Below are 58,815 nucleotides of genomic sequence, written 5' to 3' on the forward strand. Positions count from 1 at the left end.
ATATCTTAAACACATTTGGCCAGTAAATACCCCTGAAAAGATGTACTTCTGATTTTATCCAAGTTGGACCTGAAAGGGGTGTGAGAAACTCCATCTCAAAGGGGCTGGCTTGGAGCAAGATGGAAAATGTAACTTTGTCGTAGGACAACAATGAAAATATCATTGGAAAGGTCTTGGCCTAGAGAGTGACATATATCAGTATGAGAACTGTGTGAGGTTCCTGCTTCTCAGGAGTGACCTTTGAACCTTGAAAATGAGACACTTATGAATGCTTACAGGACGGGAACGAAATGTGTTACAAACATGGGGTCAACAGTTTTGGAAAGGTCTTGACCTCTACTACCATAACAGAGGGTAATCCAACAGGGGGCGCAACTGTATGGGTCAAAACCCAGAAAAAACAAGATTTAAACCTCTTAATTATAATAAAAATCTGATTTGACCATAAATATGTGTTTTCCACTACCAAAAACATCTGGAGAGCCTCCAAGCTTCCTTGTAATCTCGTCACATAATAGGGAAAACACTTTAAAACTACATTAAAAATGGCGCACCACACACACACACATAGCAACCACGTGACCAGACTGTCGTTCTTCAAGCATTCTTCCGGGTTAGGTTAGGTTTCTAAACGTAGGGTTTAGAAATGATCTATCCACTTATTTTTTAGCATAAAAAGTCAAACCACGTCACATATGTTTATATTTTGAGAAAGCCTTTGTAAATAAATACATTAACACAAACATTTAATCGCGCTATTTTAGCACTTATTCTTGTCGCTCCGTTTCGCAGACTAACAGGGGTACGTTCAAAGACAGAACTGTTCGATCAACGTTTGAAAAAAGAACTTCTGGGGTTCGTAATTTGGATCTATTGTTGTTGTTCTGGTGTAATAATGTGGTTTAAAGTTTGTTTACATATAATGTGGCTATCGAGACTGTGCCCCACACGTCAATCAGATTGATTATTAGTGAAGCTAACGCTAGCTAACAACGTTAGCTAACGTTGCTGCTTGTGAACATACTTCAAGAGAGCGATGTGCTTCTCTGTGTAGTTTGGACAGATTTAGTGGCCATCATGTAGCCTATGAGCTTTATTTCCATTTTTAATGTGCAAATAAACTCAAACTTTAGATGCTTTTATATCAAACAGGTGGGTTTCAAAAAAGACACAGTTGTGGATTAAATGTACATGTATTTATTCCAGATGTTAAAGTTCTCCTCCAGACAGATTAAAGAATGACACTGTAAACCAGGGGTCACCGACCTTATTGACCCTGAGAGATACTTCCTGGGTCGTGAATCTGACAAAGGGCGACCAGTTTGAAACACTTATGAAATAACACATTTGCTTTGACCTCAGAACCAGCATAGGTCAGAGTTCACCTACATTCACTAAACTTATATTTAAGTTATAATAAACTTGTTTTTAATGCTTTTTTAAAAAACATTGTCATTTTCAAATCTATATAAATGCAAGTCTGATTAAAGAAGAATAGCAAAAGAATAAAAATAACATTTTTGAACAGGCACCTGTTGACAAAATGAAGCTTGAAGTCTGAAGACAAGTTAACATGAAGGAAAGGCTAGCTAATGAATGTAGCCGCCAAGGCGCTGATTAGTTTGGATGTCAAAAGCTTTGATAGGCATGGCTTTCCATGGCTTCAATATACAACATATATTTACAACATAGATAATAACATCTACAAGAAATCTACATTTTTTTCCTCCGCCGTGGGATTTTTACAAAACAAGAGTCTTGTAAACCACCCCACCCCTCCCTCTCCTCCCAACTAGATTTCTTCATCAGAATCTTCACTACTGCTGTCCTCTTCACTTTCCACGTCTTCCTCCATTGTGAAGAAACCGGGCTCTGTGTTGACAGTGGCGTAGGTGCCTGTGACTGCACTCAGTTTGTTTTGGAGAAAGTCTTTTCTCTGTAAAAGACAGGCGTGCGGTCCCCTGTATCCGGCCTCGGTCATATCCCAAGGAGTGGTTTGAGGGAAAAGTGAAAAGGAATGAGATTTAAAATTAGGCAGATACATTTGGAAATGTAATGCAGTTTGAATGCCCAACTCTGAGGCTGTGTTTTTGTCTGCTAAAAAGGAAAATAAAAAAAAATGTCAGTCATTGGGAATGCTCCTCTTTTAATAAATAAATAACTAAATAGAATATTTGTAGAACATACTGTGGTTCCTGATGTTGTCCTCAGTGTGATGAAGGAGGTTCTCCAGATTATCTAATGCCTTTCTCAGGCACTGATAATGCTGGGTCATCTCCTTCACAATTATGAGCTTCTCCTCTTCCATACGCCCGACCAGCATGACTTGGTCGAAAAGTCGCCTCTTCGAACGGAGGCTCACCACTATTTTAGAATAGAGAACAGATGTGACAGAATCAAAACATTTGAGCATATTCCATGTTCATGTGCCCATTGGTTAATAAAAGAATGGGTCAGTTTTTCCTCATACCTACTGTTGCTGACTATTGTTCTCTATTTGACTGATCTCTATCACTTAATCAAGCCTTTTCTAACATTCCATACTACAAAATAAGCAATAAAAGTATGTATGATTCGTACTGATATCATATTGGATTGATATCGGTATCGGCCAATATGTTTTCATGTATGGACTTTGTCAGTGTATTTTAAACCAATATTCACAGCTCAATATCAAAATGATGACTTTGCTTACCATCTCCTTGCACTTCCCAAGGCAGAACCACATTATCAGACAGGCTGCATGCTGCTTCTATGTCAGTTGTGTCTTGACCAGCAGCAACAGTGTTGAACTGGATTATCTTCTCTCTTAGTTTTTTCTTGAGCTCACCCAGTCTCCTCCGTTTCCGTTGCCTTGTTTGATTGCTGTCTGTTAGTTTAAAAAAAGTATTATTAGTAAGAATAACAAAGAAGCATTAGTTGTTGAGTGATGCAATACTAAATACCATTTTGTCGATAGAGATCATGCTTCTTCCTTCTGAGGGAATAGATGATCTCATCTATTTCTCTCTGGAGCTCTTCCTGGCTACTATGAGCACCATGATTCTCTTGAAAAACAGAAACAGGCAGAGTTTGAAAACCAAATGAAGCCAAATGAATGACAGTACCAAACTGACTTGTCAGCGACAATGTTGCTTACCAGTGGCTGCCCACTGCTTCACATCCTCCACCCACTGTTCTGTGTCATCCAGTGTGATGTTGAGGTCTTCCTGGAGATGCTGAAGATTTGCAGCTTCCAACTCTGCTCTCTGTGTAGTCTATTTAGAATGTTTTCAGCAGAAAAATACAATGTCAGAAGAATGTTCACTCAATTATCTGCTGCTAAATGCTTAATACTTTGCATTCTACATGTCAAAGTATCCTTGGGAAAGATACTGAATCCCATATTGCTGTCTATGTGAATTATATTCTGATGAGGAGCTGGCACATTGTACAGTAGTTTCAGTCACCAGTGTATTCACGTGTATGAATGTGTGTGACAATGAGATGAATGTGGACATACTTTGTAAAGCTTTGGAATGGTCACAAACACTAGAAAGCTGTGCTATATAAATACATTCCATTTACCATCCATTTAACCATTCAATGACAAATGTAAATGTTAAAAAAGTGTAGACTTCTTACTTCTTACTTTGACAAATCGCTTTGCCAGTGTCTTGTGGAGACTCTCCACCTTCCTGCTGTTCCATTCCATTGCAAGCATTGTTATCATATCAGCTCTGCCTGTATAAAACAAAACAGAGAATATGCACATTCAAATCAATTTTATTATCTGGTGTCGTTTCAAAGCATGCCACTTCATTTTTTTGAACCAACCTGACTTGGTCATGTATTTTGTGGTCAGAGCTGCCCTTGAGAGAAAACTGTTGACCTGCTCCACCTCCTCACCAACAGTATTTCCTGCACCATCCTGGTTTCTGCCACTCCACTTCACCTGCTCCAAAATAAACAAACATATACACAAATATATGCACTGCTTATAAAATACCTGTATTTACTTGCTCTCTTGCTTACACCAAAGTGTCCGGGCATGTTTTTGTACTTGTTTCCTCACCAGTTGTAACTGTTAGGCCAGAGATATACTTCCTTTTTTTTTTTTTTTTCTTTTTTTTTAAACTCTTTATTTACTTTGCTTTTTTTGTTTTACATAAACAAGAGCCATTGCACCACAATGCAAGTTAACAAAAGGATAGAAGATGAAAAACAGAATGTAAGTGAGTAAGGAGGAATAAAGAAAAACTTAAAAAAAAACAAAAACAAACAAATAACAAGTAGAGGTGGGGGACACCACTCTGGTTGCAGCTTTTATCACTGTCCATTAAGTCTGCTGCATATTAGACTCTTCTTTTTTCATATACAAACACAAACCATTTCTGCCACCTTTGGTCCAAGGTCCCTGCTTTCATTCTGAGACAGTAAGTCAGTCTTTCCATCAAGTAAATCTCCTCAACAATATTCAGCCACTGCCCTGGACTTGGAGGGTCACTTTTCAACCAGTTTCTTGTTATGGCCTTTTTACATGCCAAGATCAATATTTTGAAAAGGTACAGGTCCTTCTTTTGAATACTGCCTTCTGGAAACAAACCCAAATACAGAGTCCGGGGGTCTCTGGGTATCCTGTAAGAAAAAATCTTTTCCAGAATCTGAACCACTTTGACCCAGAACTCCTGCAATTTTACACATGACCAAAAAACATGCGTGTGATTGGCACTCATCTGCCCACATTTTCTCCAACATTGCTGCTGTTCACCTATTTGTTTATTTTTGATGTGTGGTGTGATGAAAAATCGAATTAAATTCTTCCATCCAAACTCCCTCCATCTTTTTGAGCTGGTGGAGGTTTGTTGAGTTCTGCACATAGAATGCCAATCAGACTCAGTCAGTTCAATATTCAGTTCTCGTTCCCATTTTGATTTCACATACAGTGAGTTCCTTCCATTTTGTTTTTGTAGACCTCTATACAGCTTAGAGACAGTCTTAACAGGCATACGTTTATATGCATTAGTAAATACTTCAATCACTTTGTTTTCTTCTGTAGAAACTCCTCTTTTGATTTCTGTCTCATAGAAATGTCTTAGCTGTAAGTATCTAAACAGGTCACCATTTTCTAAACCAAATTCTCTTTTGAGTTTTTCAAAAGTTTTGAAAGTTTTCCCCTCCAAGAGTGTACACATCGCTGCAATCCCCTTTTCTCTCCACCTTGCAAATGTAGTGTCAGTTACAGCGGGCCTAAACAGAGATGTTTGAGAAGGCCAAGTTAAAAGTTTACTGTCTCCTTCTAATTTATATTTTTTAACTATCTCATACCAATTTTTAAAAGCATTCTCCAAGATTAGGTTTTCTCCCTTGTAGTCTGTGTGTTGAATTCCCCCTAACCTGGTTTGAGGTGGAGAATTAACCAAGTTCAGTTCAATGTGCTTCCACCTTGCTTGATATTCGGGAGAGCACCAATAGACAAAGTATCTCATCTGGGCAGCATAATAGTATTCCTTTAGATTTGGTACTGCAAGGCCTCCATGTTCTTTGTCAATTTGAAGTGTTTTAAATCTTACCCGTGGTCTTGCTCCAGCCCAGATAAACCGTGATAACTGTTTGTCCCACATTGAAAACTGTGAATCGGGGATTCTGACAGGTAAGGATAAAAAGAGGTACAGTAACCTTGGCAACAGGTTCATTTTCACTGCCTCGATCCTTGAACTAAAGTCTAACCCCAATGTGGACCATTTTTTAGTGTCTTCCTGTATCTTGTCATTTATTATTTTGTAGTTTATTTCATATATTTTATCGAGTTTATGACCAATTAACACTCCTAAGTATTTTATTGATGTTGCTTCCCACTTCACTTTATATTTCAGCCTAATATCTTTACTTGGTGTATAATTAAAAGAGAGTATTTGTGTCTTAGCTATGTTCAATTTATAACCAGACTTTTGACCAAACTCATCTAGAGTCACCATGAGTTTAGGGAGTGTTGAATTGGGATCTTGGAGATAGACAATAATGTCATCCGCAAAGAGTCCTATTACATGGTCCTCATTTGCTATGCTGATTCCTCTCAGTTCTTTATTTTGTCTTATACTCTGTGCTAGGGGCTCTATAAATATTGCAAAAAGTGCGGGGCTAAGACAGCAGCCCTGGCGGGTGCCTCTGTGTAGCTTAAAGCTGCCTGTCAGATGGCCATTGATTTTTATTCTAGCAGTTGGGTCCCTATAAAGAGCCTGCATGCACCGGACAAATTGACCATTGAAGCCCAGCCTCTCTAGCACTCGAAACAGAAAGGGCCAGGAGACCCTATCAAAGGCCTTTTCTGCGTCTAAACTGGCCAGTACTGCACTTAGATGTTTTTATCAATCTGTTCTATGATGTGTAAAGTTCGTCTGATGTTGTCTTGAGTTTGACGTCCTTTTATAAACCCAGTCTGATCCTCACTAATTAAGTCAGGCAGGAGATGCTCAATTCTTTTAGAGATAATAGACGTGAACAACTTATAATCTACATTCAAAATAGAAATTGGACGATATGATTCGCAATTTTCTTTGTTTTTCCCTTCTTTCGGAATAGCTGATATCACTGCCTCTTTCCATGATGGTGGTATCACAGCTTTTTTTAGAGTCCAATTAAATGAATCTAACATAACAGGAGCAAGGTCCTCTTTAAAGATCTTGTACCATTCATTCGGGAAACCATCACTTCCAGGGCATTTATTTGCTTTCAGTTTACTGATAGCCATGTCCAATTCTTTTTTTGTGATGGGAACAATTAATTCATCGTTTTGAAGTTTTCCTATGGAGGGGAGGTCTAACGATGACAAATATTGTATAACATTTTCTTCATCTACAGTTTTGGGCTGCGAATATAGAGCTTCATAGTAATCTTGAAAAATGTTATGGATTTCATCCGGTTCATAAGTTATTCTATTAGTTATGGGATCTCTAATTTTATGTACCGTATGTTTCATTTGTTGAGCCCTAAGGCGTTTTGCTAGAATTTTAGTTGCTTTTGGGCCTGATTCGTAAAAGCTTTGCTTAGTGAATCTCAATTTCTTTTCCAATTCGTCATTCAGGATATTATTTATTTGAACTTTTAACTCTTTAATCTGTTTTTTTAACCCTTCGTCCTCATCTTTTGGTTGTTGCTTCTCTAGTTTTCTCAAAGTTTTCTCTAGTTCATCATATTTTGACCTCATCAATTTTTTTAGATATGCTGTTCTTGAAATGAGTTTCCCTCTCATTATTGCCTTGATTGTGTCCCATAAAATGGTCGGGTCCACTTGGTCAGTCATATTATCTTTTATAGATTCGCTAATTTCTCTTTTAATCTCCTTAACAACGGTTTCCTTGTTTAGAACACTGATATTTAGTCTCCACAGCGTACACTTCTGTCTGTCGTTCAGATGTATATTTAAATGAATTACATTGTGGTCTGATATATCCGCTGTTCCTATGGAACATTCCCTCACCCTGTGTCTATCTGTAATATTCATCAAAAAGAAGTCTATTCTGGAGTGGACCCGGTGAGTAGCTGAGTAGTGGGTATAATCTTTTTCGGATGCATGCAGGTTCCTCCAGACATCAAACATACCTGTTTCTTGAATTAGCAAGTTGAGATCTCTTGATTTAAGACATTTATGTCTTTTTATACTTGTTGTGTCTCTAGAGTGGTTCAGGACCGTGTTCCAGTCCCCTGCGCAGACTAATACTCCTTCACTTTCAGATGTTAATATGTGAAACAGGGACTTAAAGAATTTTCTATCGCTCTCTGGAGGGGCGTATATATTAGCAAATGTGACAAGGATGTTATCAATCCTTCCTTTAATGATTATATATCTACCCTGCGTATCACTTTTTTCCATGATTAATTCAAAATTGAGATTGTTGGAAATCAGGGTAGCCACACCTCGTTTCCGACTGTTTTCACATGAGCTAAAAAAGGAGTTTAAATACCCAAACCTCTTTAACTTCTCGTGTTCGATTTTGGACATATGAGTCTCTTGAAGAAATATGATTTGCGCCTCATCCTTTTTCATTTTAGCAAGTACCTTACTTCTCTTTACAGGGTTACTCAGGCCATTCACATTTAAGGAAGCACATTTCAGACTATTTGAACGTATCATGTACACTCTTTAAAACAAGCAAGCTGGTGTCCCCACAAAACAAACTCTTAACATGAACTGCAATTAGAAAACACAAACATGAACTTGAACAGACCTCCAAAAAAGAGGGGAGATCTTGATGCCCCTCAACTGCGACCCCGTTGGTGGGTCGAGGGAGCAGCCTCTCACTTAGAGAGGGCCCAATGTTAAGGGTGGGTAATGAGTCAAAAAACAACTCAGCCATCCTACTAGTCCAACTTTTACAATAAAAAAAAAAGGTGGAAGTCGCCTCTCCCAGGCGTTTCATGCTCTGTGTAGAGCTTAGAAAAGAAAAGAAATAACAACTCACGTCAGAGTCTCGAGTTTAAAGTTTCCATACCGGGTAATGCAATATAAATCCACGTTCATGTTTCCTCGGTGTGTCCTCTCTGGAACTCCTGAAGCTTCGCCCTCGCTCTCTGGGCCGTGGTGTGCCCCTTCTCCCGGCGCCCAGCCACCCGCTGCCATCCTATCCGCTCCAAAAGCCGCGTCTCCGCGAAGCTCTCTCCATCGATTGGCTCCGGTTCTTCCACGGGGAAGCCGCGCTTCTTCAGCTCTCTCTGTGCCTCCTGTGCGGTGCTGTATGTGCGGACTCCCGTGTTCCAGTGGATTCGCATGTTTGTGTACGGTGTCTGGAAGCGGATACCTTTTTCTTTTAGGGCTTTTTTGACCACGTTATATTCCTTGCGCTTCTTTACAATCTCCGACGCATAGTCATGGTCAAAGTAGATGAATCTTTCACCCACTTGTATTTTCTTCTTTTTCCACGCTTCTCTCAGTATCAGCTCCTTGGTGGTAAACTCCAAGAAGCTGAGCACAATGGGTCTCGGGGGTGCGTCGGGTCGCGATCTGGGCGCCAGGGTCCGGTGAGCCCGCTGTATTTTCAGATCTACGTCTTGTAATAGTGGCAGCTCGCTTTTAATGAGTTTCTCTATAAACTGTGGTACCGAGTTTCCCTCTTCCCCCTCTGCCACCCCGAAGATGCGTATATTGTTTCTTCTCGACCGAGATTCTAAGTCCGTTAATTTTTTCTGCAAGGATCTTTGCTGTTTGAGATACGTACAGAGCGTCTCCGTTGCCTCCTCCGTCCAACCTTCAACCTGCTCCACCCGGGAATCTGCCTCGTCAACGCGGTCCGACAGGCTCTGCACCGCCGTTGTCAGATTATCGAGTTTCCCGTTGACTTCTTGCCTCAGTTGAATAATTTCCTGTTTCAGGTCATCATTGTGTCCCTTGATATCATTTTTTAGCCCATTAATCGCCTTGATGATATCCCCAGAGTCCGTGTTTGTTGCGGGGTTTCTCTGGCTTGCAGCCGCTCCGCTACGAGTGTTAGCTTGAGCTAACGTTGCTCCGGCGTTGCTAACGTTAGCTTTCGGCGGCGAGTTGTTCCTTTCTTGTGCTTTTGGCATTTTTTCCCTTCGTCTCTCGTCTTTGGAGGTTCTACATCCACTCGTCAGGCCTTTGCTTGAATAAATTTGACGTTTTGAGTTGCTGGGTGAGTAATTATTTTAGGCCTGGGAGAGCGACTCCACAACACGACTTACTCCGCCATCAGCCAAACCGGAAGTCTCAGATATACTTCCTTTTTAAGCATGTGTGTCCTTAACAACATCTTTATTTCTGAGGAGCTGCAAAAGAACTGTCCAAAATGACACTATGCAAAAAAAGGTAGCTATGGTGAACACTAGTTAAAAGCAAGTATATCTCTGGCCTTACAGGAACTTTGACAAGCCTGTAACATGATTACAACATATAAAGTGATTTCACTAATGTGGTCAATCTTCTTATGACACAAACTCTTAACTTGCACACTGTACCTCACATTTGCCAGTGTGAGCCTTGGCATGCATTACAGAGAGGAAAGGCCTCATGGCTGTAAGTATTTGGAGCTCAGGCAACTTCACTGCCATCTTCTCCAAATATGGCCAATACCTGTAGAGAAAACCACTTAGTGCTTAGGTTGCATACTGCCATGATTATAGGGAGATAAATCAGAGGTAGTAACCAGTAAAATCTCTGTTACCAACCGAAGAACAACATGTATCAAAAACAATGCTAGAGATAATAATGCCTTATATCTGGTGGACATGGAGGTTGTACCACATAAGCTATTTTTTACAGCCATAAAAAAGGCATGATTCTAGGCCTGTTGTGGCAATCTACAAGGAATTAATACAGTGCAAAATACCAGTGAAAACTTCATTTATGACTTGGAAAGGGTTAAGATTACCTGCAAGTGAGGTCCATACAAAAGAACGTTATGTTTGCAGCTTCAGCAAGCTCTTTCTGCAGGAACAATGGGTAGGCATAGATTTCACCACGGTAGTGGTTTAAGCCTTGAAGCAGAATGCCATGTCTGCAAACGGCAATTTCCAGGCCCTCCTCGTCCACCTTGGCCCTGGACTTTCGTGAGGTTTCTCGCCCTGCTGTAAAAGTTGCCGGCCCACAGACGTCATGACCAGTCCTCTGAAAGGAGACACAATCTGTTATATGTAGCCCAGAGACAAGTTAAAAAAAGAAAAAGAAGTGGTAGGAGGTTGGATAAAACCTTACAATCGTCATTTGGCTTCTAATATGATCCACAAAGGCAGACACTTTGGCATCTTCAGCGATGAACAGGCCATCAAAGAGAGGTGGTTCATCTGTCCTGTTAAATCAGAAGAATTTCCTTGTTTTATTACAGCCTTTATGTCACCTGTCGAAATGAATGCTGATATTTCACATTAGCGGAGTAGTTAAATATTACTGTGATTTACTGTGGAGGTAAAAATAAATAACATTACTGAAGTTATTGGCCATGGATTAGGGCCATGGAACCGAAACAAAAAGGTATTACTAAGATTAGAAAAATAGTTTGCTGACCCTTTGGACTTTTTGAAGCGGTAGTGCTTTCTGTTACCATCTGCAGATATGGCAAGCATGTCTGTTGTGCATGCAGGGCACTTGAAGGGCTCAACCAGGCACAGATGCTGTTTCTTCCAGTGGCAGAAGGCAAATTCGCGATATACCCTGTGAAAGGTATCACCACAAATACTGCCCGTCTGAAAACAAGGATGGTATTATTTTGGTTAATTCCAAACTTTGCAATTTGGAATTCAAAATTTCAAATAGCAAGAGTTCTCACCCGTCCTGTGCGATGGGCCCGATGTTCAAGCATTCTGATAAATGCTTTCTGGGATGTAGCTGGGCTGGCCAACTTCATTTGCTGAAATGATGTAAAAACATCAAATTTAAACAGCATTTGGCAGCTTGCTGTTGCTGGCCAGTATCTGCAACTGATGAAGTCACTGATTCCTGGCGTCCACTTGCAGGAGCAATGTGGGCAACTGACAGCAGGCAACCAGAGGTTGTATGGACCTGAAAAAAAAATACATACAGTGTACGGAAAGTATTCAGACCCCTTTAAATGTTTCACTCTTTGTTTCATTGCAGCCATTTGCTTAAATCAAAAAAGTTAATTTTATTTCTCATTAATGTACACTCAGCACCCCATCTTGACAGAAAAAAAACAGAAATGTAGACATTTTTGCAAATTTATTAAAAAAGAAAAACTGAAATATCACATGGTCATAAGTATTCAGACCCTTTGCTCGGTATTGAGTAGAAGCCCCCTTTTGAGCGAGTACAGCCATGAGTCTTCTTGGGAATGATGCAACAAGTTTTTCACACCTGGATTTCGGGATCCTCTGCCATTCTTCCTTGCAGATCCTCTCCAGTTCTGTCAGGTTGGATGGTGGACAGCCATTTTCAGGTCTCTCCAGAGATGCTCAATTGGGTTTAGGTCAGGGCTCTGGCTGGGCCAGTCAAGAATGGTCACAGAGTTGTTCTGAAGCCACTCCTTTGTTATTTTAGCTGTGTGCTTAGGGTCATTGTCTTGTTGGAAGGTGAACCTTCGGCCAGGTCTGAGGCCCTGATCACTCTGGAAGAGGTTTTCTTCCAGGATATCTCTGTACTTGGCCGCATTCATCTTTCCTTCAATTGCAACCAGTCGTCCCGTCCCCGCAGCTGAAAAACACCCCCATAGCATGATGCTGCCACCACCATGTTTCACTGTTGGGATTGTATTGGGCAGGTGATGAGCAGTGCCTGGTTTTCTCCACACATACTGCTTAGAATTAACGGCAAAAAGTTCAATCTTAGTCTCATCAGACCAGAGAATCTTATTTCTCATAGTCTGGGAGTCCTTCATGTGTTTTTTGGCAAACTCTATGCAGGCTTTCATATGTCTTGCACTGAGGAGAGGCTTCCGTTGGGCCACTCTGCCATAAAGCCCCGACTGGTGGAGGGCTGCAGTGATAGTTGACTTTGTGGAACTTTCTCCCATCTCCCTACTGCATCTCTGGAGCTCAGCCACAGTGATCTTTGGGTTCTTCTTTACCTCTCTCACCAAGGCTCTTCTCCCACGATTGCTCAGTTTGGCTGGACGGCCAGGTCTAGGAAGAGTTGTGGTCGTCCCAAACTTCTTCCATTTAATTAGAGATGGGACGTTTGACACCGAGACTCCGAAGCCTGCTTCACTCTATTGAAGCAGGCTGGTTCGAAACGCTGTGTCGAGGCTTGTATCAAATCTCCGCGATCACGTGACCGATGACGTTTGACGCTTCATACGTCACAACGAACCACCGGAAATGAGGTGACTGATTCGAAGTTTTGGCGCTCCTTCATTCGTTATAAGGAGACGCGAGATGCCCAGTGCTCCCCCCTGCTTCATAGCGTTCTGAGAGACCTTTGACAGCGACGACCCTACTTGAGTGATGGAGAATCCGAGTGGAAGAAAGCGATCCCGTGGATGGGAACACTTCGACCTTGTGTCACCCACCAAGGTAGGTGTTTTATAAGATAATATAGCCTTATATAATATACTTTAATATGGTATTGCAAAATATCTTCCCGCGACACTTGCAAGGATGTAATGGTTACAGAAAATGAATGAATGTTATGATATAGCTTGTAATATTTTCAACTTCATATTATCTTGATTGTTTCAATATTGCATTTAAATATATTTATTAATGTATTTTTTTAAATTTAGGTTCAGTGCCTCATATGCTCACGAGAGCTGGTGTATGGAAACAACACCTCCTCTATGTTGCGGCATCTTCGTGCCAAGCATGATCATGCAGCAACTTCTCAGCCGAGCACCTCAGCTGAAGCTCACCCTGCTGACCCTTCTGGTATTGTATTGTAACTGTATTGTAACTACTCAATACAACCTATTCTTCAGTTGAATCCAAATAAGATTTAAAAGTTGCACACATGTAACCTACATTTTTTCTTTCATCAGTGTCCAGGAAGCAACAGCTGGATGAGGCCTTGCTGAACCTTGTAGTTATGGACACACAGCCATTGTCTGTGGTGGAGAATGAAGGCTTTAGGGCCTTTGTCCACCTCCTGGATCGGACATACACGATCCCAGGAAGGAAGGCTCTGAAACAGATGTTGGAGGACAAATATAAGATCACCAAAGACCAGGCCGTAGCAGAAGTAGAAGAAGGCATCCACTATCTGTTTAACAGCAGATATGTGGACCTCCATTAACATGGATGCCTACTTGGCAGTGACTGGGCACTTCATCACAGAAGAGGTCCAGCTCAAAACTGTTCTGCTTGGTGTCAAGCAATTCCCCAGGTCCCACACTGCAGCAAATATTGCAGAGGCCAAAGCCACTCTTATGGCAGAATGGGGAATAAGAACCAGAGTGAGGTGTCTGGTCACAGACGCGGCACCAAATATGATTGCTTGTGCCAATGTACTTAATGTGGGTCACATTAACTGCTTTGCCCACATGTTAAATCTGGTGGTGAAGAAGTCATTGTCACAGACATCTGACCTGGATGACATACGCACCAGGGCACGTAAAATCGTGGGGCATTTCAAGTCGAGCACTACAGCTAATGAAAAGCTCTGTGAAATACAGCGACAGATGGGCCGACCAGAGCACAAACTTGTGCAAGAGGTGGACACCCGCTGGAACAGCACATTCTCAATGCTCCGGCGGCTGTACGAGCAGAGGGAGCCCCTGGGTGCAGCCCTCAGCAGTCTTAACACCCCCCTCCTGCCATTTTCTGCTGAGGAATATGAAACAATCAATCAGTGCATCTCAGTCCTCTCTCCCTTCCACCAGGCCACTGAAGAGATGTCCACAGAGAGGAGGGTGTCTGGATCAAAGGTGATCCCCATTGTAAAGATGCTGAAGCACCAAGCTTCAAGACAGTGTGCTTCAGTAACACACCACATAGCCAGTAACTTGGTTCACAACATGAACACTAACCTTGCTTGAAAAGGTAACTTCATTAACACTTGCAACATTATTGGATCCCCGATTCAAAGAGGTGGGCTTCTGCAGCACAACAAGCTGTCAGGCAGCGGTGGAAAGGCTCACCAGAGAATGTGCCAATGTAATGCCTGCACCGGCTCTGCCACTGGCACCTGCAGAGGGTCCATCCCCTGTCCAGAGCAACAGCCTCTGGGACCTACTGGACAGCCACGTGGATGCACAACGTCCATCAAATTGTACCGCCAGTGCAATTGCAGAGGTCCAGAGGTAAACAAAATGTACTTTTACTTTTTCTATTTTGTTTTGTATTCATCTCTTGCTGAAATGATAATGATAATCCAGATATCTGAAGGACAAACTGCTGCCCAGGACAGAGGACCCATTAAAGAATTGGCTCCTCCAAAAGGCTGCCTACCCACACCTTTTTATAGTAGCAATGCAGTATCTTTGCACACCAGCATCCTCTGTCCCCTGTGAGAGGATCTTTTCGAAGGCTGGCGAGATCGTCAGCCAGAGAAGAAGCCGTTTGAAGCCAAGCACCATTGAGCAGATTTTGTTTTTAAATAAAAACTTGTAATAAAGTGTTGCACAAGCATAAACATCAACACAACAACACATCCCCCAAGCACATTTCCCTTATGCACGTAATCACTTCATTTTGACACTGTAGCACAAGCACAATCCCACATATTCACAAAAGTACCTCTACAATGTTGCATTGGAATCTTTTCATATTATGTGTTACATCACAATCATGTTCTTAATGATAATCAGTTTATGATCCAAATCCTGGGATGTCCCACCACAAGTGGTTTCCACTGAATTGCATCAAAACTTCTCACAAACTCAGTCACACCTCCAAAACACATGTTTCAAGTAATTACAGGTAGTAACAGGACAACACATTTAACATTTTATTAGTCAATTGACATTATATAGTAACACTTTGTTGTGTATGTGTGAACAATGATTCTTAGAATGAAGACACAACTGCTTAATAATGACTTTATTGCTTTTGTGTTGGAACTGGAAGCAATGATGTGTGAATCATTTGGAGGTTCATTGCTGCTATAACTGCAGCTGACCACTAGATGTCACTGGTAGGGTCTTTCTGTGAAGCTTTGAAGCTTCGAATCTTTTTTCGGTACAATCAGGAAGAAGCCTCAAAAGCTTCACGAGGCTTCATTTGCCCATCTCTACATTTAATGATTATGGAGGCCACTGTGCTCTTAGGAACCTTGAGTGCTGCAGAAATTCTTTTGGAACCTTGGCCAGATCTGTGCCTTGCCACAATTCTGTCTCTGAGCTCCTTGGGCAGTTCCTTTGACCTCATGATTCTCATTTGCCCTGACATGCACTGTGAGCTGTAAGGTCTTATATAGACAGGTGTGTGCCTTTCCTAATCAAGTCCAATCAGTTCAATTAAACACAGCTGGACTCCAATGAAGGAGCAGAACCATCTCAAGGAGGATCAGAAGAAATGGACAGCATGTGAGTTAAATATGAGTGTCACAGCAAAGGGTCCGAATACTTATGACCATGTGATATTTCAGTTTTTCTTTTTTAATAAATTTGCAACAATTTCTACATTTCTGTTTTTTTCTGTCAAGATGGGGTGCTGAGTGTACATTAATGAGAAATAAAATTAACTTTTTTGATTTAAGCAAATGGCTGCAATGAAACAAAGAGTGAAACATTTAAAGGGGTCTGAATACTTTCCGTACCCACTGTATACCATTTCACATTATAGGTACAAAACAGGACCAAGTGATAATATTGAGCCATTATTGGCTTGTGATGGGATACAAACAGTAGAAGGAAGTGACAAGGTACCATTGATAGTCACCAAGACAGTCTGCTTTCCTGGCATGACGGTGTAATCTTGGTCTCGGCCACAGGAGCACATTTGTGTTGGTGGAGGAATGGGCAGCAGACATACTGGAGTAATGAAAATTTCACAAATTAATACCTATAGTCAAAATATAAAACACTAACAGTTCAAGTTTATGTAGTGCATTTTATCGAAACCTAAAGACAAAAAACAGAAAGCAAAATCTTTTGAACACACCTTGTTCAACCAGTTCATAATGGCCTCTTTCATCCATTTTCACTGATGATGTGGGAGGAATATGTTTGTAAGAACTCTCTATCATGATTTCTCTGTCATGAAAGATGAGTTTTTTATGAACCATTGAGTCACATTCTGCACAGAGAAACTGAACTCCTGAGGGAACACAGTCCAAGCACCGGACCACAGCATTGGCTGTTTTGCACTGCTGACAGCAATGCTGGGGAACACCTTCTGCAGCCAGCAAGCAACTCAGGAGCTCTGGCACTGCAGCCTTGAATTTTTCCCCAGTGGTCAGCTGCCTCTTGGTCCACTCTGACATGCTGGTTGTTTCCTCCACTTCTGCTGATGCTGGGACGGTGACTGAACTCAACAAGTCTCTTAATGTTTGGAGATGTTGATCTAAATTGATAAAGTATAAAAAAAAAAACATGCCAAAGAGAGTCATAAGTTTTTTTTTTAACACAACAAAAAAGGTCTATATGGCTTTGCCACAGCCAATGCATCATATAGCCTACATGGCTGCTGCAGTACATTCAATATTCAGATGCCTATTTGGATATTTTCAAATTCAAAGATTAAGGTTGACTTTATTTGAGTTGTCAGATTTAAATATGCATACCAAGATTTGGGACCTCTTGCGGAATTTCATCCATCTGCGAGGCCTCACCTTCTTGCACCTCCATAGTACCAGTGGGTTTAGCTGCAAGCAATAATGTAAGAAACATTACTGCTGACCAACAGCTTCAACTTATAATAATAAATGTAATATTTTTCTGACCAGATCGGTTCTTCCGCATTGATTTTGGTACAATGGACCCATCCTGGTCCCTTGTCCTCCAGGAAACATTGGAGCCTGCAGTCCCCTTCTGTTTCCTTTTCTTTGATGGCTAAAAGTAAAAAAAAAAAAAAAAAAAAGATATTTGCCTTTACTGAGGCTAAGTGTTTTTAAGAGAAAATTAAGTGCAATAATAGAGAAAAATATATGAAAAATATTACTGTTTTTGCTGCCAATTCATCTGCCAACACTTTCCCCGCCTCCAGCCACTGTCTGAAGGACTCAGATGCCATTTCCAGAGATAAGAAACTGGTTCTTAAAAGAACCGTTGGTTTATTTATATACGATGTATATTAATGTTCAGAAGACCTGAAAAAAAAACAACATGAACCAAACGGATGAACTCAGATTAGTCGTGCAACCATGTATTCTATTTGTTGCCACAGAAATTAACATATAGTTAAATTTAATATAAAGTGAATTATCATAATTTTTTTATATTATTGTCGACGTGTGTGTGTGTGTGGGGGGGGGGGGGGGGCAGTACACATTACAGTAGTATTCTGTGCAAAACGTCAGATAATTTCAACACATGCCAATTGGTCCCGTGAAAAAAAATGAAACCCGGACATTTTCATTAATTTATAAAAAACAAACAAAAAAACCCGGACGGATCGGACTTAAAAAGAGGACAAGTCCGGGAAAAAGAGGACGTCTGGCCACTCTATTGGTCAAATCATGTCTTTAATATGATTCAGACCTGATCTAAAACCGTCAAACTAAACTCAGCTACATATGAATCGCAAGTACTCGATTATATTAATATAAAACATCGGCAAATAAAATTAAATATACAAACCTGTCGCACTCAAACTCTTCCGGCTCTTAGTACGTTGTTTTTGATTGGAGAAGAAGGTCAAAGTTCATCAGTGACGTCTCATCTGAGACACCGGAGTGTCGATATTTACTTGACCGCTAGAGGGCGCGCTATTTTGAAACGTAACATATGGTCGTAATTCGGTGCTTGACACACGACCTATGTGGTCGTTTTCTCGAGGAGGACAGTCTCTGCCTTTGCCATTGCAGCCCCAAGGCTATGGAACAGCCTACCCATTTCAATGAGGTGCTCCTCCTCTGCAGCTGCCTTTAAGGCAAATCTAAAAACCTTTTTGTTTTCCCAGGCCTTTAAATGTCCCTGATGGTCTCAAGTGTGTGTCATTTTTCATTCTGGCTGTCCCAGCCATGGCTATTCTGTATTTTGTACCTTGTTTGTAATTTTGTGTTCACTGAACTGTACAGCACTTTGGTCAACTTTGGTTGTTTTTAAATGTGCTTTATAAATAAATTGATTTGATTTGATTTGATTTAAAACTGGTGATGTTAAAAAAATACACAGTAGTGGTCAGACACAGCCAGGTCGACAACAGAGGACACACCGATGGACAGGCCATGGGTTATGACCAGGTCCAGGGTGTATCCTCTGTTGTGAGTTGGCTGAGCGACGTGCTGCTTAAAATCAAGACACCTTAAAAGATTTTAAAACTCTCTGGATATCGGGGCCGAGGTAACATCAACGTGTAGATTAAAATCACCAGTTATTAAAATCCTGCTATGAGAGGTGTGGATAATTGATAAAAGTTCAGAAAATTCACTGATAAAGAGCTAGAGTGATGGGGTGGTCTGTATATAGTAAGGCAAAGAATTGGAGGACTGCTAAAAGTAAAGGCATGGTGCTCAAATGATGAGTAACTGTTAAAAAACACTCCATTTGAGGTCAATGAGTTATCTATAGTCGATGCCGTCCCTCCTCCTCTTCTACCCTCTCTAGTAGAAAATAACAAATTAAAATTTGGTGGGGAAGCCTCGGTGAGAACAGCAGGTACGTCAGTGCCAAGCCATGTCTCAGTTAAAAGAAGACAGTCTAACTTGTTATCTAAAATCACATCATTCATTAAAAAAGTTCTATTTAAAAGAGAGCGAACATTAAAAAGTGCCAAGTTTATGGTGACAGGTGGTTTGTTGACTGGAGTGGTGGATTGTTCTGTGAGTGGTCTGAGATGATGAAAGTTCACAGAGTGGGTGTGGTAGTGTCTGATGTGGTGGTGGTGTGTAATGATTACGGGAATGGGTGAAGTGTTGGTGTGAATATGAGGTCCAAGTCCGGTGTTGTATGTATGGTGATCAGAGGTGGAACTGAAATCATAGGAGCATGGACCTGGGGGACATGTTACAGGTTCCCCCTGTAATTACACAGAACTCTCTTGAAAGAATGTGGTTCAGTTGTTGCACACTTACAAACCTCTGCTTGTTCTCAAAGCACTATCCAAACCATAGTTGGTTCCATGGAGGAAGTTATTAGTGATGTTCAAGGTCGAGCACAAGAAGCAGTTCTCCAAACATTTCCCTCTGAAACTAAGGAGTCAGAAATGTATAAGAAAGTAGAGCACTGTTTAAATCCATTAGACAAGCCCTTTTCCAAATTTAACATGGATGAAGAGCCAAAAATATTATGATGAAAAATGGGAAATAGTTGATTGTAAAGAATTTGTCCTTGGTGTGAGAGTGGATACACGTAGACATAGAACTCATATAGTCAGGTTCCTGTAACAGACAAGTTCATGTATGTACCCATTTTAGGTACAATACATCCATTTTCAGAAACAGTGAGACAAGAGAGTGCTTCTTACAAGAGAAACACTGTAAAAAGGGGACATACAAAGACATTAATGATGGGTTTGATTTCCAAAACCGTCCTCTTTCTTCACAACAGAGACATGCTCTACAAATGTTACTTTATTAGGAGGATTTAGAAATGGCTAATGCATTGGGTTCTAAGAAGGGGATCCACAAACTTGGTTGTGTTTATTTTCCTTTAAAAAACCTCCCAGCCAAGGTGAACTCTGTGCTAATGAACAGACATCTTGCAGCTCTTTTCTACACCCAGGATTTAAAGACGTACGGTTTTGAAGAAATATTAAAGCCTCTTAATGACGATTTGAACATTTTAGAAACTGAAGGAATCAACTCCCATTTATTGATGAACCAGTGTTTGGCTCTGTAATTCAAGTCACGGCAGATAATCTTGCTTTGAATAGTTTGCTCGGCTTTGTTGAATCTTTCAGTGCAACATACTTTTGTAGCTTCTGTCTGACAAATGAGGAAGAAATTCCGTGTGTTTGTTCTGAGGATGATCCAGGACTTAGTCTGCGCTCCAGAGAGCTTCATATTGAACGTTGTAATGCACTAAGTGAAGATCCTGCTCTACCTTTTGTTTATGGGGTTAAACCCTTGTGTGCTTGGTTCATGACAGGATTTTCAGTGCACTGGTCATTTTGCAGTTGATATAATGCAGGATTTGTTGGAGGGTGTCGTACAGTATGAGTTTAAGCTGTTTTGTTCAGTAGCTGCTTAAAAATGTTACATCTCTATGAACACGTTGTCAGATCGGATACAGAGTTTTAATTATGAATATATGGAACGTAAAACAAACCGAGTCACTTCAAGATTGAGGACAACAGCAATCTGGCCAGAATATGAGTTTAAATAAATGAACCAGTTATTATGAACTTAAATGTGATCATAAATCTTAGTTTCCCTTCACTTCATAGTGGAAGCGGTAGAGAGTCAGAGTCAGTGCGTCGTTATCCAGTCCATTCCACTTGTTCATATAGAACACGCCCACATCACTGAAGCCCAGTCCACGTTTTCCCTGCAACCTAGGTTGCACTCGGTACCTGGGTACCTGCAGTGTGTGTACCGGGAGCGGAGCACACAGAACCGACTAGAGCAGCATTAGGAGAAGAACGTGACGTGATGGATATACGGAATTGTTTCAAGAGAGTAAGTATTCATCACTGCTGATAGTAACAATAAGTTAGCTGCAGCCCCCCAGCTAACAGCAGAAAGTCCCACGTCATTGCCAAATGCTCCCTGTTTGACAAAAAAAACCCTGGCTTGCACACTCTGTAGCTGAGAGCCCCCTGTACAGGAGGCAGCATGAGATGCATGCTGTATATCTCTGTGCACGTCTTACCTTTGTTGTTTTGCGGTCAAAAGTTACATTTCAGCTCAAAAAGGACTCTGCTACAGTAGCTAGCTAGTTAGTCCGACATGCAATGTGAAGGTCCTGGTTGTTTGTAGAGTTAGGTGTGCACTCTTCATATTATCTTTGGGGTGACTTCCTTCTGGAGCATCAGATGCACACCGTGAACCAGCTCATTCACATATGATTATGTGGATAATAATAATAATGACAATAATAATGATGATGATAATACGGTAATAATAATAATAATAATAAGAATACACTAATAATAATCAAACCTGTAAGAGTCAGGGCAGAGGAGCAGAGAGAGTGAGAGGGGAGAAACCTCTACTGGAAAGGTGAGTCATTTGTGATGCAGGCAGTCTTGGAATTTTATGGGGTGACTTCCTTTTATGGGGTGACTTCCTTTTATGGGGTGACTTCCTTCTGGATTATCAGCTGTGTTTCTCACTTTACGCATGGATGCACACAGTGAAACAAGAGCTGATCAGTGGATCAGTGGAATGTTTGATTACATTTTTGTATTCAGCATAAAATATTATGCAGGACTACTTTTATAGAATAAATATGTTTAATAAGTAATTCTGTGGTTTATTTTTTCACCTTTCAGAAGAATCCAGATAGTCTCACTCGTATTATTGATGTTTATTTCATGGATATAGAATTTTGGTTAAAAGTTACAGAATCGAATCGTTAATAAAAAAAATAAACATTTCTACTGAATCGTTAATGGAATCGCTGTGAAGCCAAAGATTCTCCCCCCTAATGGAACCCATCCATGAAGCTCTCTACTGTTCTTGAGCTAATCTGAAGGCCACATGAAGTTTGGAGGTCTGTAGTGATTGACTCTGCAGAAAGTTGGTGACCTCTGTGACCTCTGTGCCTCAGCATCGATGACCCCGCTCCGTCATTTTACGTGGCATCATCAAGTGATGATCCTTGAACCTTTTGTGCTGCTACATTGTCTTGCTACCGTTCTAGACTTGAAGAAGGTCTCTGAGGGGAAGCTGCCTTTAGAAGAAGGACTTTTGCTCAGATCTGAGTGTGCGGATGCTTTTTTTCTGCTACTTCCATTTATTATTATTATTATTATTATTATTATTATTATTATTATTATTATTATGATAACCAACATGACGGCCTCATTCTGAACGTTCCTCTGCATGAAAACCAACAGAACCAGAACCAGAAGAACAATATGTGTGTCTTGTCAGGATTGAACTCAGCTTCTTCTCCAGCAGCTTTGTATGACACCCTGGAATGAAGACGAGGAGGAAGCACTTTGTTCACGCTGCTTTATTCATCATGGAAAGCTTCAGTGTGTCCACAGATCTCATCAGTGAAGTCTGTTAAAGGATCAATGATTTCATCACACAATCACTTTCTACGTGGGATTCTAGATTTCTTTACTAACGTAGAGAAAGAAAACAAAGCAGCTGGGATTAAGGAGGTCTGCTGGTTTCCACCAAAGAGCCACGCAGAGGAGGAGAAGATAGAAGTACATCGCTAAGCAGAGGAGGAGGGGGAGAGGAGGAGGGGGAGAGGAGGAGAGGAGGGGAGGAGGAGAACATAGAAGTACATCACTAAGCAGAGGAGGAGGGGGAGAGGAGGAGAGGAGGAGGGGGAGAGGGGAGAGGGGAGAGGGGGAGAGGAGGAGGAGAGGAGGAGAACATAGAAGTACATCGCTAAGCAGAGGAGGAGAACATAGAAGTACATCGCTAAGCAGAGGAGGAGGGGGAGAGGAGGAGAGGGAGAGGAGGAGAGGAGGGGGGGTGAAGGGGAGAGGAGGAGAGGAGGAGGGGGGAGAGGAGGAGGGGTGGAGGGGAGAGGAGGAGAGGAGGAGGAGGAGGAGGAGGTGAGAGGGGGAGAGGAGAGGAAGAGAGGAGGGGGAGAGGAGGAGAGGAGGGGGAGAGGAGGAGAGGAGGGGAGGGGTGGTGGTGAGAGGGGGAGAGGAGGAGAGGAGGAGAACATAGAAGTACATCACTAAGCAGAGGAGGAGGAGGAGAGGAGGAGAGGAGGAGGGGGAGAGGAGGAGAGGAGGAGAACATAGAAGTACATCACTAAGCAGAGGAGGAGGGGGAGAGGAGGAGAGGAGGAGGAAGGTGAAGTCATTCAGCTCTTAAATGACTTCTGTCTAGTTGAGTTTACAGATCTCACCACTACTTTCATGATAAACATAAAGTCCAGCATAGAGGGTCTCAGTGAACGTGGTCTGGACTCTGTGGAGGAGAGTCATGGTCTCAGAGACGCTGTAGAAGGACAGAATACCTGCTCTGTGATCCAGGAACACTCCTACTCTGGAGGACCGAGGACCTGAGATGGGAGTTTCAACATCGTTGTACCTGAAGTTATAACTGTTATTGTCACAATCTAAAGACCAGGATTTATCATTGTATCCAAACGCACATGGTTTCCATCCTCCTGCTCTGCTGATACTCTTGTATGCGACTGCTACACCAACTCCACCTCCTCTCCACTCCACCTCCCAGTAACAACGTCCAGTCACACTTTCTCTACTCAGGACCTGATAATAAAAAGTGAATCTGTCTGGGTGACTAGAATAAGGCTGGTTTCGACTCCATGTTGCTTTTCTGTTCCCCTCAGATAATAACAGATATGTGTATGCTGTGTTTGGATCCAGTGTGATTTCACATGAATATTTCAAGAATCCAGCTCTGGTCTTGGGTTCTGGTGGTGGCAGTGAAACATCCACTTCAGTCCCTGCCAGTGAGACATTTGTCCATCTGTGTGTCGGCAGGTCTAATGATGTCCCCAGGACCAGACTCAAATCCAGCTAGAGCTCTTCGCTCTCAGAATAAAGGCTTACTTGTAGTTCCTAAAGTCTCCAAAAGTAGAACAGGGGCCAGAGCTTTCAGTCATCAAGCTCCTCTTCTGTGGAACCGTATTCTGGTTCTGGTTCGGGAGGCAGACACTGTTCCCACATTTAAGAGTAGGCTTAAAACCTTTCTCTTTGACACCGCTTATAGTTGGGGCTGGTTCAGGTTTGCATTGGACCAGCTCTTAGTTATGCTGCTATAGGCCTAGACTGCTGGGGGATTATAGTGGCACACTGAGCCTCTCTCTCTCTCTCTCTCTCTCTCTCTCTCTCTCTCTCTCTCTCTCTCTCTCTCTCTCTCTCTCTCTCTCTATGTTCCCCCGGAGTCCTTGTGCTTTCTTGCCTAGCACGTCTCCCCAGGCCTGGACTGGGACAAAAATTCGGCCCTGGACTTTTTGGTCCAGACTGGCCCACCACAATCCGCCACAGATACTGTGCCAACTCGGCCCGTTGATGTACTGTACATATAATCACACAAGCCCTTAATAACACTACTATACTGAATAATATCCCTTTATATTCTGGAGCCTTGAATAAAATAAATGATGACTACACAGTATGTTGCTCATTTGCTCTTAAGAAGGATACTGGAGAAAGGATTTAAGATTCAAGAGTGTTGTTTATTTAACTCACTCATGGCATTGGCAGGCTGATAGCAAGGTGGTCAAACCACACCACATGGCAACATGTGAGTTTTAAGCTTGTAGATCTGCAAATGTGTGGCATGCTTTGATGAAAATATAAAATAGTGGTTAATAAAAGCAACTATTAATCAGGTTAGTAGGGGTCTGGAAAATGGGTGGGACTACTGGGCCTCTGTAGCCTATCATAGGGCCACTGGGCCAGGTATTCTTTAGACAGACAAGCCACTGGGCCTCTAATGTGTCTGTGGGCTGCAGCTGAGCTCTGTGGGCCGGTGCATGTCTCTCTCCCTGGGCTGTAGCAAAAAAAAAAGAGGAAAAAAAAGGCAGCCACTGCCGGCCCATTATTGACCGGCCCACCGGGAAAACCCGGTACTCCCTATGGCCAATCCTCCCCTGGGTCTCCATGCTGTGGTCTTGTTTGACTCTTACCGCCAGTATTTTTAATTAAAGTAATTGACTAAAATCGGGGGCTGCACGGTGGTGTAGTGGGTAGCACTCTTGCCTCGCAGCAAGAGGGTCCCGGGTTCGATTCCCAGGTCGGCCCTGGCTCCTTCTGTGTGGAGTTTGCATGTTCTCCCCGTGTAAGCGTGGGTTCTCTCCGGGTTCTCCGGCTTCCTCCCACAGTCCAAAGACCTGCAGGATGGGAATCGGCATCTCTACTGCAAGTTATACTAAATAATACTGCTCTACACTCTCTTGACATCAGGCCGTTCTGAAAAAGGGGCAGAATTTCATGATCTTGTCAACTGAGGAATTAGGTGATTTTACCAGCTGGCAGCAACACGTGGAGACCATTTAGGCAAAAAACTCATTTTTGCCAAAAAGTGACTAAGGCAATTATTTTAACAAGGTGACAATGTGATGTGTGCAAGAAACTGATTTCCACTGTGGTCTCCTGGCTGCAAAAAAGGTAGAGGAAGGAGAAGGAAATGATCTGACGGCTCTATACAGTGCATCACCTCATCTGGATAGATATGTAATAAAATATTTTGAAATAACATATACGAGTTGCTAGCTGTATTCCTTCTTAAACATAAATGAAATGAAATGGTTCTGGACCTGTTACCCCCGCGACCCTATCCAGGATAAGCGGTTGAAGAGGGAGGAAGAAGGTTCTCTGACTGTCAGGATGAAGATTTTAAATGGCCCCTGCTATAAAATACAGACGTTTCAACCTTGATCAGGCCAAACCATACTACATAGACGTGATGTTGCTGATGGAGAAAAATGTATGTCAACTTGGTAAAAATGATAAATATGATTGTGAATAGGTCAGTCATCAATATCTTAAACACATTTGGCCAGTAAATACCCCTGAAAAGATGTACTTCTGATTTTATCCAAGTTGGACCTGAAAGGGGTGTGAGAAACTCCATCTCAAAGGGGCTGGCTTGGAGCAAGATGGAAAATGTAACTTTGTCGTAGGACAACAATGAAAATATCATTGGAAAGGTCTTGGCCTAGAGAGTAACATATATCAGTATGAGAACTGTGTGAGGTTCCTGCTTCTCAGGAGTGACCTTTGAACCTTGAAAATGAGACACTTATGAATGCTTACAGGACGGGAACGAAATGTGTTACAAACATGGGGTCAACAGTTTTGGAAAGGTCTTGACCTCTACTACCATAACAGAGGGTAATCCAACAGGGGGCGCAACTGTATGGGTCAAAACACAGAAAAAACAAGATTTAAACCTCTTAATTATAATAAAAATCAGATTTGACCATAAATATGTGTTTTCCACTACCAAAAACATCTGGAGAGCCTCCAAGCTTCCTTGTAATCTCGTCACATAATAGGGAAAACACTTTAATACTACATTAAAAATGGCGCACCACACACACACACACACATAGCAACCACGTGACCAGACTGTCGTTCTTCAAGCATTCTTCCGGGTTAGGTTAGGTTTCTAAACGTAGGGTTTAGAAATTATCTATCCGCTTATTTTTTAGCATAAAAAGTCAAACCACGTCACATATGTTTATATTTTGAGAAAGCCTTTGTAAATAAATACATTAACACAAACATTTAATCGCGCTATTTTAGCACTTATTCTTGTCGCTCCGTTTCGCAGACTAACAGGGGTACGTTCAAAGACAGAACTGTTCGATCAACGTTTGAAAAAAGAACTTCTGGGGTTCGTAATTTGGATCTATTGTTGTTGTTCTGGTGTAATAATGTGGTTTAAAGTTTGTTTACATATAATGTGGCTATCGAGACTGTGCCCCACACGTCAATCAGATTGATTATTAGTGAAGCTAACGTTAGCTAACAACGTTAGCTAACGTTGCTGCTTGTGAACATACTTCAAGAGAGCGATGTGCTTCTCTGTGTAGTTTGGACAGATTTAGTGGCCATCATGTAGCCTATGAGCTTTATTTCCATTTTTAATGTGCAAATAAACTCAAACTTTAGATGCTTTTATATCAAACAGGTGGGTTTCAAAAAAGACACAGTTGTGGATTAAATGTACATGTATTTATTCCAGATGTTAAAGTTCTCCTCCAGACAGATTAAAGAATGACACTGTAAACCAGGGGTCACCGACCTTATTGACCCTGAGAGATACTTCCTGGGTCGTGAATCTGACAAAGGGCGACCAGTTTGAAACACTTATGAAATAACACATTTGCTTTGACCTCAGAACCAGCATAGGTCAGAGTTCACCTACATTCACTAAACTTATATTTAAGTTATAATAAACTTGTTTTTAATGCTTTTTTAAAAAACATTGTCATTTTCAAATCTATATAAATGCAAGTCTGATTAAAGAAGAATAGCAAAAGAATAAAAATAACATTTTTGAACAGGCACCTGTTGACAAAATGAAGCTTGAAGTCTGAAGACAAGTTAACATGAAGGAAAGGCTAGCTAATGAATGTAGCCGCCAAGGCGCTGATTAGTTTGGATGTCAAAAGCTTTGATAGGCATGGCTTTCCATGGCTTCAATATACAACATATATTTACAACATAGATAATAACATCTACAAGAAATCTACATTTTTTTCCTCCGCCGTGGGATTTTTACAAAACAAGAGTCTTGTAAACCACCCCACCCCTCCCTCTCCTCCCAACTAGATTTCTTCATCAGAATCTTCACTACTGCTGTCCTCTTCACTTTCCACGTCTTCCTCCATTGTGAAGAAACCGGGCTCTGTGTTGACAGTGGCGTAGGTGCCTGTGACTGCACTCAGTTTGTTTTGGAGAAAGTCTTTTCTCTGTAAAAGACAGGCGTGCGGTCCCCTGTATCCGGCCTCGGTCATATCCCAAGGAGTGGCTTGAGGGAAAAGTGAAAAGGAATGAGATTTAAAATTAGGCAGATACATTTGGAAATGTAATGCAGTTTGAATGCCCAACTCTGAGGCTGTGTTTTTGTCTACTCAAAAGGAAAATAAAAAAAAATGTCAGTCATTGGGAATGCTCCTCTTTTAATAAATAAATAAATAGAATATTTGTAGAACATACTGTGGTTCCTGATGTTGTCCTCAGTGTGATGAAGGAGGTTCTCCAGATTATCTAATGCCTTTCTCAGGCACTGATAATGCTGGGTCATCTCCTTCACAATTATGAGCTTCTCCTCTTCCATACGCCCGACCAGCATGACTTGGTCGAAAAGTCGCCTCTTCGAACGGAGGCTCACCACTATTTTAGAATAGAGAACAGATGTGACAGAATCAAAACATTTGAGCATGTTCCATGTTCATGTGCCCATTGGTTAATAAAAGAATGGGTCAGTTTTTCCTCATACCTACTGTTGCTGACTATTGTTCTCTATTTGACTGATCTCTATCACTTAATCAAGCCTTTTCTAACATTCCATACTACAAAATAAGCAATAAAAGTATGTATGATTCGTACTGATATCATATTGGATTGATATCGGTATCGGCCAATATGTTTTCATGTATGGACTTTGTCAGTGTATTTTAAACCAATATTCACAGCTCAATATCAAAATGATGACTTTGCTTACCATCTCCTTGCACTTCCCAAGGCAGAACCTTGCAGCAGTGTTCCTGTCTGTCATTTTAGTGTCTGCGTTATTTGTTTGCAAAGTGTCGTGCATAATCCAGTACACCCGACCGGAGCTTCTAAACCTCAGATCCACATCTCACAGTGATCTGGGCCCATCTACATCCCTGCTGGAGAAGAAATTACTGGAATTAAACATCTACAGCGCAAGCCACTCAACACCATGGCTGCCGGCCCAAAAGGGCCGCCGCTCCGGCACCTTTGCCAGGTTCAGGAGACGCCCTTACCGGCCACCGCTCCCAGCCCTTCTGCTGTCAAACGTAAGATCCCTCCGGCACAAAATGGACGAATTACAACTTATGATCCAAACCGACAAAGACTACAGTGACTGCTCCGCCATCTGCCTGACAGAGACCTGGCTGGATCAATCAGTACCAGACCAAGCGGTAACTCTTCCAGGTTTCACATTACATCGTTCCGATAGATCTTCCAAACTATCGGGCAAGGCAAAAGGCGGTGGTGTTTGCATCATGATAAATGAACGCTGGTGCACAAATTCTACTGAACTCACACATGTATGTTCCCCTCACCTGGAATACCTCACTGTCAAATGCAGACCATCATTCCTCCCACGGGAGTTCGCATCAATTATTATGATCTGTGTTTACATTCCACCTGAGGCTTACGCTAACACCACCATAGCCGAGTTAGCCAACTACGTCTCCTCAGTGGAAAATTCACACCCGGACACAGCAGTCATCGTCCTCTGGGACTTTAACCAGACCAACCTATCATCTGAGCTCCCCGGCTACCATCAGCAGGTAAATTGCCCCAGCAGAGGGACCAACACGCTGGACCACTGCTACACTTCCATCAGAGAGGCTTACCGTGCTTTCCCGAGGGCTCCGCTGGGCAGGTCCGACCACGCGATGCTGCTGCTAATCCCAAAATACAGGCAAAAAGTTAAATCCTCCAAAACACCAACAACCTTTCTCCGGTGCTGGTCCCCCGAAGCCATTGAACAACTTCGGGGTTGTTTCGCGTGCACGGACTGGGATGTTTTCCATGCCGCAGGTGACCTGAACGACGTCACCGAAGCAGTGACGTCATACGTCAATTACTGCGTTGACCTGTGCATTCCACTCAAAAAAGTCAAACACTACAATAATAATAAACCGTGGTTTAACAAGGACATTAAAATAATAAGAAAGGAGAAAAATTCAGCACATTTGACAGGAAATAAAGAACAATATATGGCTGCCAAATACAAACTGAGATCTGCAATAAGAAGAGCCAAATCCAACTATGCCACTAAATTAGAAGAACAAATCACTAATAGTGACACCCGCTCTATCTGGAAAAAACTACAAAACATGACAAACTACAAAAAGAAACCCACCCCCACACCTGACAGCGACAATCAGCTTCCCGATTCACTTAATACTTTCTATGGGAGGTTTGAGCAGGCACCGGCTCCACCACCATCTCTCCCAGACCCCCTCCCTCCCCCCCCTTTCACCATCTACGAGGAGGAGGTGAGGAGCACCTTCAAGGGACTTAAAAGGAATAAAGCCCCCGGCCCAGATAACATCAGCCCCTCCGTTCTCCACTACTGTGCTGCGGAGCTGGCTGGGGTTTTTACCAACATCTTCAACTCCTCCCTCTGCCAAAACTCAGTACCCAACTGCTTCAAAGAAACCATTATCATCCCAGTTCCCAAAACCAAGACCATCTCCTGCCTCAATGACTACAGACCCATTGCCTTGACATCAGTAGTTATGAAATCATTTGAGCGCATCATACTAAATCACCTGAAATCTGTCACCACCCCCCTCATGGACCCATATCAATTTGCATACAGAGCCAACAGGTCAGTTGAAGACACCGTCATCTTAGCAACTCATCACATTCTGAACCACCTGGAGTCCGCCAACACATATGCCCGCATCCTGTTCATGGATTTCAGCTCTGCATTCAACACAATAAACCCGGCCAATCTATTCAATACATTACTGGACATGAACATCGACCCATGCATCTGTCACTGGATTCACAACTTTCTCTGGAACAGGCAACAAAAGGTGAAGATCAAAAATACCACATCCTCCCCTCTCTTCCTCAGTACAGGCACACCCCAAGGCTGTGTTCTCTCACCCTGGCTATTCTCCCTTTAAACAAACAAGCTCACATCCCACCACAGCTCTGTCAACCTGTACAAGTACGCGGACGACTCAACCATCATAGGACTCATCACCAACAACCAAGAAACAGAATACCGTGCACAGATCAACAAAGCAGTGACCTGGTGTACAGACCATGATCTCATACTCAACTCATCAAAAACAAAAGAACTCATCATCGACCCAAGACGCCAACCATCCCCCAAAACTCCTGGCTCATTAAAGGTGAATCCATCTCCATCACTGACACATTCAAACTCCTTGGAACCCACATCAGCAATAACCTCAAATGGAAAATAAACGCAGACCACATCTACAAAAAAGCCCAGCAAAGACTTTTCCATCTCCGTCAGCTCAAGAAGTTCAGGGTAAGGTCCCATCTTCTGCTCCACTTTTACACAGCCATCGTAGAAAGCATCCTCACCTTCTCCATCACAGTCTGGTTCGGCAGTCTAGACTCACTCTCCCGGAAGAAACTACAACGCATCATAAACAGAGCATCCAAAATTATTGGCACACCCCTTCCATCCCTTGATTCACTCTACCACAAACGGACACTACGCAGAGCACGGAAAATCATCTCCGACCCCACCCACCCTGCACACTATGCCTTCCAGCTACTGCCCTCTGGGAGGCGTTACAGGACAATTGCTTCCAGAACATCCCGGTTAAAAAACAGTTTCATCCCAACTGCAATAAACTTTCTGAACTCTGAACATTAAGGATTAAGCATGGCCCTTATGTATTGTGTAGTGTATATGTCTGTATGTATATCTGTGTTATATGTTTTGTAAGTTGGAACCTGTACCAAGCTGACAACAAATTCCACCAGCCTGGCTGTGTGGTCATTAAAATGAATCATCAATCAATCAATCATCAATCAGAACCACATTATCAGACAGGCTGCATGCTGCTTCTATGTCAGTTGTGTCTTGACCAGCAGCAACAGTGTTGAACTGGATTATCTTCTCTCTTAGTTTTTTCTTGAGCTCACCCAGTCTCCTCCGTTTCCGTTGCCTTGTTTGATTGCTGTCTGTTAGTTTAAAAAAAGTATTATTAGTAAGAATAACAAAGAAGCATTAGTTGTTGAGTGATGCAATACTAAATACCATTTTGTCGATAGAGATCATGCTTCTTCCTTCTGAGGGAATAGATGATCTCATCTATTTCTCTCTGGAGCTCTTCCTGGCTACTATGAGCACCATGATTCTCTTGAAAAACAGAAACAGGCAGAGTTTGAAAACCAAATGAAGCCAAATGAATGACAGTACCAAACTGACTTGTCAGCGACAATGTTGCTTACCAGTGGCTGCCCACTGCTTCACATCCTCCACCCACTGTTCTGTGTCATCCAGTGTGATGTTGAGGTCTTCCTGGAGATGCTGAAGATTTGCAGCTTCCAACTCTGCTCTCTGTGTAGTCTATTTATAATGTTTTCAGCAGAAAAATACAATGTCAGAAGAATGTTCACTCAATTATCTGCTGCTAAATGCTTAATACTTTGCATTCTACATGTCAAAGTATCCTTGGGAAAGATACTGAATCCCATATTGCTGTCTATGTGAATTATATTCTGATGAGGAGCTGGCACATTGTACAGTAGTTTCAGTCACCAGTGTATTCACGTGTATGAATGTGTGTGACAATGAGATGAATGTGGACATACTTTGTAAAGCTTTGGAATGGTCACAAACACTAGAAAGCTGTGCTATATAAATACATTCCATTTACCATCCATTTAACCATTCAATGACAAATGTAAATGTTAAAAAAGTGTAGACTTCTTACTTTGACAAATCGCTTTGCCAGTGTCTTGTGGAGACTCTCCACCTTCCTGCTGTTCCATTCCATTGCAAGCATTGTTATCATATCAGCTCTGCCTGTATAAAACAAAACAGAGAATATGCACATTCAAATCAATTTTATTATCTGGTGTCGTTTCAAAGCATGCCACTTCATTTTTTTGAACCAACCTGACTTGGTCATGTATTTTGTGGTCAGAGCTGTGTCACAACCGAACAAGGACTTGAACCCAAATGCACGACTCAGGAGGCAAAGTTTAAAAGAAACAAATCTTTTATTATTTAAAGTTCAACAGAAAATCACTCACAAGGAGGAAAAAGTCTCTATTAAAGTACAACAGAAAATCACTCACAAGGAGGAAAAAGTCACGATTAAAGTACAACACAAAATCTACTAACAAAACCAAAGGCTTGACAAAGTAGCAAATTAAAGTACAAAACCTGACAAGACGGGCTTGGAACGAAGGCTGAAAATTCTTGGTGAGACAATGACATGGAGCTTAGTTCACTGACAAACAGACAAGACGAACTGGCAACAGACAAAGGGAGACGCAGACCATATATACACAGGGTAATGGGGAACAGGTGGAAACAATCAGGGCAGGGAAGACAATCAGACTGGTGGGAAAAACACAAGGGGAAGGGCAAGTTACCTGAAACGAGAGGAGAGTAGAATTTCAAAATAAAGCAGGAAACCATAAAATAACATTGACACAACACATTTTAACACCGCCAGCTTTCTTGGCCATGACAGTACCCCTCCCTCTAGGGACGGCTCCTGACGGACCAGGCCTCTGAGGGTGACTGTAAAAGTCAGAGATGAGGTCAGGGTCTACAATGAAGCTCGCAGGGACCCAGGAACGTTCCTCAGGACCGTAACCCTCCCAGTCCACCAGGAATTGCCTGCCCCGGCCCCTGTTGCGCACAGCAAGAAGTTTCTTAACGGAGTAGACTGGGCCTCCGTCCACCATCTGGGGGGGTGGAGGGGGTTTGGCTGCAGGGACCATGGGGCTCTCCTTAACTGGTTTGACCCGGCTGACGTGGAAGGTTGGGTGAACTCTCAGGGACCGAGGCAGACGCAGACGAACAGAGGAGGGGCAGATGACTTTCGACACAGGAAATGGACCCACGAACCGTGGAGCCAGTTTCCTGGAGACAACGTGGAGAGGCAAGTCCCGTGTAGAGAGCCAGACTTTCTGGCCAGGTTGGTAAGCCGGTGCAGGTCGGCGCCTCCGATCGGCAGCCCTCTTCATGCGGTCCACACTGCGTAGGAGGACCTTGCGGGCGGCTGCCCAGATGCGGTGGCAACGCCGGACCATGGCGTGAGCTGATGGGACAGTGATCTCCTTTTCTGCCTCAGAGAAGACAGGGGGCTGGTAACTTCTGGGTGACATACCGGTGGCTGAGGTGGGGAGGGAGTTGTGGGCGTATTCCACCCACACCAGGTTCTTGCTCCAAGAAGCCGGGTTCTGGGACACCAGACATCGAAGGCATGTTTCCAACTCTTGGTTGAGACGTTCTGTCTGGCCGTTAGATTCTGGGTGGTACCCAGAGGTGAGGCTGACGGTGGCTCCAATGAGTTTGCAGAACTCCTTCCAGAATCTAGAGATGAACTGGGGCCCCGGTCTGACACGATATCCTTAGGAAATCCATGGATACGAAACACATAAGTCATCATAACTTCCGCTGTCTCTTTGGCAGAGGGCAACTTGGGCAAAGGAATGAAATGAGTCATTTTAGAAAATCTATCCACCACTGTGAGAACAGTGGTGCTACCTTCCGAGACCGGGAGCCCCGTGACGAAGTCCAGAGAGATCTCAGCCCAAGGACGAGTAGGAATGGGGAGTGGCTGCAGCAACCCCATCCGTGCTCTGGAGGAGGTCTTGTTGCGGGCACAGATGGGGCATGCCTCCACATACTCCCGGACCTCTCGCTCCATGGAGGGCCACCAAAACCTCTGGGAAATGGCGTGCATGGTTCTTTTGACACCCGGATGGCAGGTGAGTAGCGAGGTGTGAGCCCAATGGATAACCTGTGGACGCATAGTAACAGGGACAAACAAGCGATTCACCGGACAACCACTAGGTGTTGGGTTCTCACCATTAGCTCGCTTCACCTCAGATTCTATTTGCCAAGTCACTGCTCCAACCACACGGTTCAGTGGTAGGATGGGCTCAGGTTCTTTGGCAGTAGGCTCGGGGTCAAACAGACGTGACAAGGTGTCGGGCTTAGTGTTCTGGGACCCCAGCCTGTAAGACAACACAAAGTTAAAACGATTAAAAAACAATGTCCATCTGGCTTGACGGGAGTTCAGTCTTTTAGCTTTGCGAATGTATTCCAAATTTTTATGGTCCGTCCATACAACAAAAGGACTCTGCGCCCCCTCCAGCCAATGTCTCCACTCCTCCAGAGCCACTTTGACAGCCAGCAACTCACGATTCCCAACATCGTAGTTCCTCTCAGCTGGTGAAAGCTTCCGAGACAGGAAGGCACAGGGGTGAAGCTTGTTGTCCTTCTCAGAGCGTTGGGAGAGGACCGCTCCTGCCCCATCATTGGAGGCGTCTACCTCCACCACAAACTGTCGGCTGGGATCAGGAACCGTGAGGATGGGAGCAGTGGTGAAGCGTGTCTTAAGCTGCTGGAAGGCCTCCTCAGCTTGAGGGGACCACTGGAACGTAGTCTGTGGAGATGTGAGGGCATGGAGAGGTGCCGCTATGGCGCTGAAGTTTCTGATAAACCGCCTGTAAAAGTTAGCAAATCCCAAGAATTGCTGAACCTTTTTGCGGCTATCAGGTGTAGGCCACTGAGCCACAGCGCTAACTTTAGCCGGATCCATTTGCGTCTTTCCAGGGGCTATGATGAAGCCGAGAAAAGATACAGTGTCGGCATGAAACTCGCTCTTTTCAGTTTTAACATACAACTGGTTCTCCAGCAACCTTTGGAGGACCTGGCGTACATGGCCAACATGAGAGTCTGAGTCTGGGGAATAAATCAAGATATCATCCAAGTACACATAGACAAAGTGGTTCAGGAAGTCTCTCAGAACATCATTGATCATAGCTTGGAACACCGCAGGAGCATTGGTCAAACCAAATGGCATAATAAGGTATTCGTAGTGGCCACTAGGTGTATTAAAGCCTGTCTTCCATTCATCCCCCTCTCTGATCCGAACCAGGTGATAAGCATTTCTCAGGTCCAATTTGGTGAAGATCTTTGCTTGTTGAAGCTGATCAAAGGCAGATGACATGAGTGGCAGAGGATACCTATTTTTAACAGTGACGTCATTAAGTGGCCCATAGTCAATGCAAGGTCTGAGAGACCCATCTTTTTTCCCCACAAAAAAGAACCCTGCCCCTGCTGGAGATGAGGAGGGGCGAATAAGGCCAGCCTTTAATGATGACTCAATATATGCTGTCATGGCCTCCCTTTCAGGGCCAGAGATAGAGTACAGTCTACCTCTAGGAATGGGGGATCCAGGGATTAAGTCAATGGGGCAGTCATAAGGTCTGTGAGGAGGAAGAGAAGTAGCCTTACTCTTGCTAAAAACTTCCCCCAGGTCATGGTAACATTTCGGGACTGCTGTCAGGTCAGGGGGTTCAGGGTCTGTGTCAGGATGAACAGAGACAGTGTTAAATACAGGTTTTATACTCAGATCATGACATGACTTAAAACACTTCTTTCTACAACCCTCAGCCCAGTTCAAAACTTTCCTGGTACTCCAGTCAATGTGTGGGTTATGTTCTTTTAACCACGGGAAGCCCAGAATAAGAGCGTGCTGGGTAGAGTGAAACAAGTAAAAACACATGAGTTCATGGTGGTCATCTACAATGACTTCGAGAGGTTCAGTCTTGTGAGTCACTTTAAATATCAAGCTCCCGTCAAGAGCATTGGCCTCTAACGGCTGGGATAATTGTTCAGTGTTCAAATAAAGTTTTTGGGCAAAATCCCAGTCCATGAGACTCTCATCAGCCCCTGAGTCAATGAGCACCCCAAGAGAAATTGTGGTGTCGTGATGCCTTACCTTGACCTCCGATAAGGCTCGGGAAGGGAATTCAGAGGAGGAGAAACGGCTCACCAGTACCCTCCTGACTACTGGCGAGCCTGCCCTTTTGCTGGACACGTGGCGAGGAGATGACCTTGCTGCCCACAATAGAAGCACCGTCCGTCCTGCAGACGGCGACGACGCTCCTCTGCGGACAGTTTGGCTTGTCCCAGCTGCATGGGTTCCTCCTGCTGAGGAGCCGGTGGAGGGAAGTGTGTAGGGCTCTGCCAAGTGGTTGTGGACGATGCAGTATGGGTCTGACGGCGATCAGACGAATATGTCACTTGGTTGCGGTTCCGCTTGCGCTCCTGTAAACGGTTGTCAGTCCTTATGGCTAGAGTTATCATAGAGTCTAGGGAAGATGGTAGATCCAGAGGCACTAACAAATCCTGAATTTGGTCAGAGAGTCCTTTAAGAAAAACGTCATAAAGAGCCGTGGAGCTCCATCCACTGTCAGTGGCTAGGGTCCGAAAGCGGATGGCATAATCACAAACTGAGTCCATACCTTGTTTGATGTTACTCAGTGCACGAGCTTGCTCTCGGTCAGATGAGATTGGATCAAAAAACCCCCTCAGAGCCTCTATGAATTCATTGAGGGAATCACAGATTGGTGAACGGCGAGACCACTCAGCCGTAGCCCATGCCTTCGCTCTCCCAGTGAGATGGGAAACCATGAATGCCACCTTAGACCGTTCTGTGGGAAATGCTGATGGCAGGTGTTCATAGTACATTTCACAGTCAACGATAAAAGCACGGCATTTTCCAGACTCACCGGAAAACTTCTCTGGTGCAGACAGAGGAAGGGCTATGGTAGGAGGAACCAGGACCGACAATGCTCCAGCAGCCGCTGGGGACGACGTGGCTTCTGTGGCAGGGGGTGAGTGATTCTTTGTGAGGAGAGAGTGGATCTCTTGTACCTGGGCTGACAGGAGGTTCACATGAGTGGTCATGGCAGCTTTGAACTCCTCCTGACAGTTCGCTAGCCCCTTCACTCCATGATGCAGAGAGGACATCTGCTCCTCCTGCTGGTTGAGGCGAGCGCCTTGGGAGCGAATGGCTGTAGTCAGGTGATCTGAGTCGGCTGGGTTCATTCTGGCCAGTTCGTACTGTCACAACCGAACAAGGACTTGAACCCAAATGCACGACTCAGGAGGCAAAGTTTAAAATAAAAAAATCTTTTATTATTTAAAGTTCAACAGAAAATCACTCACAAGGAGGAAAAAGTCACGATTAAAGTACAACAGAAAATCTACCAACAAAACCAAAGGCTTGACAAAGTAGCAAATTAAAGTACAAAACCTGACAAGACGGGCTTGGAACGAAGGCTGAAAATTCTTGGTGAGACAATGACATGGAGCTTAGTTCACTGACAAACAGACAAGATGAACTGGCAACAGACAAAGGGAGACGCAGACCATATATACACAGGGTAATGGGGAACAGGTGGAAACAATCAGGGCAGGGAAGACAATCAGACTGGTGGGAAAAACACAAGGGGAAGGGCAAGTTACCTGAAACGAGAGGAGAGTAGAATTTCAAAATAAAGCAGGAAACCATAAGATAACATTGACACAACACATTTAAACACCGCCAGCTTTCTTGGCCATGACAAGCTGCCCTTGAGAGAAAACTGTTGACCTGCTCCACCTCCTCACAAACAGTATTTCCTGCACCATCCTGGTTTCTGCCACTCCACTTCACCTGCTCCAAAATAAACAAACATATACACAAATATATGCACTGCTTATAAAATACCTGTATTTACTTGCTCTCTTGCTTACACCAAAGTGTCCGGGCATGTTTTTGTACTTGTTTCCTCACCAGTTGTAACTGTTAGGCCAGAGATATACTTCCTTTTTAAGCATGTGTGTCCTTAACAACATCTTTATTTCTGAGGAGCTGCAAAAGAACTGTCCAAAATGACACTATGCAAAAAAAGGTAGCTATGGTGAACACTAGTTAAAAGCAAGTATATCTCTGGCCTTACAGGAACTTTGACAAGCCCGTAACATGATTACAACATATTAAGTGATTTCACTAATGTGGTCAATCTTCTTATGACACAAACTCTTAACTTGCACACTGTACCTCACATTTGCCAGTGTGAGCCTTGGCATGCATTACAGAGAGGAAAGGCCTCATGGCTGTAAGTATTTGGAGCTCAGGCAACTTCACTGCCATCTTCTCCAAATATGGCCAATACCTGTAGAGAAAACCACTTAGTGCTTAGGTTGCATACTGACATGATTATAGGGAGATAAATCAGAGGTAGTAACCAGTAAAATCTCTGTTACCAACCGAAGAACAACATGTATCAAAAACAATGCTAGAGATAATAATGCCTTATATCTGGTGGACATGGAGGTTGTACCACATAAGCTATTTTTTACAGCCATAAAAAAGGCATGATTCTAGGCCTGTTGTGGCAATCTCAGGGCTCCAGACTAACTTTTTGCATTGGTTGCACTAGTGCGCCTAACTTATTTTTTTAGGTGCACCAGCACAAAATTTAGGTGCACCCACATTTTTCATCGCGTCGCCTTTAACGCCAAAAAGTCACCTTTTTAATCGCTCTCCTTTTACATAATGACACCCCCTTATGGCCTAGGTTAACTGCAGCACCATCAGCACCCAGAGCAACCGTTTTCTGCAGCCAATCTGAACACTGATGCCCAAACGCAGCAAATGCTTGCTTTGTGGCACGATAAAAAGATCATACAGGCCACTAGCCTATAGATTGCAAATGGAAAACTGTTTATGTGATCTTAGCCTAGCCTACTTATATTTTTATAATTTCTGACTTAAATTTGGTGAACGGCAACTCCTCCTTTGCAATATTGTATGCAACGTTGAATTTTATAATAATTTCAGATTCCTCAGCGTTGATACAGCCTGATGCTGAAATGCAGCTGGATGAGGGGCCACTTTATTAACACACTTATCACGGCATGTAGTATGCTTTTTGGACATGTTGCGCTTTTTCAATGTCTCGATGCGAACAACAACAACGGCAGCCTCCGTGCTCGTAGCAGATATTCTGCTCGTCTGTACGACGGCGTATCAGGGCCGCTGTATGAAAAAAACAACGGAGCCGAGAGAGGGCGGCGATATTCCGGGGAAAAAGCTACTTTATTATGATGCTAACAAACAACCGCTAACTAACTTTCCATGAATGTAGGCATTTATTTGTCTAATTAATCCATCCCAACGTGTGACAACGCCTCGTCAAGGTCCTTAAGGTGACGGCTGTTAGTGCTTATTGTTGGTTTTATTTATACGGGACAAATTGTCATTTTATGGGTGTTTATTGATCGGGTGGTCGGGCGGAGATTAGCCGTAACTCTCACGTGTTGCCATAGCAACGGCAAACATCCGGTCACGCTCCGTCTCTTCTTCTGCATTTTTGTAGCAGAAACAGCGCCGCATAAGGGCCTGGAATATGTACTACAGCGCGCTGAGTCGTTTTCAGTGGATTCATGTGGACGCAGATTTTCTTGAAACGACGCCAAGGCAAAACGGAGAAAAAAAGTTTGTCCCCGTGTGTACGGGGCCTTAGTCTCGGGCGAGGCTTTCTGCCTCTCTTCATTTTCAAAGAGAATCGAAGCGCTCAGGAGTACCTGCTCAGCTCGCTCGCATTTTTCGAACTGACACAATTTACGGCAGTGAAAAGGACCACAGCCAATCAGGGGCAAGGACCCGCCCGCGCTCCGTCTCTTATTGGTTTAGACCAAGATACCGTCAGGAGAACACAAAGAAATGCTGCGCTTATGATTTTTTTTTCACCCGAGCAGCGTTAGGTGCACCAGTGCGACCTACAATTTTTTTCAGTCGCACTCATAAAAATTTTGGTCGCATATGCGACCAAAATGGTCGCACTCTGGAGCCCTGAATCTACAAGGAATTAATACAGTGCAAAATACCAGTGAAAACTTCATTTATGACTTGGAAAGGGTTAAGATTACCTGCAAGTGAGGTCCATACAAAAGAACGTTATGTTTGCAGCTTCAGCAAGCTCTTTCTGCAGGAACAATGGGTAGGCATAGATTTCACCACGGTAGTGGTTTAAGCCTTGAAGCAGAATGCCATGTCTGCAAACGGCAATTTCCAGGCCCTCCTCGTCCACCTTGGCCCTGGACTTTCGTGAGGTTTCTCGCCCTGCTGTAAAAGTTGCCGGCCCACAGACGTCATGACCAGTCCTCTGAAAGGAGACACAATCTGTTATATGTAGCCCAGAGACAAGTTAAAAAAAGAAAAAGAAGTGGTAGGAGGTTGGATAAAACCTTACAATCGTCATTTGGCTTCTAATATGATCCACAAAGGCAGACACTTTGGCATCTTCAGCGATGAACAGGCCATCAAAGAGAGGTGGTTCATCTGTCCTGTTAAATCAGAAGAATTTCCTTGTTTTATTACAGCCTTTATGTCACCTGTCGAAATGAATGCTGATATTTCACATTAGCGGAGTAGTTAAATATTACTGTGATTTACTGTGGAGGTAAAAATAAATAACATTACTGAAGTTATTGGCCATGGATTAGGGCCATGGAACCGAAACAAAAAGGTATTACTAAGATTAGAAAAATAGTTTGCTGACCCTTTGGACTTTTTGAAGCGGTAGTGCTTTCTGTTACCATCTGCAGATATGGCAAGCATGTCTGGTGTGCATGCAGGGCACTTGAAGGGCTCAACCAGGCACAGATGCTGTTTCTTCCAGTGGCAGAAGGCAAATTCGCGATATACCCTGTGAAAGGTATCACCGCAAATACTGCCCGTCTGAAAACAAGGATGGTATTATTTTGGTTAATTCCAAACTTTGCAATTTGGAATTCAAAATTTCAAATAGCAAGAGTTCTCACCCGTCCTGTGCGATGGGCCCGATGTTCAAGCATTCTGATAAATGCTTTCTGGGATGTAGCTGGGCTGGCCAACTTCATTTGCTGAAATGATGTAAAAACATCAAATTTAAACAGCATTTGGCAGCTTGCTGTTGCTGGCCAGTATCTGCAACTGATGAAGTCACTGATTCCTGGCGTCCACTTGCAGGAGCAATGTGGGCAACTGACAGCAGGCAACCAGAGGTTGTATGGACCTGAAAAAAAATACATACAGTGGGTACGGAAAGTATTCAGACCCCTTTAAATGTTTCACTCTTTGTTTCATTGCAGCCATTTGCTTAAATCAAAAAAGTTAGTTTTATTTCTCATTAATGAACACTCAGCACCCCATCGTAACAGAAAAAAAACAGAAATGTAGAAATTTTTGCAAATTTATTAAAAAAGAAAAACTGAAATATCACATGGTCATAAGTATTCAGACCCTTTGCTCGGTATTGAGTAGAAGCCCCCTTTTGAGCTAGTACAGCCATGAGTCTTCTTGGGAATGATGCAACAAGTTTTTCACACCTGGATTTCGGGATCCTCTGCCATTCTTCCTTGCAGATCCTCTCCAGTTCTGTCAGGTTGGATGGTGGACAGCCATTTTCAGGTCTCTCCAGAGATGCTCAATTGGGTTTAGGTCAGGGCTCTGGCTGGGCCAGTCAAGAATGGTCACAGAGTTGTTCTGAAGCCACTCCTTTGTTATTTTAGCTGTGTGCTTAGGGTCATTGTCTTGTTGGATGGTGAACCTTCGGCCAGGTCTGAGGCCCTGAGCACTCTGGAAGTGGTTTTCTTCCAGGATATCTCTGTACTTGGCCGCATTCATCTTTCCTTCAATTGCAACCAGTCTTCCCGTCCCTGCAGCTGAAAAACACCCCCATAGCATGATGCTGCCACCACCATGTTTCACTGTTGGGATTGTATTGGGCAGGTGATGAGCAGTGCCTGGTTTTCTCCACACATACCGCTTAGAATTAACGCCAAAAAGTTAAATCTTAGTCTCATCAGACCAGAGAATCTTATTTCTCATAGTCTGGGAGTCCTTCATGTGTTTTTTGGCAAACTCTATGCAGGCTTTCATATGTCTTGCACTGAGGAGAGGCTTCCGTTGGGCCACTCTGCCATAAAGCCCCGACTGGTGGAGGGCTGCAGTGATAGTTGACTTTGTGGAACTTTCTCCCATCTCCCTACTGCATCTCTGGAGCTCAGCCACAGTGATCTTTGGGTTCTTCTTTACCTCTCTCACCAAGGCTCTTCTCCCACGATTGCTCAGTTTGGCTGGACGGCCAGGTCTAGGAAGAGTTGTGGTCGTCCCAAACTTCTTCCATTTAATTAGAGATGGGACGTTTGACACCGAGACTCCGAAGCCTGCTTCACTCTATTGAAGCAGGCTGGTTCGAAACGCTGTGTCGAGGCTTGTATCAAATCTCCGCGATCACGTGACCGATGACGTTTGACGCTTCATACGTCACAACGAACCACCGGAAATGAGGTGACTGATTCGAAGTTTTGGCGCGCCTTCATTCGTTATAACGAGACGCGAGATGCCCAGTGCTCCCCCCTGCTTCATAGCGTTCTGAGAGACCTTTGACAGCGACTACCCTACTTGAGTGATGGAGAATCCGAGTGGAAGAAAGCGATCCCGTGGATGGGAACACTTCGACCTTGTGTCACCCACCAAGGTAGGTGTTTTATAAGATGATATAGCCTAATATAATATACTTTAATATGGTATTGCAAAATATCTTCCCGCGACACTTGCAAGGATGTAATGGTTACAGAAAATGAATGAATGTTATGATATAGCTTGTAATATTTTCAACTTCATATTATCTTGATTGTTTCAATATTGCATTTAAATATATTTATTAATGTATTTTTTTAAATTTAGGTTCAGTGCCTCATATGCTCACGAGAGCTGGTGTATGGAAACAACACCTCCTCTATGTTGCGGCATCTTCGTGCCAAGCATGATCATGCAGCAACTTCTCAGCCGAGCACCTCAGCTGAAGCTCACCCTGCTGACCCTTCTGGTATTGTATTGTAACTGTATTGTAACTACTCAATACAACCTATTCTTCAGTTGAATCCAAATAAGATTTAAAAGTTGCACACATGTAACCTACATTTTTTCTTTCATCAGTGTCCAGGAAGCAACAGCTGGATGAGGCCTTGCTGAACCTTGTAGTTATGGACACACAGCCATTGTCTGTGGTGGAGAATGAAGGCTTTAGGGCCTTTGTCCACCTCCTGGATCCGACATACACGATCCCAGGAAGGAAGGCTCTGAAACAGATGTTGGAGGACAAATATAAGATCACCAAAGACCAGGCCGTAGCAGAAGTTTCGAAGGCATCCACTATCTGTTTAACAGCAGATATGTGGACCTCCATTAACATGGATGCCTACTTGGCAGTGACTGGGCACTTCATCACAGAAGAGGTCCAGCTCAAAACTGTTCTGCTTGGTGTCAAGCAATTCCCCAGGTCCCACACTGCAGCAAATATTGCAGAGGCCAAAGCCACTCTTATGGCAGAATGGGGAATAAGAACCAGAGTGAGGTGTCTGGTCACAGACGCGGCACCAGATATGATTGCTTGTGCCAATGTACTTAATGTGCGTCACATTAACTGCTTTGCCCACATGTTAAATCTGGTGGTGAAGAAGTCATTGTCACAGACATCTGACCTGGATGACATACGCACCAGGGCACGTAAAATCGTGGGGCATTTCAAGTCGAGCACTACAGCTAAAGAAAAGCTCTGTGAAATACAGCGACAGATGGGCCGACCAGAGCACAAACTTGTGCAAGAGGTGGACACCCGCTGGAACAGCACATTCTCAATGCTCCGGCGGCTGTACGAGCAGAGGGAGCCCCTGGGTGCAGCCCTCAGCAGTCTTAACACCCCCCTCCTGCCATTTTCTGCTGAGGAATATGAAACAATCAATCAGTGCATCTCAGTCCTCTCTCCCTTCCACCAGGCCACTGAAGAGATGTCCACAATGAGGAGGGTGTCTGGATCAAAGGTGATCCCCATTGTAAAGATGCTGAAGCACCAAGCTTCAAGACAGTGTGCTTCAGTAACACACCACATAGCCAGTAACTTGGTTCACAACATGAACACCAACCTTGCTTGGAAAGGTAACTTCATTAACACTTGCAACATTATTGGATCCCCGATTCAAAGAGGTGGGCTTCTGCAGCACAACAAGCTGTCAGGCAGCGGTGGAAAGGCTCACCAGAGAATGTGCCAATGTAATGCCTGCACCGGCTCTGCCACTGGCACCTGCAGAGGGTCCATCCCCTGTCCAGAGCAACAGCCTCTGGGACCTACTGGACAGCCACGTGGATGCACAACGTCCATCAAATTGTACCGCCAGTGCAATTGCAGAGGTCCAGAGGTAAACAAAATGTACTTTTACTTTATCTATTTTGTTTTGTATTCATCTCTTGCTGAAATGATAATGATAATCCAGATATCTGAAGGACAAACTGCTGCCCAGGACAGAGGACCCATTAAAGAATTGGCTCCTCCAAAAGGCTGCCTACCCACACCTTTTTATAGTAGCAATGCAGTATCTTTGCACACCAGCATCCTCTGTCCCCTGTGAGAGGATCTTTTCGAAGGCTGGCGAGATCGTCAGCCAGAGAAGAAGCCGTTGGAAGCCAAGCACCATTGAGCAGATTTAGTTTTTAAATAAAAACTTGTAATAAAGTGTTGCACAAGCATAAACATCAACACAACAACACATCCCCCAAGCACATTTCCCTTATGCACGTAATCACTTCATTTTGACACTGTAGCACAAGCACAATCCCACATATTCACAAAAGTACCTCTACAATGTTGCATTTGAATCTTTTCATATTATGTGTTACATCACAATCATGTTCTTAATGATAATCAGTTTATGATCCAAATCCTGGGATGTCCCACCACAAGTGGTTTCCACTGAATTGCATCAAAACTTCTCACAAACTCAGTCACACCTCCAAAACACATGTTTCAAGTAATTACAGGTAGTAACAGGACAACACATTTAACATTTTATTAGTCAATTGACATTATATAGTAACACTTTGTTGTGTATGTGTGAACAATGATTCTTAGAATGAAGACACAACTGCTTAATAATGACTTTATTGCTTTTGTGTTGGAACTGGAAGCAATGATGTGTGAATCATTTGGAGGTTCATTGCTGCTATAACTGCAGCTGACCACTAGATGTCACTGGTAGGGTCTTTCTGTGAAGCTTTGAAGCTTCGAATCTTTTTTCGGTACAATCAGGAAGAAGCCTCAAAAGCTTCACGAGGCTTCATTTGCCCATCTCTCCATTTAATGATTATGGAGGCCACTGTGCTCTTAGGAACCTTGAGTGCTGCAGAAATTCTTTTGGAACCTTGGCCAGATCTGTGCCTTGCCACAATTCTGTCTCTGAGCTCCTTGGGCAGTTCCTTTGACCTCATGATTCTCATTTGCCCTGACATGCACTGTGAGCTGTAAGGTCTTATATAGACAGGTGTGTGCCTTTCCTAATCAAGTCCAATCAGTTCAATTAAACACAGCTGGACTCCAATGAAGGAGCAGAACCATCTCAAGGAGGATCAGAAGAAATGGACAGCATGTGAGTTAAATATGAGTGTCACAGCAAAGGGTCTGAATACTTATGACCATGTGATATTTCAGTTTTTCTTTTTTAATAAATTTGCAAAAATTTCTACATTTCTGTTTTTTTCTGTCAAGATGGGGTGCTGAGTGTACATTAATGAGAAATAAAATTAACTTTTTTGATTTAAGTAAATGGCTGCAATGAAACAAAGAGTGAAACATTTAAAGGGGTCTGAATACTTTCCGTACCCACTGTATACCATTTCACATTATAGGTACAAAACAGTGATAATATTGAGCCATTATTGGCTTGTGATGGGATACAAACAGTAGAAGGAAGTGACAAGGTACCATTGATAGTCACCAAGACAGTCTGCTTTCCTGGCATGACGGTGTAATCTTGGTCTCGGCCACAGGAGCACATTTGTGTTGGTGGAGGAATGGGCAGCAGACATACTGGAGTAATGAAAATTTCACAAATTAATACCTATAGTCAAAATATAAAACACTAACAGTTCAAGTTTATGTAGTGCATTTTATCGAAACCTAAAGACAAAAAACAGAAAGCAAAATCTTTTGAACACACCTTGTTCAACCAGTTCATAATGGCCTCTTTCATCCATTTTCACTGATGATGTGGGAGGAATATGTTTGTAAAAAGTCTCTATCATGATTTCTCTGTCATGAAAGATGAGTTTTTTATGAACCATTGAGTCACATTCTGCACAGAGAAACTGAACTCCTGAGGGAACACAGTCCAAGCACCGGACCACAGCATTGGCTGTTTTGCACTGCTGACAGCAATGCTGGGGAACACCTTCTGCAGCCAGCAAGCAACTCAGGAGCTCTGGCACTGCAGCCTTGAATTTTTCCCCAGTGGTCAGCTGCCTCTTGGTCCACTCTGACATGCTGGTTGTTTCCTCCACTTCTGCTGATGCTGGGACGGTGACTGAACTCAACAAGTCTCTTAATGTTTGGAGATGTTGATCTAAATTGATAAAGTATAAAAAAAAAAACATGCCAAAGAGAGTCATAAGTTTTTTTTTAACACAACAAAAAAGGTCTATATGGCTTTGCCACAGCCAATGCATCATATAGCCTACATGGCTGCTGCAGTACATTCAATATTCAGATGCCTATTCGGATATTTTCAAATTCAAAGATTAAGGTTGACTTTATTTGAGTTGTCAGATTTAAATATGCATACCAAGATTTGGGACTTCTTGCGGAATTTCATCCATCTGCGAGGCCTCACCTTCTTGCACCTCCATAGTACCAGTGGGTTTAGCTGCAAGCAATAATGTAAGAAACATTACTGCTGACCAACAGCTTCAACTTATAATAATAAATGTAATTGTAATGGACCCATCCTGGTCCCTTGTCCTCCAGGAAACATTGGAGCCTCCAGTCCCCTTCTGTTTCCTTTTCTTTGATGGCTAAAAGTAAAAAATAAAAATAAAAAAAAAAGGTATTTGCCTTTACTGAGGCTAAGTGTTTTTAAGAGAAATTGAAGTGCAATAATAGAGAAAAATATATGAAAAATATTACTGTTTTTGCTGCCAATTCATCTGCCAACACTTTCCCCGCCTCCAGCCACTGTCTGAAGGACTCAGATGCCATTTCCAGAGATAAGAAACTGGTTCTTAAAAGAACCGTTGTGTTATGGTTCTTAAAAGAACCGTTGGTTTATTTATATACTATGTATATTAATGTTCAGAAGACCTGAAAAAAAAACAACATGAACCAAACGGATGAACTCAGATTAGTCGTGCAACCATGTATTCTATTTGTTGCCACAGAAATTAACATATAGTTAAATTTAATATAAAGTGAATAATCATAATTTTTTTATATTATTGTCGACGTGTGTGTGTGTGTGTGTGTGTGTGTGTGGGGGGGGGGGGGGGGGGCAGTACACATTACAGTAGTATTCTGTGCAAAACGTCAGATAATTTCAACACATGCCAATTGGTCCCGTGAAAAAAAATTTAACCCGGACATTTTCATGAATTTATAAAAAACAAACAAAAAAAACCGGACGGATCGGACTTAAAAAGAGGACAAGTCCGGGAAAAAGAGGACGTCTGGCCACTCTATTGGTCAAATCATGTCTTTAATATGATTCAGACCTGATCTAAAACCGTCAAACTAAACTCAGCTACATATGAATCGCAAGTACTCGATTATATTAATATAAAACATCGGCAAATAAAATTAAATATACAAACCTGTCGCACTCAAACTCTTCCGGCTCTTAGTACGTTGTTTTTGATTGGAGAAGAAGGTCAAAGTTCATCAGTGACGTCTCATCTGAGACACCGGAGTGTCGATATTTACTTGACCGCTAGAGGGCGCGCTATTTTGAAACGTAACATATGGTCGTAATTCGTTGCTTGACACACGACCTATGTGGTCGTTTTCTCGAGGAGGACAGTCTCTGCCTTTGCCATTGCAGCCCCAAGGCTATGGAACAGCCTACCCATTTCAATGAGGTGCTCCTCCTCTGCAGCTGCCTTTAAGGCAAATCTAAAAACCTTTTTGTTTTCCCAGGCCTTTAAATGTCCCTGATGGTCTCAAGTGTGTGTCATTTTTCATTCTGGCTGTCCCAGCCATGGCTATTCTGTATTTTGTACCTTGTTTGTAATTTTGTGTTCACTGAACTGTACAGCACTTTGGTCAACTTTGGTTGTTTTTAAATGTGCTTTATAAATAAATTGATTTCATTTGATTTGATTTAAAACTGGTGATGTTAAAAAAATACACAGTAGTGGTCAGACACAGCCAGGTCGACAACAGAGGACACACCGATGGACAGGCCATGGGTTATGACCAGGTCCAGGGTGTGTCCTCTGTTGTGAGTCGGCTGAGCGACGTGCTGCTTAAAATCAAGACAACTTAAAAGATTTTAAAACTCTCTGGATATCGGGGCCGAGGTAACATCAACGTGTAGATTAAAATCACCAGTTATTAAAATCCTGCTATGAGAGGTGTGGATAATTGATAAAAGTTCAGAAAATTCACTGATAAAGAGCTAGAGTGATGGGGTGGTCTGTATATAGTAAGGCAAAGAATTGGAGGACTGCTAAAAGTAAAGGCATGGTGCTCAAATGATGAGTAACTGTTAAAAAACACTCCATTTGAGGTCAATGAGTTATCTATAATCGATGCCGTGCCTCCTCCTCTTCTACCCTCTCTAGTAGAAAATAACAAATTAAAATTTGGTGGGGAAGCCTCGGTGAGAACAGCGGGTACGTCAGTGCCAAGCCATGTCTCAGTTAAAAGAAGACAGTCTAACTTGTTATCTAAAATCACATCATTCATTAAAAAAGTTCTATTTAAAAGAGAGCGAACATTAAAAAGTGCCAAGTTTATGGTGACAGGTGGTTTGTTGACTGGAGTGGTGGATTGTTCTGTGAGTGGTCTGAGATGATGAAAGTTCACAGAGTGGGTGTGGTAGTGTCTGATGTGGTGGTGGTGTGTAATGATTACGGGAATGGGTGAAGTGTTGGTGTGAATATGAGGTCCAAGTCCGGTGTTGTATGTATGGTGATCAGAGGTGGAACTGAAATCATAGGAGCATGGACCTGGGGGACATGTTACAGGTTCCCCCTGTAATTACACAGAACTCTCTTGAAAGAATGTGGTTCAGTTGTTGCACACTTACAAACCTCTGCTTGTTCTCAAAGCACTATCCAAACCATAGTTGGTTCCATGGAGGAAGTTATTAGTGATGTTCAAGGTCGAGCACAAGAAGCAGTTCTCCAAACATTTCCCTCTGAAACTAAGGAGTCAGAAATGTATAAGAAAGTAGAGCACTGTTTAAATCCATTAGACAAGCCCTTTTCCAAATTTAACATGGATGAAGAGCCAAAAATATTATGATGAAAAATGGGAAATAGTTGATTGTAAAGAATTTGTCCTTGGTGTGAGAGTGGATACACGTAGACATAGAACTCATATAGTCAGGTTCCTGTAACAGACAAGTTCATGTATGTACCCATTTTAGGTACACTACATCCATTTTCAGAAACAGTGAGACAAGAGAGTGCTTCTTACAAGAGAAACACTGTAAAAAGGGGACATACAAAGACATTAATGATGGGGTTTATTTCCAAAACCATCCTCTTTCTTCACAACAGAGACATGCTCTACAAATGTTACTTTATTAGGAGGATTTAGAAATGGCTAATGCATTGGGTTCTAAGAAGGGGATCCACAAACTTGGTTGTGTTTATTTTCCTTTAAAAAACCTCCCAGCCAAGGTGAACTCTGTGCTAATGAACAGACATCTTGCAGCTCTTTTCTACACCCAGGATTTAAAGACGTACGGTTTTGAAGAAATATTAAAGCCTCTTAATGACGATTTGAACATTTTAGAAACTGAAGGAATCAACTCCCATTTATTGATGAACCAGTGTTTGGCTCTGTAATTCAAGTCACGGCAGATAATCTTGCTTTGAATAGTTTGCTCGGCTTTGTTGAATCTTTCAGTGCAACATACTTTTGTAGCTTCTGTCTGACAAATGAGGAAGAAATTCCGTGTGTTTGTTCTGAGGATGATCCAGGACTTAGTCTGCGCTCCAGAGAGCTTCATATTGAACGTTGTAATGCACTAAGTGAAGATCCTGCTCTACCTTTTGTTTATGGGGTTAAACCCTTGTGTGCTTGGTTCATGACAGGATTTTCAGTGCACTGGTCATTTTGCAGTTGATATAATGCAGGATTTGTTGGAGGGTGTCGTACAGTATGAGTTTAAGCTGTTTTGTTCAGTAGCTGCTTAAAAATGTTACATCTCTATGAACACGTTGTCAGATCGGATACAGAGTTTTAATTATGAATATATGGAACGTAAAACAAACCGAGTCACTTCAAGATTGAGGACAACAGCAATCTGGCCAGAATATGAGTTTAAATAAATGAACCAGTTATTATGAACTTAAATGTGATCATAAATCTTAGTTTCCCTTCACTTCATAGTGGAAGCGGTAGAGAGTCAGAGTCAGTGCGTCGTTATCCAGTCCATTCCACTTGTTCATATAGAACACGCCCACATCACTGAAGCCCAGTCCACGTTTTCCCTGCAACCTAGGTTGCACTCGGTACCTGGGTACCTGCAGTGTGTGTACCGGGAGCGGAGCACACAGAACCGACTAGAGCAGCATTAGGAGAAGAACGTGACGTGATGGATATACGGAATTGTTTCAAGAGAGTAAGTATTCATCACTGCTGATAGTAACAATAAGTTAGCTGCAGCCCCCCAGCTAACAGCAGAAAGTCCCACGTCATTGCCAAATGCTCCCTGTTTGACAAAAAAAACCCTGGCTTGCACACTCTGTAGCTGAGAGCCCCCTGTACAGGAGGCAGCATGAGATGCATGCTGTATATCTCTGTGCACGTCTTACCTTTGTTGTTTTGCAGTCAAAAGTTACATTTCAGCTCAAAAAGGACTCTGCTACAGTAGCTAGCTAGTTAGTCCGACATGCAATGTGAAGGTCCTGGTTGTTTGTAGAGTTAGGTGTGCACTCTTCATATTATCTTTGGGGTGACTTCCTTCTGGAGCATCAGATGCACACCGTGAACCAGCTCATTCACATATGATTATGTGGATAATAATAATAATGACAATAATAATGATGATGATAATACGGTAATAATAATAATAATAATAATAATACACTAATAATAATCAAACCTGTAAGAGTCAGGGCAGAGGAGCAGAGAGAGTGAGAGGGGAGAAACCTCTACTGGAAAGGTGAGTCATTTGTGATGCAGGCAGTCTTGGAATTTTATGGGGTGACTTCCTTTTATGGGGTGACTTCCTTTTATGGGGTGACTTCCTTTTATGGGGTGACTTCCTTCTGGATTATCAGCTGTGTTTCTCACTTTACGCATGGATGCACACAGTGAAACAAGAGCTGAGCACATTCACGTATGATTGTCATCAGTGGAAAATAATAATAATAATGATGATAATAATAATAATAAAAATAATACATTCATAATAATCACTCCACCACCCCAAACGTTCGCTCACATTCTGTGCATCTCCTGGGGGCTAAGCCCCCCCCGTCCTTAAAACCTGACGCCCCTGAGATCAACTCCTACAGTGTTCATTTGGGTACGCTGATTTTACTGTTCGCTTTGGCTTCACCAATAATCCATATAAATGTGTTAAATCTTATGAATCGTGATTCTTAATTATGATTAATGTGTCGAGACTTTTAACACTCTCTCCCTGCCAGCATGTAGTCTGTTGAAAAATGTTCAAAATAACTGAGCAATGTTTGATTACATTTTTATATTCAGCATAAAATATTATGCAGTCTATTTTTATAGAATAAATATGTTTAATAAGTAATTCTGTGGTTTATTTTTTCACCTTTCAGAAGAATCCAGATAGTCTCACTCGCATTATCGAGGAGGAAGCACTTTGTTCACGCTGCTTTATTCATCATGGAAAGCTTCAGTGTGTCCACAGATCTCATCAGTGAAGTCTGTTAAAGGATCAATGATTTCATCACACAATCACTTTCTACGTGGGATTCTAGATTTCTTTACTAACGTAGAGAAAGAAAACAAAGCAGCTGGGATTAAGGAGGTCTGCTGGTTTCCACCAAAGAGCCACGCAGAGGAGGAGGACATAGAAGTACATCGCTAAGCAGAGGAGGAGGGGGAGAGGAGGAGAGGAGGAGAGGAGGAGAGGGGGAGAGGAGGGGGAGAGGAGGAGAGGAGGAAAGGAGGAGAACATAGAAGTACATCGCTAAGCAGAGGAGGAGAACATAGAAGTACATCGCTAAGCAGAGGAGGAGGGGGAGAGGAGGAGAGGAGGAGAGGAGGAGAACATAGAAGTACATCACTAAGCAGAGGAGGAAGGGGAGAGGAGGAGAGGAGGGGGAGAGGAGGAGAGGAGGGGGAGAGCAGGAGGAAGAGGAGGAGGGGGAGAGGAGGAGAGGAGGAGAGGAGGAGGAGAGGAGGGTGGAGGGGAGGAGGGGGAGAGGAGGGGGAGAACATAGAAGTACATCACTAAGCAGAGGAGGAGGGGGAGAGGAGGAGAGGAGGAGGAGGGGAGGAGGGGGGGTGAAGGGGAGAGGAGGAGGGGGGAGAGGAGGAGGGGTGGAGGGGAGAGGAGGAGAGGAGGAGGAGGAGGAGGTGAGAGGGGGAGAGGAGGAGAGGAAGAGAGGAGGGGGAGAGGAGGAGAGGAGGAGAGGAGGAGAGGAGGGGAGGGGTGGTGGTGAGAGGGGGAGAGGAGGAGAGGAGGAGAACATAGAAGTACATCACTAAGCAGAGGAGGAGGAGGAGAGGAGGAGAGGAGGAGGGGGAGAGGAGAAGAGGTGGAGGATGTGAAAGGTGGAGGAGGAGGAGGAAGGTGAAGTCATTCAGTTCTTAAATGACTTCTGTCTAGTTGAGTTTACAGATCTCACCACTACTTCCACCATAATAAACATAAAGTCCAGCATAGAGGGTCTCAGTGAACGTGGTCTGGACTCTGTGGAGGAGAGTCATGGTCTCAGAGACGCTGTAGAAGGACAGAATACCTGCTCTGTGATCCAGGAACACTCCTACTCTGGAGGACCGAGGACCTGAGACGGGAGTTTTAACATCGTTGTACCTGAAGATATAACTGTTATTGTTACAATCTAAAGACCAGGATTTATCATTGAATCCAAACCTACATGGATTCCCTCCTCCTGCTCTGCTGATACTCTTGTATGCGACTGATACACCAACTTCACGTCCTCTCCACTCCACCTCCCAGTAACAACGTCCAGTTACACTTTCTCTACTCAGGACCTGACAATAATCAGTGAATCTGTCTGGGTGACTAGAATAAGGCTGGTTTTGACTACATGTTGCTTTTCTGTTCCCCTCAGATAATAACAGATATCTGTTTGCTGTGTTTGGATCCAGTGTGATTTCACATGAATATTTCAAGAATCCAGCTCTGGTCTTGGGTTCTGGTGGTGGCAGTAAAACATCCACTTCAGTCCCTGCCAGTGAGACGTTTGTCCATCTGTGTGTCAGAACTTCCTGTAGTCCATCTCTGACTTCTGACAGCGCCGCCGTCACGTCCTCAAAGTAGCGGCGAGGAGGACGGGCGTTGATGCTGGATGAGTGTGTGGACTCACTGAGTGGTGACAGTGACGGGTAGTCGTGTAGAAACTGGTTGTGATCCTCTGTGTGTGAGAGCTTCTCCAGCTCAGCGTCTCTCCTCTTCAGCTCACTGATCTCCTGCTGCAGCTTCTCCTGAAGCTCTCCGACTCGACTCACTTCCCTTTCCTGCTGGGATCTGACCTGCTGCTTCACGTCAGAGCGTCTTCTCTCCATGAGACGGATCAGCTCCGTGAACATCTCCTCACTGTCCTCCACTGCTTTATCAGCAGAGTGGTTGATGGCCTCCACCTCCTGGTGGAGCAGCTTCACATCTTTGTCTCTGTCCTGGATTCTCTGCTGGATGTTTAGTCGACTCCCCTCCAGCTCTCTCTGCCTCTCGGTCCTTTCTGCTGCAGCTGAGACTGTGTCGTGGCCTTTATGTTCGTCCACAGAGCAGAGATAACAGATAGACTGCTGATCAGTACGGCAGAACATCTTCATCACCTCATCATGACGAGAGCACACGTTCTCCTGGAGCTTGTTGGAGGGCTCCACCAGCCGGTGTTTCTTAAATGCTGCTGATTCATGAGGCTGGAGGTGTTTCTCACAGAAAGAGGCCAGACACACCAGACAGGACTTGAGGGCTTTCAGTTTCCTCCCAGTGCAGAAATCACAGGCCACATCTTCAGGTCCAGCATAGCAGAGACCAGCAGGAGCAGCTTGGAGTCCAGTCCTCTTCAGCTCCTCCACCACATCTGCCAACATGGTGTTTTTCTGCAGGACAGGCCTCGGTATGAAGGTCTGCCTACACTGAGGGCAGCTGTGGATCTCCTTCTCATCCCAGAAGCTTCCAATACACTTCATGCAGTAGTTGTGTCCACAGTGAAGAGCCACCGGATCCTTCAGTAGATCCAGACAGATGGAACAAGACAAGGTCTCCCGGTCCAGCTGAACTCCTTTCTGCGCCATTTCACCTCTCAGCGACGACGACTGTCTGAGTTTCACTTTCCTCACATGGTCTAAAGGGGAGGAACAAGGAAGTGTGTGTGTGTGTGTGTGTGTGTGTGTGTGTGTGTGTGTGTGTGTGTGTGTGTGTGAGTGTGTGAGTGTGTGTGTGTGTGTGAGTGTGTGAGTGTGTGCGTGTGTGTGTGTGTGTGTGTGAGTGTGTGTGTGTGTGCGTGAGTGTGTGTGTGTGTGTGTGTGTGTGTGTGTGTGTGAGTGTGTGCGTGTGTGCGTGAGTGTGTGTGTGTGTGTGTGTGTGTGAGTGTGTGCGTGTGTGTGTGTGTGTGTGTGTGAGTGTGTGTGTGTGTGCGTGAGTGTGTGTGTGTGTGTGTGTGTGTGTGTGTGTGTGTGCTTGAGTGTGTGAGTGTGTGAGTGTGTGTGTGTGTGTGTGTGTGTGTGTGTGTGAGTGTGTGTGTGTGTGCGTGAGTGTGTGTGTGTGTGTGTGTGTGTGTGTGTGTGTGTGTGTGTGTGTGTGAGCAGAGAGAGGAGGGAGGCGTTCTCAAGCTGGGGTTCATTCCAGGAAGAGGAGCGGCACATTGACTTTGTTTCCTCACTTCTAACAGAGCCTTCAAACTCAACTGAACACATAAACATACAATAAAAGGATGTCTTGCTCAGTTTGAATCAAAAGCCAGAGAGAAAAGCTGAGTCTTCAATGAGGACATAAAAACCTCCAGGGTCTGGGCAGATCTAATGTCCCGAGGCTGATCCAGAGCCTTGGTGCAGCCCCCACAAAGGCTCGGTCCCCCCTGGATTTGAGTCTGGTCCTGGGGACATCATTAGACCTGCCGACTTCATTAAACATACTGTCCTGCTAGAGCTCTTCGCTCTCAGAATAAAGGCTTACTTGTAGTTCTTAAAGTCTCCAAAAGTAGAACAGGGGCCAGAGCTTTCAGTCATCAAGCTCCTCTTCTGTGGAACCGTCTTCTGGTTCTGGTTCGGGAGGCAGACACTGTTCCCACATTTAAGAGTAGGCTTAAAACCTCTCTCTTTGACACCGCTTATAGTTGGGGCTGGTTCAGGTTTGCATTGGACCAGCTCTTAGTTATGCTGCTATAGGCCTAGACTGCTGGGGGATTATAGTGGCACACTGAGCCTCTCTCTCTCTCTCTCTCTCTCTCTCTCTCTCTCTCTCTCTCTCTCTCTCTCTCTCTCTCTCTCTCTCTCTCTCTCTCTATGTTCCCCCGGAGTCCTTGTGCTTTCTTGCCTAGCACGTCTCCCCAGGCCTGGACTGGGACAAAAATTCGGCCCTGGATTTTTTTTTGGTCCAGACTGGCCCACCACAATCCGCCACAGATACTGTGCCAACTCGGCCCGTTGATGTACTGTACATATAATCACACAAGCCCTTAATAACACTACTATACTGAATAATATCCCTTTATATTCTGGAGCCTTGAATAACATAAATGATGACTACACAGTATGTTGCTCATTTGCTCTTAAGAAGGATACTGGAGAAAGGATTTAAGATTCAAGAGTGTTGTTTATTTAACTCACTCATGGCATTGGCAGGCTGATAGCAAGGTGGTCAAACCACACCACATGGCAACATGTGAGTTTTAAGCTTGTAGATCTGCAAATGTGTGGCATGCTTTGATGAAAATATAAAATAGTGGTTAATAAAAGCAACTATTAATCAGGTTAGTAGGGCTCTGGAAAATGGGTGGGACTACTGGGCCTCTGTAGCCTATCATAGGGCCACTGGGCCAGGTATTCTTTAGACAGACAAGCCACTGGGCCTCTAATGTGTCTGTGGGCTGCAGCTGAGCTCTGTGGGCCGGTGCATGTCTCTCTCCCTGGGCTGCAGCAAAAAAAAAAGAGAAAAAAAAAGGCAGCCACTGTCGGCCCATTATTGACCGGCCCACCGGGAAAACTCCCGGTACTCCCTATGGCCAATCCTCCCCTGGGTCTCCATGCTGTGGTCTTGTTTGACTCTTACCGCCAGTATTTTTAATTAAAGTAATTGACTAAAATCGGGGGCTGCACGGTGGTGTAGTGGGTAGCACTCTTGCCTCGCAGCAAGAGGGTCCCGGGTTCGATTCCCAGGTCGGCCCTGGCTCCTTCTGTGTGGAGTTTGCATGTTCTCCCCGTGTAAGCGTGGGTTCTCTCCGGGTTCTCCGGCTTCCTCCCACAGTCCAAAGACCTGCAGGATGGGAATCGGCATCTCTACTGCAAGTTATACTAAATAATACTGCTCTACACTCTCTTGACATCAGGCCGTTCTGAAAAAGGGGCAGAATTTCATGATCTTGTCAACTGAGGAATTAGGTGATTTTACCAGCTGGCAGCAACACGTGGAGACCATTTAGGCAAAAAACTCATTTTTGCCAAAAAGTGACTAAGGCAATTATTTTAACAAGGTGACAATGTGATGTGTGCAAGAAACTGATTTCCACTGTGGTCTCCTGGCTGCAAAAAAGGTAGAGGAAGGAGAAGGAAATGATCTGACGGCTCTATACAGTGCATCACCTCATCTGGATAGATATGTAATAAAATATTTTGAAATAACATAATACGAGTTGCTAGCTGTATTCCTTCTTAAACATAAATGAAATGAAATGGTTCTGGACCTGTTACCCCCGCGACCCTATCCAGGATAAGCGGTTGAAGAGGGAGGAAGAAGGTTCTCTGACTGTCAGGATGAAGATTTTAAATGGCCCCTGCTATAAAATACAGACGTTTCAACCTTGATCAGGCCAAACCATACTACATAGACATGATGTTGCTGATGGAGAAAAATGTATGTCAACTTGGTAAAAATGATAATTATGATTGTGAATAGGTCAGTCATCAATATCTTAAACACATTTGGCCAGTAAATACCCCTGAAAAGATGTACTTCTGATTTTATCCAAGTTGGACCTGAAAGGGGTGTGAGAAACTCCATCTCAAAGGGGCTGGCTTGGAGCAAGATGGAAAATGTAACTTTGTCGTAGGACAACAATGAAAATATCATTGGAAAGGTCTTGGCCTAGAGAGTAACATATATCAGTATGAGAACTGTGTGAGGTTCCTGCTTCTCAGGAGTGACCTTTGAACCTTGAAAATGAGACACTTATGAATGCTTACAGGACGGGAACGAAATGTGTTACAAACATGGGGTCAACAGTTTTGGAAAGGTCTTGACCTCTACTGCCATAACAGAGGGTAATCCAACAGGGGGCGCAACTGTATGGGTCAAAACCCAGAAAAAACAAGATTTAAACCTCTTAATTATAATAAAAATCAGATTTGACCATAAATATGTGTTTTCCACTACCAAAAACATCTGGAGAGCCTCCAAGCTTCCTTGTAATCTCGTCACATAATAGGGAAAACACTTTAAAACTACATTAAAAATGGCGCACCACACACACACACATAGCAACCACGTGACCAGACTGTCGTTCTTCAAGCATTCTTCCGGGTTAGGTTAGGTTTCTAAACGTAGGGTTTAGAAATTATCTATCCACT

The 58,815-nt window shown here is 43.4% G+C and overlaps 3 protein-coding genes and 2 long non-coding RNA genes across 6 annotated transcripts; all 5 read right to left on the bottom strand.

The window, feature by feature from the left end:
- Nucleotides 1-1,792: 1,792 nt before the first annotated feature.
- On the bottom strand, nt 1,793-4,370 carry LOC311030290 (uncharacterized protein; the record flags this gene model as incomplete). Its single annotated transcript, XM_084035939.1, has 7 exons — nt 3,817-4,370; nt 3,632-3,723; nt 3,140-3,257; nt 2,946-3,047; nt 2,696-2,869; nt 2,188-2,364; nt 1,793-1,902 (listed from the first exon to the last, which is right to left on the bottom strand). Exons 1-7 carry the CDS (start codon nt 3,827-3,829, stop codon nt 1,793-1,795), a joined length of 786 nt encoding a protein of 261 aa, XP_083892065.1. The 5' UTR covers nt 3,830-4,370.
- Nucleotides 4,371-9,943: 5,573 nt separating this feature from the next.
- LOC311030267 lies at nt 9,944-10,809 on the bottom strand. Its single transcript, XR_014598958.1, has 3 exons — nt 10,688-10,809; nt 10,365-10,600; nt 9,944-10,066 (listed from the first exon to the last, which is right to left on the bottom strand). It is a non-coding gene; the product is annotated as an uncharacterized lncRNA (long non-coding RNA).
- Nucleotides 10,810-23,322: 12,513 nt separating this feature from the next.
- Nucleotides 23,323-55,334, bottom strand: LOC311030242 (tripartite motif-containing protein 16-like). 2 transcript variants are annotated; one of them, XM_084035896.1, is made up of 2 exons: nt 53,991-55,334; nt 23,323-23,768 (listed from the first exon to the last, which is right to left on the bottom strand). In XM_084035896.1, exons 1-2 carry the CDS (start codon nt 55,324-55,326, stop codon nt 23,437-23,439), a joined length of 1,668 nt encoding a protein of 555 aa, XP_083892022.1. In that variant the 5' UTR covers nt 55,327-55,334; the 3' UTR covers nt 23,323-23,436. The 2 variants fall into 2 exon arrangements, with proteins under 2 accessions (XP_083892022.1, XP_083892023.1); XM_084035897.1 differs by lacking the exon at nt 23,323-23,768 and having other exon boundaries at nt 53,565-55,334.
- LOC311030262 (uncharacterized protein) lies at nt 27,250-28,781 on the bottom strand. Its single transcript, XM_084035917.1, has 3 exons — nt 28,760-28,781; nt 28,252-28,428; nt 27,250-28,063 (listed from the first exon to the last, which is right to left on the bottom strand). The coding sequence occupies exons 2-3, from the start codon at nt 28,385-28,387 to the stop codon at nt 27,861-27,863; spliced, it is 339 nt and encodes a 112-aa protein (XP_083892043.1). The 5' UTR covers nt 28,388-28,428; nt 28,760-28,781; the 3' UTR covers nt 27,250-27,860.
- Nucleotides 31,830-32,821, bottom strand: LOC311030269. The gene is made up of 3 exons (XR_014598960.1): nt 32,727-32,821; nt 32,242-32,359; nt 31,830-32,149 (listed from the first exon to the last, which is right to left on the bottom strand). It is a non-coding gene; the product is annotated as an uncharacterized lncRNA (long non-coding RNA).
- Nucleotides 55,335-58,815: the final 3,481 nt, after the last annotated feature.

Source organism: Eutrigla gurnardus (assembly GCF_963514095.1).
Source record: "Eutrigla gurnardus genome assembly, chromosome: 19".
NCBI lineage: Eukaryota > Metazoa > Chordata > Actinopteri > Perciformes > Triglidae > Eutrigla > Eutrigla gurnardus.

What these genes read in the sequence shown, in the direction of transcription:
- LOC311030262 (XM_084035917.1), bottom strand. Translation starts at nt 28,387, where the DNA reads ATGCTGGTCGGGCGTATGGAAGAGGAGAAGCTCATAATTGTGAAGGAG. An exon ending in GGACAACATCAGGAACCACA is followed by an intron (nt 28,064 to 28,251) that starts GTATGTTCTACA and finishes TTTTCCCTCAAG; the next exon opens with CCACTCCTTGGGATATGACC.
- LOC311030242 (XM_084035896.1), bottom strand. Translation starts at nt 55,326, where the DNA reads ATGGCGCAGAAAGGAGTTCAGCTGGACCGGGAGACCTTGTCTTGTTCC. An exon ending in GTGGAGAGGACGTGAAGTTG is followed by an intron (nt 23,769 to 53,990) that starts GTGTATCAGTCG and finishes AGTGGAGAGGAG; the next exon opens with GTGGAGTTGGTGTAGCAGTC.